Below are 63019 nucleotides of genomic sequence, written 5' to 3' on the forward strand. Positions count from 1 at the left end.
TAACTATTTTCACGTTTTTTCCTTATACTATTAAACAATTTTCAAGAACAGGCGTGCCATGCTGGTTCTTTCACGTGGAAGTACATGAATCACGTTTCTCTGCGCAAGACACAATTCGCGAGAAAACTGTGAGTTTGTCTCATCTAGCAACAAACACATGACAGAGGGATGAGTTGAAATTTTCCAGATAGCTCCAGTTGAACTTCAATCCCATTTCAGCGTCAAATAAAGATTTAAAAAATCCAATTCAAAGCATATCAAACCTTTCAAAGTTAAAAGAAACTGATGCGAATTTACACGTGAGAGGATAAGCCTTCTTATGCAAGAACAACCAATATGATTATGGAGATATCTAATAACGGTAGAATTTCTGATAAAGCGAAGATTATTTACCCTCAACTGCTGAGGCGAATTTTTTGTAACGCAAGTAGTGGGGTGAATGTGCATTCCACAAAATTTACTGAATTGACGTAAGACAAATTTCAATGATTTTGTATTATATATATATATATATATATATATATATATATATATATATATATATATATATATATATATATATATATATATATATATATATATATATACAACTGAAACAGCTCCATAAGTGATATACCTTTTCACATAAATTCAAAAATGTAAACATTACAAAACATTTGAATGCAACAGTTTAAATTCTTCGTGGGTGTAAGACACCCCACCTAGGGGGTTAGGAGAAGCTAGGGAGACTTGACCCATTTTTTTGGTTTCTTATTTTTTTATTTTATTTATTTATTTATTTTATTTATTTATTTATTTATTTTTGTAGAATAGTTAGAACGAGGTAAAAAATCTACATAAATAGTTTGCCATTTTGCGAGTTATTATGGCTAAAAAAAAGCGTAATTATAAGTAGAAATGGTACAAAAAATATACTCATCACGTCTGCAAATGGGTCAAGTGTCCGTAGAGCTAGGGAGACTTGACCCAACATCTAGAGTGACATGACCCACCTTTATGAATGTAAGAAGACTCATAGATATTGAAATCAAAAACGCAGGTTTGATGGTGTTTTTCGCTTTAATAAGTGATACTTGAAGTGTATGAACAAATGCTCACTCTTTAGTTGAAGTGTTACAGGTTTTTTTAAAATTAATCTTAGTACATCAGCAGAGAAGCAAAAGTCTAATTCAAAACTTTATCAGTTAAGGCCTAAACAATATTTCGGTTATTTTATTAAGAAACAAATCATTGGGCTTACAGACCATTAGTATTTTAGTTAATTGTCAAATAAAAACAATTTATTAGACCAAAATATTTTCGTTATTCTTTAAGTTAAAAAAAAAAAATTTCCCCCTTCATATTCACAATATTAAAGTTATTGCTTAAATAAAAGCAAATCATTAAGATCTAAATCACAATATTTTAGCTCTACATAAACAAAAATTCATTTAAAAAACATCAAATTATTCTTTGGGTCAAGTTTCCCTAGTTAGCTTGAATCAAAGCTCCCTCTAAGTGACTTTCTCTTGTTTACCTTAAATTTTAGCAACTTAGATCAATAAAACCAAATCATTAGACCTAAATCACAATATGTTATCCATTCAAAAATAAAAATTCATTGAAAAAACATCAAATTAAACAAAAACATGAAATTAGTCTTGGGGTCAGGTCTCCCTACTTAGCTTGGGGTCAAAGCTCCCTAGTTCGCTTTCTTTTGTTTACCTTAAATTTTTAGCAACTTAGATTAAAGTTATATAAAACTACTGTATATCAATACATAGCCACACAGAAAAGTGGCTAAAACATGTATACTTTAAAAATTCATTTCCCTCAAAACTGGAGGATAAAATCTAAAAAATTCCAAAATCTTCAAAATTTACTTTTTAGGTGCCGTATCATTTAACACTGAATTTCTTGAAAACCACCGATAATTCTGAAATGGCGTATCCCTGCAAAATACTGTTGTGTGACTGGTCAACTAATAATATGACTAAAATTTTCCCTTACTATCCTTTTCATGGAAAAAATCCTCATGGGTCAAGTCTCTCTATGGGTACAAACCTCCCTAGTTTCCTCTAAATAAAAGATTGATATCAGCGAAATTAAGGGTTAGTTTCTTTTTAATGCAGAAATTTCTTTAAAGAAAGGCAAAAATTGTTTCAAAACAAGAAAAATATGGCTTATTTATTTATATACATATTACTTCAAATTATTTAAATGTGTTTAAAAAACAGGACATAAGGAGTTGAAAAGTAATAAACTGATCTATACGAAGACACTATTTTTTCTTAAAAGAAATATACTTTTCATACAAGTATTAAAGCGAGACTTGAACTTTAAGAGTTAAACTTATTTGTTAGTATTCAACTATATCAACGAGAACACGTATAAAAGCATTGTTCACTCCCTTATCTTATTTTGCAGCATTTGCAACAGAGAAAAACGATCAGAAAAAAAGCATAAATAAGAATGATTTCTGCAATGTAATGCAACAAAAGGATTATAACGCTATTTTCTTAACAAATGAATCGACTCCAAACGTACCTTAAGTTTTGTTTCAAGCAGTAGCACCAAGTTTCACATGATAACGAATAATCTGAGATAGGTAATGCGTTGAGTACTGTCAAAGCACTTACTTTCGCGAGCAGTCACTTTCACGCAAATGAAGATATGAGATCTGAAAATTTCGCGAATTTCATATGAATAGAACCAAAAGTTGATTAAATTTAAAATATTTCAATTTTGATTAAGTTGAAATATTTCGCAAGGTTCTTCGCGATTTCGACAGGCTCACGAAATTTACGAAAATACGTACTTTTACTGTACTTTATTTATGAATCTGTTAATTATTAAGGACATTTTAAGTAATCGTTGAACAAAATTTTTCAACGACTGATTTTCACTATTTACAAGAATACCACCTACCACTTGCATCGCTTGCCAAGTGGAATGAAACAGCTAGTTTTAACCATTTTATAACAATGCTTATAATATAATAAGGGGAAATCGTCAAAGGCAGACAAAGCTAAATAACAAATATAACTATGTAGGGTTTCTTCATTACATGCTATTTTCTGAAAAACCATTTCCGTATATGTGCCTCACCCCATTGATAAACACTAAAACATGTGAATAGAACAAGAAAACAGTCATAAGAACAAAATATATATAAATCAAATACCTTTAAACCAATCCGCTTTCAATCGACCGCAGAATATTTCAAGCAGCATCCATCACCAACCTTTTCTCAAAATGAGACTGTAAGACAAGGATTTCATAAATGCTTAAAAGTTGCGGTTATGGTTTAGACACAAAGCCAAAAAATACTTCGCATGTATAGCAGTTCATAAAAGACTCACAAAGTAAATTTCTTAGTCGCGAAATTCAGCTCTAACTACATTTTGTCTAAAGTTTTTTTTTTTCTTTTTTTCACAGAAAATTGCTCACTGTCCACCTCTAGCAAGTTGAGCTCCGCTGCCCGACCGATAAACGATTCCATTTGTTGATATAGGGAGGGGAGGAGGAAAAACGGCCTAAGAAGTTGCGGATTTAGTTTGCAGTCTTATTGCCCATTTGGCGAACAATATAATTCCGGTAGGAACTAGCAAGCGGTACAATATTTTCTCGCCAATAAAAGGCTTACCATGGTTGCCCAACTCTGCGCCTAACAATTCCTCTTCTTACTGATTGCTCTCCCTTGAAAGAAATGGACTTAATCAAGGCCATAGCTCAACTTCTCAGAGGAGGACAGTAGTTTGCTTTGTCGACACATTAGTGAAAACAAACGACTGCGTTAACTCTATCCAACCACTTCTTGTTTGGAAATGCATTGAAACTGAAAATGCATATTTATATACAAATATAGGGGCCTCCTTGGCCCTGTGGTGAAAGCTTCGTCATCTAAGCCGGAGGTCGTGGGTTCGATTCTTGTCGGCACCCTGGGTGCTATTTCCTTCTCTTGTGTTGCAAATGTGTGTCAAGCTAAATAAAACGTGTGAGAATATACTTGTTTTGTGAAGAACTTCAATAACTTATTTTTGTATTCCTTAAAAGCTTTGAAGGAACAATTAAGCACATAGAACCAATTTAGCAAAAAAAAAAACTATTCATGTCATTCAAAAAAATGCGAAGTGCTTTTTCCAAAGAAATTTTATAGTTGGCATTTTATCCTTGAACGTTACAAATAATTTTATTCTCTTTATGCAAGGTTAGAAATGGTGTTTAGATGAACAGCAAAAACAAAGTTGTAACAAGTGGTCTCGAAAAGAGTATTCATGAATTATTCAATCGAAATCTTTAAAATCAATGAAGTTCGAACCGACTTCTTTATAATTTGAAACATTTTTGGGAAGTACACACGAGTATTTCAATGTAAAACAGTTAATTTGCAGAACATTTTTATGTAATGCAAGAAAACAATACGGTTTTTGACGAATTGCACTGTAAAGTGGAACTACTGATCCTTTTGGCAGCACAAAAATTAAGAAGGTTATTACTGCTGTGAGCAGGTAAAGAGCAGTAACTTTTCATTTTTCATATTTTTTTCATTTTTACCATCTATTGCTCGTTAGCTTTATTGTACAAGCTTGCTTATATGGTTTCCGCTGAAAAATACCCCGAAAAAAATGTCTAATTCCAACATTTTCCCTTTGCTAGTATTGAATACAAAATGCATTTCTTCAAATACCTCGAGAGTTCATTTCTGCAGATAGTGTTGTTTACCAGCCCACGGCATATTAGTTAAATTCTCGAAACGATTGTAACGGAAGTTATGTCAAGCAACAGTAGCTTTCAACTTCTCTTAACTTTGACTGCTGAGAGGAGGAAAAAAAACCTGATTTTTAATTTTAATTACACAATAGATACTAAAAAAATATCCACAGTTCAAAAATTAATAACGTCAGATTCCTATTTTGAGCTTCTTTTAAATCTCGTTGTTTGCTTGTTTTATTTAAACTTATCATAAACTCATGTCCTATCAAGTTTTTAGAAGTGCAGAAATTCTGAATTTGCCGAATGGAACTCTAAATTTTACCGAACGAAAAAATGCGAGTGTGCGTACATTTAGTGAAAAGAGACATCAAAAATTGAAAATTTTTCTTCAAATTTGCCAAATATTCAGACAAAATTTGCTGAATAAGGAAATTTTTGGGAGGTCGCACTGATTCCTCGTGACTTCTCACTGGATGTTATCCGAGTGATATCTGGTCTATCTGGGAGCATTCGAGTATCCTGGGTGTTCCCTGTGTGCTATCCGAGAAACAATGAATTACTATTTAAACTATATGGAAAATACTATGATGCTGTATGACCAAAAAAAAGTTACTTTAAATTCAGTCTACTTTCGAGTTTGAACGCAAATTTTAAAACGAAACTTTATACGTTATTAAACTGGGGTGCCAACCAGGGTCGGGTCATGACCAGGGTTTTTAAGCCTGTAGGAGTTCAGGATTGTTAGAAGCCAATCCAGCGGTATTAGTTTTATTCTTCTAAAAGCTCTAAGTCAAATAAAAAGTTTTTTTTTTTAACTATTTATTTTTTTAGAAAGGACTCTTTTTAGTGAGTTTGCCAGGATTTTATCTCGGAATGATAGGAGTAGGGAAACTATGTGTGTAGAAATGGAAATTTTTATTTTTTAATTTCCTTGCTCATTTCAAACGGGGTGCAGACCCCATCGACCATCCCTTTGGTTACGTCACGGCTGCTTTAATTACTTTTTTTGCGCATTCAGTACGCAAAGTGTTGAATATCACAAAGGAAATATCTAAGTAGCAGCTATTGTTTAGAAAACAGAAAAGTACGCTCTCACACAGTTTAATGTGTCTTCGGCTCACTGCCCGTATACGCAAAGGGATTTTTGTGCAAAAATATGCGCTTGATGAAAACGAGCGCTATGGCTCCACTGCATTTATTTTTACAAAGATTAAATAAATGTAAACACTTAGGAAAAAGTTCCCCCGCTAATTACATCACCTTTCAAGAGAGGGTTGCTTTTTTATGAGGGTCTTTCTTATTCTTTGCTCAAATACTTCAAGTTTTGATCAAAAATTATGTCTATTGATTTGCACATTGCTACATTCAATCTTCCACTGAGAATTGCAATAGTCTCTTCAGTTACGTGAGTCATTATATCAATGGCATTCGCATTTGATTAACTACAGTAGAGAGTGAATGCTGATAGGTTTGACCATGTCGCCGTGTCAGGTAAAAGTTTTAGAATAACTTTTCTTATTTCAGCTCTCACTTTAAAGAGACATTCATTAGAAACTCCAATCTGTCCTTTACAGTACTCCAGTACTGTATTATCATTTGAGTTTGCCTCTACATGATCTAAGTTTCTGTTGCCAATAGTAGGGTCGAATGTTGCAAAATTGCTCAGCCAATTCATCCAAAATGATTTTTAACATCCACATTTTTAAAATTTGCGTGCACTCTATTTCTACACGCTCACTATGGCGACTAAAACAAATTACCTTATCAAATACTTATCTTATTTGGCTTTACTTCCTGGCTTTTAAAATCATGAAACTTTTGTCGCACCCTGTATGAGCGTGTGTGTACAGCTATGGAAATTCACAATCTTCAATGAATCATTGAGTATCTTTTCGTTCGTTGTATATTTTCCAGGAAAATGGCTTTGTTTTTTTTCTCTCTTGCTGGTGTGAAAAGTTCTCACATTTTATATCATAAAAGCTGTTCTTCCGTCTCATGGGTTATTTCATTTCACAGAGAAAGTCTCCTACAGCACTGGGAACTTAATCAATTTTCTATTTAGTATAACAAATATCAAACTTATAGGATTCTTTCGTTTGACTAATTTATACTCAAACAAGTGCATTTTTTTTTTTATAAAATACCTCCCAGGAAGGAAATTTAAACAACATTAAAGTGTCAGGAGTGCCATGTTCCCAAGGGCGATAGCTCACCTGTCGTATATTCGTCCAAAAACAAAACATGCCCCCCCCCCCAAAAAAAAAAACAGGTCAGGAACAAACTATAATTTTCCTCCCTTTAAAAATGATGCACTCAGTGCCATGAACTCCCCCCCCCCCCCATCGTGGACACAAGTGAAAATCCCCATCGTTATATTTAATAAGGTTTGGTTTACTTCAATCTGTGCAAGTTTCATATCTGTTCACAGACTGAAGTAAACCAAACGGTTTACCTCATACGGAACTGTATCTATAGGAAACTGTTACTTCAACGGCTTTGTTTAAGTTTTATATATATGCAAGGTGAAAGTTTTGGCGCGTTTCTTTTCACATTTGGAACGGAAGGCTTCCAAAGTGTGTGGATGCAAAAATTTACGAAAATAACTTCAGTGTAAATTGTTCAATCCTGGCATAAAATGAATGTAAGCTCGCCAAACACGCTCAAATTGTTCTTCTAAAAAAGAGCGGTTCAAAGCGCGCTGAAAACTCCTCTTCAGATAGGAAGAGGAAGAGAAAGATTGATCGGGAACCCTACCTGACGTCGTCCCGCGTCGCGCTCCCGAACGAAATAAACTAGCATCTAAATTGGTTCGGAAGTTCCGTCAGTAATGTCAGGAGTGCGTCCTATTGGACGGAGATCTTCCGTGACGTCACCCACCTCCAGAACGTCATAAATAGGAAGCGGCGGATAAATGTTTCCAAAGGAACTTTCTCTGGTCGCTCTCGCGGAGTCAACAGGAGCGTGATTAGTGTCGGGAGTGTAGAACACGTGTTTTGGGAGGTTTTTTCCACGACAAAATACTTTCTCCGGGAGGACAGATAAGAGAGCGCGCAGTACTGGAAACAATCTGTTCTGCGGTCGCAGAGACAGTTCAGAGTTCTCTTATTATAGAGGATTATTTTGGATCGGAATCCGAGCCAAGGTCGGTCTAGCAGACGCGGCTGTGCGTACCGTTTTTTGTCTCATTCGTTTTAATTCTTCTGCTCTGAGTTGATAGCGGTGTGTTTTGTTCTTTTCCGAAACTCATATGGGAAAAATACTTTTGCCATTCTCATGGTTCTGAAGCTGTCTTCTCTCCCCATGGAGCAGGATTTTGACTTGAACTCGATCATCGAGAGTCCGAAAAGGGAATTGGACCACCCGTTGCCCAACAGCATCCCTTGTTGTCAAGATCCCAGATATGCTGAAGAGCAGATAAATCAGCAACGGTCAGACAGAAACCAGCCAGTGACGACTACAGAACAGCAAATTCAACACCAATTGCAGTTCCAAGGTGTAGAAATGTTGGGATCTGTGCCAAGCAGGCGCGCAGTCGTCTTCACAGGTAATGGTACGGGCGGATTTTCGCCTGACTGTCAGGGATTTTCACCCTCACCACCTTCTGGACTCGCTGCAGTACCCACTGATATTCATCCAGTTATGCAACAAAGTGGAAGAACCTCTCACCTGTTAGATGAAAGTATGCAGATGTGGCTCTCAGGTGCGCAACCTATAGATTTAAGTTCAGAGATGGAGAACTGGCTCATGCGTCGTAATGGAGCATATGGAGACGTATTGACCACTGTTGAAGACAATGCCATTCAACAGCAGCAGCAGTCAAAGTTATCTGGATACTGCGTAGAAACTGGTCCACCTTCATCGTCTTCAGGTTTCTTCTCAGCCAGTGATGATGGTGACTCAATGGAGGACATCCCTTGTCGATCTGGTCGAAACGAGAAACAGCAGTCAATGAATCCTGATCAACTTCTTGATGAAAGTTCTCTTATATCTCTTTCTGTTCGAGATTTAAATCGAAGGTTGCACGGCTACCCACGTGATGTCATACAAAGAATTAAGCAAAAACGCCGAACTTTGAAAAACCGCGGATATGCACAGAACTGCAGAACTAAACGAATTGCACTGAAATGTGAATTAGAGAGGACGAACCGGTGGCTCAAAACGGAGCTGGAGAGGATCCTACAGCAGAAAGAAGTTGAAAGACAAGAAAAAGAGAGAGCTTATCAAGAAAGAGACTATTACAAACAGCAACTGAAGCAACAGTTGTCAATGTCTAGTAATAGAGACTGTTCTGGATCGTTGTCATCAGGTTTGTCCAGCAATAATGCAAGCAGTCCGAGCTCGCCTGAATTTTACTTGTGATTGCAAACATAACTGATTTCGTAGGATCGTATTCAACAGGTCAGTGGTTTTTTTTTTTTTTTTTTCATTTTCAAGTATAACAACATTATTATTTATTTAATAATTAGAAGTAATTGTTAAAGTTAATAATTATGTACCTTAAATTCATACTAACGTAAGTCGCGTTATCTCTACTTTGCAGGAGAGAGTAAAAACGTTTGTCTGGTGAAAGCTTAAGTTGAGTTTCACGCTGGTAGACTATGGCAAAAATCCATTGATATAGAAGTAGGGTTCGTTGACAGCTGTACATTAGTTTCATGAGTTTCGAAAAAGTAATCTAATTTTGTAAAGTTCAAATTTGGGTAAAAGTAATTTAACTGCTACGTGCGACAGGAGTGCACAATGAACATACAATGTGATTCACCGACTATTCATTTTAACCTCAATCCTGAAAGATTGTCATCTCTGTTAAGAGAAGTATAAAGTTTTGTGTTAGTAACCAGGGCTGCGGAGTTGGAAGAAAAATTGTAGACTCCGACTCCTGGATTTTGAAACGTCCGACTCCGACTCCGGCTTTTTTATTATTTATTATTTTTTTCCCAAATTCCCCTTCCTCATGGGAAGGGGGGAAAACCCCTAAACAGAGATTGAAATATTAGTTCCTTTTTATGAAATTTTAGCGTTGTATTTTATAGTAAGCCTAAGATATATACAACGTTAGAAATTCAATTTGAAAATCAAATTATCCAATAGTTGCGATTTCTAAAGTGAGATTACTTAAAAATCCCATTTAAAAAAAATTGAATAGGATTAATTTGCTCCCCTTTAATGTGTAACTAACAGATGTTGATCAAATCCTGTGCTTTCAAATTTTTGAAAGCTGTAACTTGAGGGTTTTTTTTTTTTTTTTTTTTTTGCTTAGTCAAAAAACTTTTCTTGACAGTGGGCGGTCTTCCCCTCCTCCTGGGTGACACCCATCTGATGGGTACCACCTCAACTTAATCTCAAAAGTTTATAAAAATTGAAATGCTTTTAATTCTAAAAAATTCCCCCAATAATATCCCCCTAAATCTTAAATTTCATCTTAAAATTTCAACGAAAGTATTTCACTATATTGCGGGGAAAGGTCGGGTACATGTACGTCTGGAGCAAATTTCACCCAAAATGCGGCTGTATACAGCTTTGTACGAATAGCTTTTACTATAGCTACATTTCTTGACTCAATTTTTAATTTTAATTTTATTGGCAGCTTTAGAATTAACCTTAATTAGTAGATTTTAGGATTAACTACAATTATTGAGTGTTGCAACCAAGAAATCATGTACTGATTTTATTTTGAACTTTTTAGTGATAACCTTAATTAGTAGATTTTAGGATTAACTACAATTATTGAGTGTTGTAACCAAGAAATCATGTACTGATTTTATTTTGAACTTTTTAGTGATAACCAAGCTTTCTTAAAAAAAAAAAAAAAAAAATTATATTTCATCGGATTTTTTGGATTTGCGCTTTTGGCGCAAGCCAACACATATTTGAATTTACTGAGCACCCTCAGAAGTTTCCCGACTTGCTCAAGCGATTCATACATTCATTTTACTATTTTATAACTGAGATCAAGGTAAAAAATATATTATTAGTATTATCTGAAAGTGATTACTTATGAAATGTTAGGCAACAAAACTGTTTGCTGACAGTTGCTATCACTTAAATAAAGTTAAAAAATAAGCAAACTAGGAGACAGCGGCGGCGTAGGTAGCTGTTACAGAAAGCTCGATAAACAATCAAGCCAGATGGTTGCCACAATGACAAGCATTTTCTTATTAGTAGCATGTAATCAAATTAATTAGTCCGTTTTTTAAAAAATGCAAGGAGAGTCAGTGAAAATTAAAGAAATAAAAAAACCCGGAGCCGGAGTCGGCATGTTTTCGAACGACTCCGACTCCTTTACCCCAGAATCAGTTCGACTCCGACTCCACAGCCCTGTTAGCAACACATCCAAGAGATACGCAATGGAAATAAATCCATATCAATCCTCAATCCTCCCATCTAACTCCAATATTAGGTTTACGAAAGTAATTATAATTTGTTTCAGGGAACAATTGGATTTAATTTAAACCATATTGTCAATGCTAGTTCATATATTTAGCCTGTATACCCCCTCCCTCCCCAAGTTAAAAATTAGGGTTGCGCAAGTGATTAGTTTAAATCACGAAATAATGAAAATAATTGGTTCTAATAAATTTTAAATCTAGTTTGTTTAATTTATTTTGTGAATTTCGACATTTGCTGGAAATCGTTGCATTATTATAACATAAATGCTGTTAATTTTTTAAAAAAAATTATTACTTTTTAAAACTATATCCTGCACCACGCGACTAGTTTGAAGACTATTTTTTACATTACGGACTACTAAAGCAACTCTTTTTAGTAGCAGAGTTCGGTGGCAGCCCGACCACCGTATCCCTACAACTAACCATACCCTTCCAAATACGGGGAAGGTAATATGACGGACTCCGTATTTACCTTAAAAATTGAGGGACCAATATATATATATATATATATATATATATATATATATATATATATATATATATATATATATATGTGTGTGTTTTTTGTACGAGGCAGATAGTTTTAAGCAGAAATGAAACAAAGAAAACGACATTTATTATCATCCTGAAAATTGACTTCATTTGGCAGATAATTTTATGGCATTGAAGTTTGAAAATGATTTAGGCATGTGGCTGATGTGGCCACCGTGACACGCGTCTTCTAAAGGTCCAATATTTACACACTTTTGTCAGTAAATCAGGCTGTGTTGTATGTCGGCAATAACGCATTGAATGTTAACTTCCAAGTGCTCAATTGTTTGTGGTACAACGGTAGTGCTCTTATTTTGTTCACTTTTCAGTAAAAAAGTCCGGTGCGGCACATGAAATTGGGCAAAATGAAAATCCACCGATTTTCTATATGTTTAATACATACAATTATTACGATGACGTAATAGAACTATTACATACATTTTTAGTATTATTATTTACATATTCAAATGAAGGAAATTCTTTTAAACTAATCATTTAGGAGAACCATAATATAATTTATTTTAATTATAATTTAACAATTTCTCAAAAAAAAAAAAAAACTATTACTTACACTTCCGTGCAACAATTTTTGGGCATTTTTTTAAGTTTATTTAATCAATTTTAACAAAATAAAATAGCTGTGGACGTAATTGTATTATAATATTGCTACTAATCTAAAAAGAAAGGGTTATTTTTGTCATGATAAAAATATTTAAAAATAAATACATGTAATAATAATAAGAAGAAATTAGTTAAAAGCAAATAATGTGTCACGAGCTGGTCAGGAATAAATTAAAAAAAAAAACACGCTTAGGTAAAACAAGGTTACGCACTCTTTTTCTGAATCCCAAGTTGCAATTCAAAGTCAACAAATTAAAAATGCCTTTCTGCTGAGTTAAGATGGCAACATTTAAATCTCTGATTTGCCTGTATAAAGTTTTTATGGGCAGCAGCTTCCGCTTGTCACCAAAAAAAAAAAAAAATGACTTTAAATTTATTTTAATGTTATAGCAAACTCAATTTTATTTCAACGTTACATTTCTTAATAAAAGTCAATTTACTATTTCATTGCGTTATATTTCCTATTTGAAACATTTGCATTTTACAATTTCTTAATATTTTGAAACAAATGTAAATTTTTTATGTTACTACTAAATGCAGTAAAACTTAACGTTAATACTCATCTGTTTTATAAACATGCTACCATAAAAAATGCTTTTAAATGAAGTAATAAACATTTCACATATGCAACCAGGGGGGTACCACGAACCTTTCTAGGGTTTGCAAAATGGAACTCCAAATTTTGCCGAATAAGGATAATTTTGCTAATTCTTCGGACAAAATTTGATTTTTGGAAGGTCACAGTGACCTTCCGTGACCTCCCATCGGAACCCCTACATCCCTACATATATTTTGCCCCTCATTTTAAAAATCTCGGGCCCTCTTTAGGTTCGGACACGGGCCAACACGTGCCCCTTCTCCCATCCTACCCAGTTTACGCCCCTGCTCCTGCAGCATGGTTTGTGATCGGAAAAGTAACAAACAATTTTGTCCACTAGATCTTAAATCAGTGGTGATTTTAGTTTTTGTCAAAAGTTGTGTCACGTATCGTAAACCGTCCCCAAACAACTATTCCCCGCGCTTGACCTCTGACCCCCGCTAAACAGAAGTTCCAGGCAAATTATAGTAAGAAAATTTCAAAAACATTAAATTGAGTTTGATAAAAAGAAAAAAAACTGTGAAGTCTACGGGCAAAAATGGTAATGGTTTTTGTACTTCAAACAGATCTTTCCCAAATGTAATGAGGAGAAAATTATAAAAGCTGTAAATAGTTATAAATGTATACTCCCCTGGCTTGCCTTTTTTCTACTTTTTATACAAACACGTTCAAGGTTCTTTTTGAAATAACCTGGCACAATACCTAAATAAACATCAAAACATATTTTATCAAAAAGTATTGTACAAACATTTATTAACATACAAAATAAAATTCATTTTCACATACCATAATAATTATGTCACCCTCACCTGGAGAAATTAAAAGACTCATTTAGCATTAAAATTGCTAAAAGATGTCCTTGACCGCGAATAACCAGCGTAATACAGACTAAAGTTAAAAGCAAGCTAATGGGGTTAAGCGAAATTCAAATAATATTGCATCAATTATCTTTACACTGTTACAAAGCGTGCTTGTGCCAGTCGTTTCAATATTTCCCCTGGTAAGAATATATTTTCAAATTTATCGTTACCTAAATGTACGTTTCTACAATGCAATATTTATTGTGTGTAAGCATCACAGATTACGTTTTAAGTTCTGGTAAAAAGAACGCATAATGTGGTATCCGCACGGCTTTGCCCGTAGTTGAAAATGAAAAGGTCATTTGGTTCGCCTGTATATTTACCAATAATGGATGACGAATTTCTCGCCAATTTGCTATGTTCATCAATGTTACGGTTCCACGTTATGATAATTTGCTCGGTAACATTTTCCTAAAATAGGAATAGAAAAAGCACAAAATCGGATTTTTTGAAAAATCACTTCAAGGTGGACACCCCCATGTTGCAAACTAACTTTGCCAAATTTCATGAAAATCGGCCGAACGGTCTAGGCGCTGTGCGCGTCACAGAGATCCAGACAGATAGAGATCCAGACAGACTTTCAGATTTATTATTAGTAAAGATATGTGAATTTTCTGGCGTGACTCCTCTGGCAGTTTTAAATAAAGTTCTGTAGCCCCCTGAAGGCATATTTTTCCCTGCTGCCTATAAAACTCAAAAAAGTTATAACGTCATCTGGCCTTTTTTATCTCATCTTTTCAAATACAGAAATAACGACAACCAGTAAAATAATGAATGTTAAACTAAACAGAAAAATTTTCTTTGGGAACGAAAGAAAGTCATTTACCGTATATTCACTCAAACCAAAAGACAGAAACGTCAAGTGGCGATTAAGTAAGGATGCAATTCGACGCCGACGGGGGGTTGTTGCCGAATTTTTGAAGATGCTCTTGCAGTTCAGGGAAATTCATGAACGTATTTTTCTATTCGTAGCATTGAAAAAAATGGACCTCGGTTCTTTACGATGTACTACATTCATTAGCACTAATCGTTAACATTTGTAGTAGTACATCGTAAAGAGCCGAGAGTCTGCTTTTAAGCAGGGCTCTGGAGTCAGAATCGGACTGATTTTGGTGTAAAAGAGCCGGAGTCAGAGTCGTTGGAAAACATGCTGACTCCGATTCCGGACTTCTCTTTTTCTCAATTTTCACTAACTCTCTTTACATTAAAAAAAAAAGAGAAAAAAAACGAGCTGATGTGTGCATCAAATAACTTCCTTTTACTCCAATTTATTGTCATTTCCCCATTACTGGCAATTTTAATGTGATTCAATAGTTTACTCTCTAAATGTCACCAACAATGGCCAAATTGAAATCAGATTTTAAAAAAAAGTCACAAAGTTGGCTTGTTTTTTTGTTAAGACAAAACTTGGCGATCAAAATACTGGCGATGTATCGCCAGGTGTCCGCCAAATTATAACACCACTTGAGTTTATATAAAATTAAGAATGATTTCCCCCAAAAAAGGGAAAAAAGACCCCTTTAGAAACACCCGAATGCAATCAAAAGGTAAGGTGCACAATTTAACCCCACTAGGAGTCTACGTACCAAATTTCAACTTTATAGACCATACCGTTCTTGAGTTATGCGACATAAATACGCACATACATACGTACATACAGACGTCACGAGAAAACTCGTTTTAATAAACTTGGGAATCGTCAAAATGGATATTTCGCGTGTCTATCCGTTCTTAGACACTTATCCACGTGTGGTCGAGTGAAAAAAAACTCAGTATTCATTCGGGGGGGGGGGGGGGGTGTAAAAAGGAAATTAATGTCGATTTTGAGTGAAATTTTTTTCGCGAATACAATACTTCCTTTTTTGTAAAAGGAAGTAAAAAATCACGGGACGCTCGGCAGAAGTGATAACTTTCATGGGATTAAATTATTATCATTATTTAATCCTATGAGAGTAATGATTGACTTATGGTAGCCATAATAAGCAACGAAATTATTTTTATCTAAAGATCTTGCAAAGACTGCATCAAGCACAATTGCATGACTTATAGTGGCTTCTTCTGACTTATTAATTATTTTTTAATTGTAATTTGGATTGTAGAAGCGATACTAAATTTTTAGCTCGATCAAAAGCAAAATTAACATTAAAATCTCCGGTTAAAATTAAAGGAATTGTATAATAATCTTCAATAACCAAAGCAGAACCTTCTTGTGTATAATTTAAAAGCTGTTTATGAATAAATTAAATAATACTTGAAATTCTTTTGTGTATATATATATATATATATATATATATATATATATATATATATATATATATATATATAGGCAATAATAATTTGTTGCTTTGCTTCATTGAGTCATTCCACTATGCACATTTCACCAATATCGTTTTGTGTATCCGTATTAAAGCTTGTAGCATTATTAACATATAATCCTATATTTGGAATGACAATTTTCATGCACTCAAGATCATTCTGATAAACTGCTACGCCTCCTGCTCTTATATTTTGACGCTTTAACTGCACAATACATTTAAAAGATGGAATAATTTTAGTATCATCATTTTCAAGTCATGTTTCCCATAATAAAAGAATATTACAGTGCTGAGAGACCGAATCAATATGATCGAGACTATGAGCGTAAAGGCTTTAACAATTAATTGAAAAAAGTGATATTCCTCTTTTAATTTGAAATAAACACAACGATACTTTGATCAATGGCCCTAAAATAATGATTTGTAAATAAATACTGAACGTTTAAATATGTGAGAGGAGAGAAAAGTGCTAGGCTGGTTAGATTTTTATTAAAAAATTTTTTGGAAAAACAAAATAGAGCCGACTTTAAAATTGCTCTAAATGAAAAATAATTTTATTCTTTGATCACCATTCAGTCGACTTTTAAACATAAGTTTTGATGTCGGCGCAAATAGATTAAATGACGTGTCGTTTCTAAATATATATTTCGTTTATCATAAAAAACACTCTAACTTACGAAACATTTTAGATTTTACTCTGTGATGAACAAATTAAATGTTTATTCATTATTTTTGTCTTCTAAGCAGTCCCCAACACTAGCGTTGCAGAGTCTGCGGGGATGAAGTTCGTTTAAAATATGTACACCTTATCACAGTTCAAAACCCTGAAGCAAAATATTTTTAGTATAACTAATCGCAAAAATGTTTTTGTTTTGAAAATAAATTTGAAGATTAAATGCTGTTTTGCATATATATTGTTTACAATGTTATTGGTATTATATTGTATTATTAAACTCAACTTTCGTTATGATATTGCGTTATGTTGCGACGATCATCCATCTTATGTTAGTTTCAATACTTTTTTTATTATCACTTAACGTTTAAAACTGACCCAAAGAATAAAGAAACTAAATTTCCCCGACCATGCGCGCTTCTGTCGTATGCGCGAACGAAAGGAATCGAGACGAAAGGAATCGAGACGAAAGGAAGGCCAGACGAGAGTTGCACCGTTACGCGCGTTATGTCACAAATCGGTTTACCCTCCCATAAACAGTTTTTAAAGTTGTCACTTCAAAAACTGGCTGCGAATTGGTTCGATTTATGTATGGAAGTTTACTAATAAAACAATAGCTCCCGTTGGCAACTCGCTGGCTTCTTTATTTTTCGAACTTTCACTTTTTGTAAGAGCTACCTACGCCGACCCGCTAGTTTGCTTGTTATTATAACTTTCTTTAACTAATAGCAACTGTCAGCAAAGTTCCCTAATATTTTGTAAGTAGAAGCAGTTTTTGAACTAAAAGTAATACCTTTCAAATATTTTTTTTTTTTACTTTAGTTGTTAAATTGTAAAAGAAATGTATCTCTGGGGCAAGTTAGGACCGTAGTTTGGGTGGAAATTTCTGAGGGAGCGCAACAAAGTCAAATAAGTTTTGGCGCCCGAAAGCACTAATTCAAAACATCCAATAAATTTTCACAATTTTTTTTTAAATCTCAACACTATTCTATAAACTTGAAACTTTATAGAGGAAATATAATTTAAGATTTGCTGGAGAAAATTTTCAGAATTTTAGTATTCATATTTTTTGTCAACTCTTAAACTAACTTGGGGCGTCCACATCCCCCCCCCCCCGCTGATTTTCTAAAATTACAGCTTTCAAAAATTGAATTTTCAACATTTTATCAACATTAGTTTGTTAACCATTAAAAAGAAAGCAAATTAGTCCTTCTCATTCTTTCAAAAAATGGGCTTTTTGAGTAATCTCACTTTAAAAATCGCAAAAATTACAATTTCAAATTGAATTTCCAACGTTGTATGCATCTTAGGGTTGCAATAAAACACGATACAAAAATTTCATTAAAATATTACTCTGTTTAGGATTTTTCCCCCTTCCTCATGAGGGAGAAAAATTTAAAAAAAAAAGAAAAAAGCCGGAGTCGGAGTCGCCCATTTTCCCTCCGACTCCGCAGCCCTGCTTTTAAGTCACTTGTAGGTAGTTTTCTAAGGATACAAAGTATTAAACTTTACAAAATCATTCTCATCCAGTTAAAAATTGCCTGTATAGTCTTAAAAATAAAGACGTTACGTTATTAAAGTTAAATTGGGTCCAGAATTTCTCTATTTTTACCTGTCTCACTCATGTTTTTTAAGTCTTGTTTTTTACCAATAGATCTAAAACTAGAAAAGTTCCCAAAGTAGTTTTCAATTGTTCAATTTTGAAAAATAATAGACACAAAAGCCATTTAAATTAATTGTTATCCTGCCACTTAGGGGTAAATTTGAACCATGTGAGAAATGTGTTGCAAAATGAACTATGCTCATGAATTTAAACGGGAAAAATATCTAAATGTTTAAAGAAGTTAAATGGTTTTTCTAAGGGGGGGGGGAGCCTTTGTGCCAAAAAAAATCATAGAACTCTTTGCAAAAATCACATTTTATTCAAACTGAACCATTGAATGATGATTAGAATAATCGGGTTAATGTTTGGTGTTTAAAAAAAAATGTACAGGTTAATTTTTCAAATGAGTTTAAAAGTTTGGTGTAGGGTCATTCCATAGTGACTAACGTAACATTCGCAGCTGATTTTCAAACTCTTTTTACTTACACCGGGAGTAAAAATAAATGTGTTTTGGTTTAATATGCAGATCTAAAATTTACAAGGTGACTATTTTTTATTTCTGCCAAGAATTTGAAGCAAAATAAACGATTTGTTACAGACGAATCTTTTTTGGCCCTAAATGGTACTTTTCCGAAAAACTGTGTGTGACTAACGTAACCATCGAATAACAAGCAATGAATGCATATAAAAAACTTTTTATAATTAATTTCTTGCTCTTATATTACTTTTACACTTTTTTAGGAACCTTCTTTGTGTTGTATTATGGTTTTTTCTTTACTTTTTTTCTATATTAGTGTAAGAAATTGAATGGAAGGATTCAGTTCAATTAACTCAATTTGAATGTGCGAAAAAAAAAATATAATAAAAAAAAAAACTGCCTTTACAAACTGAATAACATCATTCTTGGTCTAATTAAATCCTAAATATCTCTCTTTTAAAAAATTAACTTTTTGCAAGTTGGTAGTTTCACTGAATTCTAGTATTCTGCTGATATACTAGTTATAACGATAACTCCGTAGTACTTTTCAATGGCATATTATTTTTTAAGGTTTACTGATTCATCGAACGAATAGTGTTGTACATCCTTTTGAATTAAAATGTAATATTGAAAAAAAAATATTCGAACGTTTTATCAGAATGCATTTAATTCCAGATATCACCGCAAATGTTTGAATTTCTAAATGATCATTCTTGCATTTTCTGAAATATATGACAGCAGCGCTTATTGTCACTGTATCATGTAACATCTTCAAATGTTTTCCAACGAACAGCCGTTACTTCATTTTAATAATAGGTGGAGATGTATTTTCTAAAAAATAGAGACGTTCTTCATTGTTAAGACTGTATTTCTATTATCTAAGTTCTTAAGCTTGGATTCTTGTGTTGAATGCACATTCAGCAGAGTACTCATTTTGCTTTACTCACTTTTTTATCTTTTTTAATAATTCTTTAAATTGGAAGTATCTTCATAAAGACCTTTAAAAAAGTATTTTTCTAATTTTTCATCCTTTATTTTTTTAATCAATATAGAATGCCTACATATTCAAAATTTTTCATGAAAATTTACATTAAATTAAATACATTTTAAATATTAGCAGTCATTTTTAAAATGTTACGTTAATCACATGCAAACCGTTACGTTAGTCACAGCTCAAATGTTACGTTAGTCACACTAATTATTTTACATCTACTGATACTAAAAAGAATATTTTGCACTTTTTAAGTAGATATGACACAAATGTAAGAAAATAAAAAGTGCTGTTTGGTTCAATCATTTGGTTTAGTTTTTAAGCAGAAAATAGTACATTTTCGTGACTAACGTAACGTAAATATTTTCAGTGGAATAACCAAACTAATTAAAAGACTTATCTTATAATGCATGCAAAAAGAACAGTCAATTTTATTGGGCCAACAACTATTCATTTAGAATGAACATAGTTCTTTTAAAAATTTGCAAAATTTTTTACATTACACAAGAAAACGTAGACGCATGTTTTTTGCACATGCTAAGCCTTTTCTACAACCTCGCACGTTTTGAGCCAGAAGAAAAACACCGAATGAAATTTTTGCAAACTGTTATTGGATTTATGTACTAGAAAGTATGTTGAATGAAATGATAGGTCACAATTAAGGCTTTGTGGAAAAAATTTTTCTGAGGTTGAGGTTGACATTTCTATGGAATGACCCTGTATATTTCTGTTTAAAAGAACAAATAATGTGGATTGCACATATTTTTAATAATTAACATTTTTTATACGCTTTTTCAAATTTTTGAGTTGTGCCACTTCTGTTCCAGGGGGCTGCACAATGAAGTTTTTAATATCAAAACCAACCTATTCGTTCAACCCATGAATTTGCTTTTTTTTTTTTTTTTTTTTCAATTCTTGAAACTTTTTTTGTGTGTGTACAATCCTGCCACAGAGCGATTAGAAAGGAATCCTCTCAATCAGGTCGAAAACCGATGCCAAAATCCCGTTTTACTTCTAAACATGCTCGCTTCCGACTTTTAACCACTGTAAAAATGAACGGGTAATATCAGCAACATTGTTCAACTAAATTGGTAAATAAACTCACATTTTTGATTGTGCCTTACATGGCGCAAAAGTGAGAAACCAAATGAATTTAATTAGAAATTTCAATTCAAATGATTTTTATCTATAAATGACATTGCGCTGTAAAAAAAAAAAAAAAAAAAAAAAAAAAAACTCTCAAAATACTTATGATACCGTTCTTGTTGAGTCTTTCGTTTTTCGTAAAATGATCATCGTTTTCTCCCATCGCAAACACCTGTTTGGAGATTTGGAGGCAGTGCATCCCCCTCCCCCCCCTCCTTTTTTTTCCATTTTTCGACAGTTTAATAGCCATTATTTGTATTAAGAGTGGAAGTGAGCGTTATATTAACCGCTAAAAATATTCTTAGGGAAAGTTCAAAAACAGGAATTTTTCTAGAAAAGACTTTCACGTTTCAAAAAAATTTCACGTACTTTTCAATTTTTTTTAAATCTTGGAAGCATCTTCTGTTGCATACGATTCGCATTGCAAAGCTTGAGTCAAGAACCTTCCTTTATTATTTGGTATAATTTTTCAAGTTTCATTCACAGAGGTAATTAAAATTAAAAATGAGATTAAATATGCTAATCCAGCATTGATGCATATTATATTTCTGAGGATGCACTGTCCCCATGCTTTATCACTTCGTCATATAGTGATAAACGAGCGCTAATGTAAGTTAATACTATTAAAGTTACCAATAAAGTCTAATAAAAAAACTTGGCGACCAAAAGACTGGCGATATATAGTCAAGTATCCGACAAATTATAACACCACTTCAGTTTACATCGAAATCAGCAATGATTCCCCCCGAAAAAGGGCAAAAGACCCCTTTAGAAACACCCGAATGCAACCAAAAGGGGAAGCGCACAGCTAGTCCCCACTAGGAGTGTGCGTACCAAATTTCAACTTTCTAGGACATACCGTTCTTGAGTTATGCGACATACATACGCACATACAGACATCACGAGAAAACTCGTTGTAATTAACTCGGGAAAAATTAAGGTCGATTTTTGTGTGAAAATTTTTTCGCGATTACAATACTTTTTTTTTTTTTAAAGGAAGTAAAAATATTGTATTTGTATTTTGTAGTAAAATACCGCCCTAAGCTAGGGCTAAGGCAGAAATACTTAAAATACACCACCAGTTCAGTTATTCCATCCGAGGACTGCAGTTTCGTGATTTTTACAGGGGTGATTGTGTTCCGGTATTTTACCGAATTTCCGGTATTTTCGGACGTATTTCCGGTATTTTTATGTCCGAAAATACCGGAATTATGTGTTTTTTTTGTTATGCTTTTATCTCCCTACCTCCGCAATCTTTTAAAATTATATAATACTCATCAAATATACCTGCAAGAGCCTTAAGATGGACACCTATCCCTTAAGATGAACAAATGTAAAGATAATTTGTATAACACCAGCTCAAAAGTAACTTTGTAACCCATTAAAAATTTAACCAAATGTACACACAATATTTTGACTCAGAACTATTTAATACTATGGCAAAGGTGCACTTAAGTAATAGGGGCCAAAGATTACCCCCCCCCCCCCCGTTCTCGCTTTAAAACTTTCAGGTATTTTTTGATGAACTCACAATCACCCCTGTTTTTAGCACTCATCAGCCAGGAATACCTGAGTGTGACTGAGCTTGGTGGTGTATTTTAAGTATTGTATTTGTAGTTCGTTTCGCATTATTGTAAGCACTACTTTTTTAGAGAAAGAATTTTCAATGATTTAATTGCGGAACAAACCTAGCAAACAGCGGTTCAGAACAACAACTCCATTCCATCGAAATAAAACCTAGAAATTTCCTTAAAACTCGTTCAGTTCACAGTGGATTCGCGAAATGGATATAACACAAGTTTTTCGCGAGGAATGTATCTCGGAATTCACGTTAGTTTCTCGCTTGGAATAAGAGGCGAAGCGCCCGCCGGGCGTAAGTATTGGCTCCGTTTCTGACGACGACATATGGGGCTGTGAGAAGCAAAGAGATTTAATATAAGTGGCAAAATTAAAAATTTGGGGGTAACCTCCTCTCTCTCTCTCTTGGGGTAAGAGATGGTACTAGTAGCCCCGGTAGGTGCTGCTATACAACATGATTTAGTAAAACGAGCTGATGTGTGCATCACATGACTTCCTTTTACTCCAATTTAATGTCATTTCCCCATTATTGACAATTTTAATGGGATTCAATAGTTTACTCTCTAAATATCACCAACAGTAGCCAAATTGAAACATATTTTTGAAAAAAAAATCGCTAAATTTGTCGCCAAGTTGGCAACAAAACTTTTTTTCTTTGATCACCATTCAAACTACTTTAAACATAAGTTTTGATGTCCGCGCAAAATAATAGATTAAATGACGCGTCGTTTCTAAATATTTTGTTTATCAGAATAAACACTCTAACTTACTAAACATTTTAGATTTTACTCTGTGATGAACAAATTAAATGTTTATTCATTATTTTTGTCTTCTAAGCCGTCCCCAACACTAGCGTTGTGGAGTCTGCTGGGATGAAGTTCGTTTAAAATATATACACCTTATCACAGTTCAAAACCCTGAAGCAAAATATTTTTAGTATAACTAATCGCAAAAATGTTTTTGTTTTGAAAATAAATTTGGGGTAAGAGATGGTACTAGTAGCCCTGATAGGTGCTTCTATACAGCATGATTTAGTAAAACGAGCTGATGTGTGCATCACATGACTTCCTTTTACTCCAATTTAATGTCATATCCCCATTATTGACAATTTTAATGTGATTCAATAGTTTACTTTCTAAATATCACCAACAGTAGCCAAATTGAAACATATTTTTGAAAAAAAAATCGCTAAATTTGTCGCCAAGTTGGCAACAAAACTTGGCGACCAAAAGACTGGCGATATATCGTCAGGTGTCCGACAAATTATAACACCACTTGTTATAATTTGTGACAAATTATAACACCAATTGTTATAATTTGTCGGACGAACAATGTTGTTATACTAACCAACACCACTTGTTATAATTGCATCGAAATTAACAAAGATTTCCCCCAAAAAAGGGGCGAAAGACCCCTGTAGAAACACCCGTATGCAACCAAAAGGGAAGGTGAACAACTTGACCCCACTAGGAGTGTACGTACCAAATTTCAACTTTCTAGGACATACCGTTCTTGAGTTATGCGACATACATACGCACATACATACATACGTACATACAAACGTCACGCGAAAACTCGTTGTAATTAACTCGGGAATCATCAAAATAGATATTTCGCGTATCTATACGTTCTTAGGCACTCATCCACGTGTGGTCGAGTCGAAAAAAAAAAAAAACAACAACATTCATTCGGGGGTGAGTAAAATGGAAATTAAGGTCGATTTTTGAGTGAAAATTTTAACGCACAGATAAACGCACAGATTCTAACTTAACAAGTGAGATCTATTTCTTTCAAGTTTATTGAATAGCTATGATTACTATGCACCCTATTCCGTGGATAATCGGGAGTTGTATGAATATTTTGGATCTTCTTCAATCCCTACTATTAGCTCACAACCTCCATATACTAATATATATATATATATATTAGAGACGTACCGAGTACTCGGTAACTATTTGGCCTGCTCCGCCAATTTGCCGAGTACTCGATACTTGGCCAAATTTTAATCAGATACCCGGCCAATACCGAGTAGTTGTAAAAAAATTGGATATTGTTCAAGATAAATTTACAATTAATAAAAAAGTACAAACATATAATATACTGCAATCATTTACAATTACTATATTCATAAATTAAGACTGATATCTATGTATAAGTTTAAAAAAAACACTTATAAATCTAATCAGAGTAAAAATCAACTTTTGATGTGTATTTGTGTGCAATTACTTTTTATCTATCACATATTAGTGTTGGATAACTTAATTTGGTCAGGAAGTCTAAGTGATCCTTAAAATAAATATTCATAGACTCATAACAAAAAACCCTTTCAATCATATCCCAATGTATTCCTAATCACCTGAAAACTTAGATAGCAAAATTTTTTAAATTCTGGTTTTGCAGATTCAAATTTTTGCCAAAATGATAACAATACAGAGAAGTAAAATTAAGTCATGTCTTCAAGAGGTATGGAGTATGAGGCAAGGAGTATGTCAAAAAGGTTGTGACTTTGGGTAAAGAAATACTTAGGGATGAAAAGAAAAAAAAATGCTGTCAAAATATTTTAATAATCGAAATTATTGCATTTTAAATATATGATGCATAAAAACTAATCTCTCGATATATTCTAGAGACATATTACGTCTTTGATTGATTGCTACAAATATGTCCTGCCTCAGAGAGAAAAAAAAACCCTTTCACTGTACTGTACACACTAGTTGAAGGTGTACAAAGAAACTTTTTTGCCAATTTGAATAAGGTAGGAAATATTTTTTGAAAGGAAGATGTGTCTGCATTGCTCCTGCACATTTGTGCTTTTAACCTTGTTGAGCAATCACGATTGTTTATTGTTCTCACTTGACTGTTTTGATGTCCTTTGATTTTATTTTCCCACCACCACCCTCTGCAGCATTACCGTCGACCGGGTCCTCACGATGCTACTCCTATAGTGAAAGCCGTCTCCAGGTTGTATCCATGTCCTACACACACGCACATACATACACAACTACACACACACGCACACACACACATACACAAACATATACACACAACTACCCACACATTCATGCCTGCACACAAACACATATGCCTACACACATACACATACCCCCCTCGCACACACATTCATATATACACAACTACCCACACACTTATGCCAGCAAACAGACACAAACACACACGCCTACATACACACACTCGTGATTGCGAAAAATATAATTTGAATTCAAGATGTCAAAATTCAAATTAATTTTTCTTTTTTTTTAATTTGCTTTTAAAATGTTTGTCGGACTAAAGAACTATAATAGATTGATATGTTTTTTTTTTTTTTAAATTCCAACTTGATTAATCATGCCTTTTATATATTTTTTTTATTTTTAATTTAAAAAATAACGTTTTTGTAAAAATTCTGACACCAACAAAATCTTTTAAATAATGTATAATTAAATTTCAGCTGGAAGTCATGGCGGTATTATCGCTAGACCGCAGAGAGATGACGTGTCGATTGGAAGCGGAAACGGACCACTTGATTTTGAAATAGGTTGGATTAGCGAGAAGGCGCCTCTTTACTGCTTACGCATTCTCGTAGATCCAACCTATTTCAAAATGCAGTGGTTCATTTCTGCTTCCAGTCCACGCGCCATCTCTTTGCAGTCCAACTATAACTTTTTATTATAAATTTTAGCTATGATCTGTAAAGTAAGTTCAACGATAATGTCTTAATTAGTGATTGCAATACCGGTATACCGAATACCGGTATTTTGAGCAATTTTTCAATTTCGTAATATCGGTATTTGTTGAGGTAAAATACCGGTATTTTCGGCTGAAAATAATAAATGGTTTCAATTTAAGAATTTTCAATTTAACTTATTAAATATCTACTTATATTTTAAATGTACATTTCTTTTTCCATGACATAGAACTAATTATTGATGTAAAAATGCGGCTTCAAACGCACGATCAATATTAAACAAAAGTAGCGGGAAGATTGCAAAATGATACTATCATTTAGAGATGGTGAGATGAATCGCATTGTCGTGCGCTTTTGTGCACTATGTTTTTATTTTTCCATTTAACTGATCACTCATTTTCCCTATGTGGAAGTTAATTTCAAGCGTAATTTTGAAGCATTTTTCCTATGAACAATTTATTCAAACTATCAATTGCAGTAATACTTCATGATTTTTTTTTTTTTTAATATTTCTCTCAACCGTACAAAATTTTGCCAAAACCTTTTTCTTGTTAGCATAACAAAAGTTATTTTGTTGTCACCAGTATTGGTTTGTTGTCCTGTCGCGCTATTTGGGTTTATACTTGCCAAGATAATATTTTGAACTTATATATTGTCTTGAAAATTTGCATAGAGGAAAAGCATAATCAATTGAAACATATTTTCAGTTACTTACATAATTATAGTTGTAAAGAAAATGGAAAAGAAAACGAATAAGAGAAACTAACAAGATCAAATTTAGTCATGTTTACTGTAATTTCAAACCAAGTTTAGGATAAAACTTGAAGTTTCTGCAGACATGCTTCCTCACCCCCCTCACTCAAAAGCAGCAAATGGGAACTTCAATTCTGAGAAATTATGTGACAGAAGCCCAAATCCATTATTCGTACTCCTGGGGCAGTTTACTACCTGTAGTATATTGTACCTTGCAAGGGCGGACCAAAAGGTGCCAACTCTTTTCCCAAAATAAATTTAAAAGCACAATTTGTCTATAAGTTATTTTCAAACTTAATTTTAAAAGTTCTCATTATATTTGGATATAAGTACGCTTCTAGTGCCATGTATTCTGTTCAAGAATGTTTGGCCTGTACCATGCTCACCAATAAATTCTTTTCTTTAAAATTTTAAATAACTTTTTACCAATAAAGAAAAACTTATCCCACCAAAAACATTCTGTAAAAAACTAGCCAAGTCTCGATGGAGCTGTTTGGTTATCTCTAAAAAGTAATGAAATCTAAACAAAGTCATGAAAAGTCGAAGGTTCCTTACTGCGATTTCTTTATTGTTATAGTTAATGTTGTGTGACTTGGCCATTAAACATTCTTTATACGTTAGTGGGTACAAGTCAATTTTGTTTACACGTTTTCCAAGTGGCAATTTTCCATCGTCAATGGGTAGCGGTTCTGGCGACAGATTGGTGCAATCGTGTCATGGAGCACCTGTTTTTGTACCCTTGTGTATACTCTTTAACGGCTAAGTCACACAACATTAACTATAACAATAAAGAAATCGCAGTAAGGAACCTTCGACTTGTCATGACTTTGTTTAGATTTCATTACTTTTTAGAGATAACCAAACAGCTCCATCGAGACTTGGCTAGTTTTTTACAGAATGTTTTTGGTGGGATTTCACTTCTTTTTGTAGAAACATTTAATTTGTGTGATGTTCGAGTAGACTAAAGTTAGGCTAGATTAAATTAGAAGATGTGTCCCACTACGCTGGACTTTCGCAATGACAGTCGATTTTTTGATGTACCAAGAGTAGAAGGGGGCATTACCATATCTAATACAGCGGAGACCAGCTGAGGGTTCTTCATTAGATACTTCAGACTTTCGATTTTTGACATTAAATGAAGCGGCCCACCAAGTTGAATATTTTTTGTAAAGGCTGTTAGCCTAGTTTTTATAGTTTTCCCTTTATGTAGTCATCAAACCCTAACTCTGTACCAAATTTCACCTCTCTGAGTTTATGGGAAGTACTAGTTCTATTTTGATGATCATGAGTGAGTGAGTGTCATAAATGCGAAACTTTGCTTTCGCTTAACTTCGGAACTAAATTACCTACAGACTTGAAATTTCGGATTTCCAGTGTGTGATTATAGCTTACTAGATGAGGAAAATTTCTGCGTTCTGGTCTCATCAGAAGGTTTTCAAATAGGGGCCTGAAAATGCGACGAAATGGTTCCAGTAAAGATGGTACGGCAGTGTTTGCTTCGCGCTCGACTTGGCTGGGGCACTGCCGTGCCCCTCGATTAATTTACATAAAACACACCATAATCAATAAATGTTTGAAATTTAGTTAAATGATTCAAGTTTTCCAAGTACAATCATTGTATTTGTAGCCATTAAAATAAAGTCATTAAAAAGTTGCGTTTTCAGCTTTCAAATTAGGTAGATAATAAAGTTGGATTCATTAGACTTAAGACATTTTGAAGTCTTCAAAATTTTTGCAGAAAAAATGTAGACACATCGAAAGTGCCAATTCAAGTATGAAAGTGAACCACTTGTTGGTCACGCTTAAAGAGGTCACTCAGAAACTGATGATTGAAATAAAGTTAAAATGCAGATATTTTGATGTCTTTAAAAAATATTTGCAGAATAACTCCATATGTCGCAAAATTGCACTGTAAGTTCCAAACTTCTGCAAATTATTATGAGAGTACTAAAATAGTTAAAAGTTTTAAAAAAGAATAAGAAGTGATATGAAGAGAAAATGCAGATGTCTAATGTCTTTGAAATATTTGCAGAAAAAATGCATATATCATAAAATAACATTTTAAGCCTTCTAAACTTTTGCAAATTATTATGAGAGTAGAAAAATATGTAAAAAACTTGAAAAAATAATGGGAGATATCAAGAAAAAAGGCAGATATTTTGATGTCTTCGAAAAATTTGCAAAATCTTTGCAGAATCCATATTTTTTTTTTTTTTTTTGCGAAATGTTTAAAAATATTTTTTAGCTTCACCTACAATTTATACTAGTTATCTCAAAATTTTTAATTTGGGCTCTTACATCGCTTTGCTTCTCATTGCCTCATATTATCTTTTTTTTTTTTTTTTTTTTTTTTTTTTTTTTTTTTTGTGGATAGACTTTCATCCCTTCATCATCCCTAAAGGCAGAAGCTCCCACACCGTACCATTCTAAGCCTCCATTCAAAGCCTCGCTTTGTTAGTGAATACGAATAACCACTCCGTATTTTCTATTCAGTTATATTTTTTTTCATTCTAAATGGGAAAGTTAAATTAATATTATCGTACCTAAACACACTGCTTCATCTAAAGCTAATGAAGATGGGAAGAGAACGACAAATCTCGTTATAAGGTAGGTGCGGGTATTAATTAAGGTCTGTCGGCTAATAAAGCCTAAACAACAAAAATACAATTTAAAATGTTCTTATCCGTTCGCACTCGTAGGTAGCTAACACTCATAGATGACACTTCACACTGGTCGCGACATGTTGCTCACTTGTTACGACCAAGGACGGATACAAGGGAGGGGCGACGGGGGCGATCGCCCCCTCCTTGAGCCGAGAGACAGGAAATTTCTTCATGTATATTTTCAATACTGAAGTTTCAAAACCGTACTTTTACATAATATTCGATGGTGTTAGAAGAAAGGGAGCTTTTTCCAGGAATTCTTCCGGAATTGAAGTCTTTAAAACGCAATCGTAGCAAATCTCTTATTACTCTGGGGATAGGGGCACGAACTTTCTACAGAAATATTTTGGAAATTGAAGTTCCGAAATCTCAATTTTAGACGATAGATGATATTAGGAATAGGTAAACGAGGGGTTCAATGCACTCCTTCGAAAATTTTTAGAAATGGAAGTTCTAAAGAGTAAAGAGTGAAAACAATCGCCCCCTCCTTGAACATTTTCTGGATCCGCCCTTGGTTACGACAGTGTGCGACGCGATTCGTTTGCGCAGAGCGGTTGCGCAACACGAATAATAAAAAATCGTCCCACTGAATGTTAAATAAATTTCGTAATATTACACTTTTAGACATAGTTTTGCGCTGCAGTTTTCTGTTGTCAATGCTTCTATCGATCTTCGATATCTGAATTATGGTGTTCCGTTTTAACCTGTAAGACCTTTATTTTCGCAACCGTCAATCCTATATGTATATTTCCAGTTGCAAAAATGTTCAAAATGAGAAGCAGAGTTATGATATTGGAAGTTTAAAGCAAAAATAAATATGAGTCAAAAATACGAAATTTAACTTTTTAAACGGACCCTAGGTCCCCTAACTAATATTTAGAGAAATAATCTAAACTGAAAACTATTACTAACACAAAAAACTTGACATTTGTGCGACCAAAACTCAAGGAGAGATTCCAATTTAAAGTTTAAGGGGACCATAGAGAAGATGAGAGTGGAACTTATCGCTCTTTCAGAAGAATGACAGGTCGTCAAAGTAAGAAAAACAAGGTATTTACTTTTTTCATTGCTATTCAAAAATAAATGCAAATGTTATGCCGTGATACGCCAAAACACACTACAAAACCTCAAACAATTTGAGAAACCATGCTCTATTCACACATATCATTTTAAACACTTGTTAACCACTATATTTCCCCCCAAAAGGTGTTGTTGACAGCGAGTGAAAAGTGGTCAAAGTCACAAAACGCTGCATTTCATATCTCGGCAGTCAGCGGCAAATAAGACCTACCAAATTTGATCGTAGGCCTTATTACACTCCTATGTTTTTGCAACAATGTTTGTCAGTTTTACATCTTATTTTAAATCTTTCTCAAAATTTTTTCGATGTTTATAAGTAGTTACGACTATTTACTAATTGGTTCCGTGTTATAGTAGTACCCCAAGCAGATCTTCTGAAAAGTTTTACCACATGGTTTATAGTTCTAGTTCGGACGATGAAAAAGACTATGTGCCATTAAAAAGTACAGCATTTCAGGAGCTCCTGCCTACATCAGAGAAAATTATTATTAAAAAAAAACCAATTGTTAAAGATAAGCCATTAATTATCAGAGAACACTAGTTATCAAAGATTTGTTTAAGGGAAACAAGAAAGAGAAGAAAATAAAGAAGACTTAAACCGTCAAAGAAGGAAATGATACAAAAGAAAACGATGCTATTTTTTTCTGCCACGCACTTGTGAGAGGATAAGATGAATGACATGAAACTATATCTAAAATAAGGCAAGTGGTATCCTAAAGAATGCGTCGGTGTGATAGTCTATGACAAAGATAATTTTCAGCGGCCAGACGGTTGTTAAACAACGAATTTTTCCGTCATTTTGAAGACTTTATTTAGCATGATTAATGCATATATATTACAATTAGTCTCAATTACCAATGTTAGAAGCTTATTTTGATTATTTAAGAGTGTTAAAGTTCTTAGGCCTTATTATCCTACCATACTATAACAAGGCCTAATGACAAGGTTCTAAAAAATATTTTATTTTATGCTTGTTTTCGGCAAAACTGGTGATTTTTTTCTAATTTCTCGTAGCAATTGATTTGTATGTTTAATTAATATTACAATTTGTTGATTCGGATAAATAGTTTTATTTTATTTCAAATCTCCCTATCTCCCTTAGGTAGGTAGGCCTTATCACCCGCACCTACCTTAATTAAAGTAAGAGTTTGTGCACTTTAATAGTATTTTATGTTGAATAAATAACCCCGCCTTTTTTTTTTTTGAAATAAATACAGTAGGGAAGACCAGGGCACGTTTACGCATTACCCTTTTTTTCAAAACGAATTATAACCTGGAGAGCCAACAGTCATAACAGATTTTGATGCTGCTCCCTAACAAATATTCTCACAAGTTTTTGAGCATTAGCCGAGCTTCGGTCCAGCATGCAGAAAGAATAATCTATTTTCTACCAAGTTGAGTAAATTTTGTGTTGTACGTTTTGAAGCTTATTGTGAATAAATAATACTTAGTTAAGAAAAAAAAAATGTATAAATTTAGCAGTATTTTATAATTTTTTGAGAATTTTATTTGTATGAACTGAAATGTTATTACATTTTTTTGCACGTTAAAAATAAATCCAAACATATTATCAGTCTCACCAAACTCAAACCACTGATGATGGCTGCAGCAAAGCAAGCCGAAACGTCTGGAATTTCTACTCCAATTAGACCACGGCCAATAAGCCCGGAAATGTTATCTCCTAATATTGACGCCGGCTGTGAAAGCCTTAAACAGTATTTAAATCCAAACTTGGCGACTCGACGGGGCAAGTTTACGCGTTGAACGTCGGAGCACCTTTACTCACGTTCTTTCTGTGTCTTACTTTTATCTGCGACTGACACTTTTTTCGCTCCAAACTGTCTCAAACATTTTTAGCATTTTCCGGCAATTTAGTTTTGAAAATTACCATTTAATTTTTAATTAAGTTACACATTCCTATCTTATAGCTTACAATAATATAATGCTGTCTTCATGCCCCTTCAGCTTTAAATTTATACACTATTCAGTCTGTAAAAAATTTCCTTTATTTTAGTAATGGTAAGACATTATGTTCAAAACACTAACAGAACCACGTTCGGTGTCAAAATCATCGGTGTCTCATCTGTAAAGAGTACTCGTCCCCATTCATTGTCTCTCCAATTCCGGTGTTCCCGGCACCACAGAGAACCCCTTCTCCGATGGGCAGGCGTTAGAGGTATACACCGTATAGGGACAGACCACCACCGTGCAGTCTTCTGGCCACGGTAAATCGCGATATCGGTCGTCCAGTCGCCTGTGTCTAGCGATTTCTCCCGCGGTCTTCCGCCTGTTTCTGCTGTCCTGTAAGACAATTCTGCGGGTCAATCTGCGGGACAAGGTCATCTGCGGGTGTGGTTCCTCGTGGACGACCACTACTGAACCCCCGGATAGCTGTTCCTGTAGTTTGAAATTGTCTCCAAAGTCGTGAAACGATGCTGTGAGCAATTCCGAACTCTGCAGCCACACTTGTCACACTGCGGCCTTCCTCCAACTTCCCAATGATTCGACCTCGGGTAAAAGCATCCAGATGTCGTCTAATAGATTGATTATTCGCCATTTTTCGCTGAGGCAGCAACTCGGTGTGATTTTAACTGCTATACGGCGTGCAATCTCTTTGCCAGAAATACTGATCTTACACCGACAACATGCTTTATACTACTCAGACACTCCCCCATTACGTCTGCCTGCATATCTGCGCATGTGCTACCGTACATCACCTTACTTAATCTCCTGATTGGTCTTTCTGTCCGCTCTGCCTCTTCGTTCAGCTAATATGCTAATTTTTCGACTTCGACCTTAATTTTTGCACACCAGTGTAGTTAAGGAATGGTTTAAGACAGTTTGAGGGGCGTTTGCATGTGTCTAAAATAAGTTAGTAGTAGCCTAAACAATGAATAAAATGAATGTATCACCAAGAATAAACTATTGTTATAGTTTATCTTATGTAACTTTTTAATTTATTTTCACTTAGTTATAATTTTTCATCACATTTTGCACTTTTAGGAAGACAACGACTGTATTGTCAGAGTGAGAAAAACAAGTTCTTACTTTGATGATACATACGCCCAAGGGCCCCCCCCCCCCCGTTCCTATCACTTGATGACATACCAGTTAAGGGGGCCCTGTACTTTGATGATACAGCTGTCAATGTAAATTTACTTAGTTATTTTTTGTCCCCCCCCCCCCCCATTTTTTTTAAGGTGTCATAAAAAAATCACTGAACCAATGAAGTATTAAGGCGCAAACCGCATATTGACACAATAATTGGTTACTCTTCTATGAAGTTTTAAAATGTGTTAAGAACTTTTCGGACATCCTGTATAACAAGTTTTTATTAACCGAAAGTGTTTTCATTGAAGATTTTCATAGTTAATGGGTACGCGAAATGGTGTACGTAAGTTGAAAACGGTTTAGAACCCCTGAATTTGAAAGCTAAGGTAAAATGAGGATATGAGGCAGCTGTTACAAAGCTTGCATTCTCTTGAACTAAAAAATTTGATATTGAACAAAGAAATACAGTTCATGATGTAGTATGGATTATAATACTTGAACAAAAATTACATACTTTATCCAGATATTGTACATATAATTCAGTCGTTATAGCGAAGTTATTTAATAGTACTAAATGCTTTTGTTGCTCATTTTACCATGAAATAGGGACCAAAAAAAAAAGTTATATTTTGCGAGATGGTATCAGAATTTTTTTTTTTAATGTCATACCGGAAATATACTGACAATTTTTATCACCAATTCAGTAGACTAGACACCCTGTGTATTAAACGGTAAACACGCAATTGTTCGATTACCGTAAGCAAAGTTACTCTTTATAACCAGGCCCGACGAATGGCCATGTCAGCCTAGTCGTAAAATACGGGCCCGGGGATTAAAAGGGCCCGGCGGCACTGATGCCAAATATATATATATACTAGCTGCGTGCCCAGCGTTGCACGGGCTCCTTAAAAAATGAAAGAGATGTCCAATTGATGTTTTTCTATTACTCTGACATCAGTTTCTAAAGCGCTAAGGAGTAAATAAATACGCGTAATGCAAGGTTTGCAAAACACCAGTAGAGCATATTTTTATCAAAAATCTCTTTAACGTTAATCATAGTTATCAATGATACAAGTTATGAGTATTTTCAATTAGCACAAAAGATGAAAATATATGCATTATCAACTATAATTTGTGCTCAAGTTAAAATGAATTACATCTGATAGACTATATCTGAACTATTTATATACAATTACAATCAGCTTTTTACATAGAATGACACATAGTTTTTGGTTGATTACGTGAAACTAAAGCACCAAGACTAAATAACTACCAATAAGCATTAATTTAATACCAAGTCATCAAATTCCAATTCAGCTTTAGTTAAAATCCTTAAAAACAATCTTTTTTGTTCAACTCTGTTTCATAAAGAAATCCAAACAATCTTAATTTAACATGTTCTTTTAATGATATAAACTGTATTTTAAAAATAGAAACAGGAAGGAAAAAGAGTTATTACAATTCGAAAACTCACCCATGTGACGGGAAAAAGTCCAACAAAATAAACATAATTAGTCGCACATCCTAAGTGTACCGAAATATGAGGCCGGTGATTGCTAAACTTACACAACAATCAATAAACATATCGAAAGAAACAACTTTCATATGCTGAAAAGAGTTAAGAACGTTGAATGTAAAAAATAAAAAAAGGACAGACGATAAAATAAAGGCTATGCCCGAATAGGGCAACCAATTTTAAACTAATTTAAAATGAAATTCTAGATAGAAACGTTGTTTTAAGATTTGAATCGCAGCCAAAAAAATCTTTTTAAAAACAATTATTAGAACTTTACTTGCTCACGCATATGCAAAATGGCAACAGGAAAGAAATAAAAATTCCTGAATAACGTTATGTTAATTAACGTTTTAATTAATATCTCCGCTAATTAAAGTCGCACAATTACGAGATTGGTCCTATTCTTTTCTTTGGAAAATTTCGAATTGATCGGTATCTCGCTCGACTCTCGATTCACATCGGTTCTCGAGAAGATCGATCTTCAGACAGACAGACAGACGGACGCGAACAGATTTTAATATTATAGTATATATATATATATATATATATATATATATATATATATATATATATATATATATATATATAAACCTGTTTTGCGAAAACGTAAAATATAAAATATTTCTTTCAGCGTAAGTGTTCGCAAATACACAAGTGTTCTTTCTTACTCATGATGTGGAGTGTGAAAGTGTGTGGTGAAATAAACGTCGATCGCACTTTAAATAGCGTTAATTGTTTTCTTCTCAGCAATTTTGGTTTTTTTCTTTATTTTACTTCTTTTTTTTTTCTTCTTCTTTTTCCCTCCGTTTTTTTCTATCTTTTTTTGGAGGGGGGAGAGGGGCAGGGACAAAACTGACTAGAGGCCAGCCTTGGCTCTCTGCGGCCCTGTTTATGACTGCCATTGTGAGAGTGTGACACATGAAATTTTCGACTAGTTAACATATTTGCACCACTTCTACGCTTGCTACGGGGTTAGGAACGATGGTGTCGAGGGCCAAGCGAGTGCTGTATTGTATTTAGTCGTTACTTACACTTCTGGGCCAGAGTTATGGATAGATACCATGTTTTAATCAAAAATAGTATTTTTTATGTGATTAAAAAACCTGCTAACTTTTGTAATGTACAACATTGCAAGTTACTTGCTGGAGTTCCTACAGGGAATTGTATTAATAACCATATTTATCTTCAATTATTTAACCTTTAAAAAAAACTGTAGTACAGTAAAACCTGTTAAGTTGACCACCCGTCTAAGTTGACCGCTATTTTCAGGCACAGAATTAGATCTTATCATATAATCCAACCTCTATAAGTTGACCACTAAAGTAGTGCACCGCAAGTGGTCAACTTACACAGGTTTCACTGTATATTATTTTCGTTCCACAGACAACCAGAATTTCAAAAACTGATGTGACTCTGTGACAGAGGAAACCTATCACAGAGTCAAACATTTGCAATTTTAATGTGAACAGTTGTCCGATCCCAATAAAAATGACTTTTTTGCCGGGACAAACAACGCAAATCAAGAAATACTTATAAGTTAAGAATATGATAACAGATAACTAAAGAATGTAATAAAAGATTTTCCAGCTTGAAATTATGCTTTCATCGTATATGAAGGTTGTTTTTTTGATAATTCTCGTTAACTCCTCTGTCAACAAACCCGTTTTTTGCAAGCACTCGGTTATAACGAGCAAATTTCACGGTTCCTTCACTCTCGTTATAGGCGAGTTGGACTGTACATACTTATGCCATAGGTTTTCTGTTAAAGCGAGTGGACGGTTTTCGTTCGTCATTATTACCAATCATTTCTTTAAATAGAACAGAAATAAAATGCTTCATAACATAACATCATTTCCTTGCATTTGTGTATAATAACGCGCTCAACCAGAGCACCTACCAAAATTGTCATAGTGACATTAAATGTGTGTGTGAATCTTATTTGTTATTAATGAATAATTTAGTCACAGAGCTTTCAGTCTGATTTCTGATATGATCCCTAGTGGAAGGGATTCAAAAGTCATTATTTTGCAAATCGTTCACTGTGGTAACAAAAATTTACGGTGCTGTAGTTTTGTGAAAAAAAAAAGAATATTGATCATAACGCTTTTTTATATTAGATGGAATATAAGCATTATAATGTATATAACGTATTCCCTTTTTGAATGATTATATTGCTAGCTTTATTGCTGTAATAAATGCACGGAATTTCGCCTGTAAACGCCCGAGTACTTCTCTTCCGCTTATTAAAAAAAATAAATTCATTAAACTGATTGTACTAAACTGTCAAATACAAAAATTTTTCAATGTTTCTCAACTTTTTTGAGCTCATGCACACGTTTTCATTAATTATGCGTTAAAATTTTAAGTGGTAAAAGGTTTTTTTTTCAATGAAAAAAAAACAGAAATTTTATTTTAATGGACACTTTATTACAAAGTTTTGTTAATTAGACACTCAATTAAAAGAAATATCAGGAATAACTTGTGTGTGAACACTGAGTTTGTTTTTGTTTGTTAAGCTTATCAGTGTTTGCTTCCAGCTTTGTCGCGCCGAGAAAATCATCCTAAAAAACTCGATTTCTCGGTTTTTTTTTCCAAAGGGTTTTATTTCCACTCAATAAATTCTCCTCAAAATAATTTCGTATACTTCTTGTAGCTGATCGAGTTCCTTTCATAAATTTTAGTGCAACTTGAATCCATCCCATCCCTGGCTTTGGGAAATCAATGTATTCGTGTGTTAGTAGGTGCGGTTTTTGCTATTTTTTAGCGCATTTACATTGAGTACATACCCTTTGCCCCCCCCCTTCCCCGGAAAAGTTCGAAATGACGGTCCTGCCAAGGGGTATACGTACCACCGGTAGAGAACCATTGCTTTATCGTGCTTATTCTATCTACGTGTCTGAAGTTTGATCCAAAGGCATGTTTTACCTAAGGTGACCAGAATTTTTTTCCACAAAAGGGGACGTTTTAATATTTTAAGCAACGGTATGCTTAAAAAAGATACATAAATTAAAAATAAAAAATAAATAAAAACATAATTTAAACATTTTTAACGGTTTGTGCTTATCACGAAGAACAGAAATGAATGGATTAAAAAGAAGAATGATTCCTCAGATTTCAATTGACAAACACATAATGGTACACTTACTTAATTAATCACTATTAATAGTTAAACCTAATCTTGAGAACATCGAGATTTTAGTGTTTTATATTTCCGCGTTTCAGACCACGGTTGTCAAATAAAAAGTTTAAAAATAGCCAAAGTAAGACTTAAAATTAACCAAAAAGAGCTGACATATGTGAGAACGACGTCACATTTCGATAATTTTAAAAGCTTCAATTGTATAGCCACATTTCAAAATTTACAACGCATTCTCTGTATTTTTAAACACAAAATTTTAAGTTGACATAATAATTGGAACTTTGATGTACTTTTAATTTACCGAACTTGATTTGTATACATAAAAAAGGGCTAAATTGGCTAACATTTGGAAAATATGAAAACTATTTCCTATACATTGATCTACTGATTGCGTGGTTATGCCTACTTTGCTCGTTTGGTTGCTCCTATTTTTTCACTTATTCATTAACTAAATCGCTGGTCTATATTTTATCATCTGTCATCACTTTTTTTTTTTTTTCAATATGCTAGAATAAGTTGTTAATTTTCAGAAAACGGGACCTATCTGCGTCCCGACACAATGTGCGGGGACAACGGGTCAGGCTGCCTGAAAACAGGACTGTTGCGTTTAAAACGCGACGTATGGTCACCCTAGTTTCACCCCAAAAGTTCAGAAGATCTAATTTTTCTGTTCTTCCTCGCCGACTTTTATTCCTTTTTCGATTTTACTTTCTCCAGTTATTCCATTTTTATCAAAAACTAGCCGACTAACAATTTAACTTCATTTCTCTTTTTTTTTTTTTTGCGTTGCTATGGTTTAAGATAAAATGGACAAAAAAAAAAGAAAGAAAGAAAAAAAGCGTGAATATCAAAGTAATTCGCAGCTTGACACCGCAGGAAAAGATCAAAGAGTGAAATATCAATATGTTTAGCGAATGAGTAATTAAATCAAGGACATAAAATGAATGCGCCGCATAATCATTACCGCAAATGTGTCCGTTCTCACGCTTTCACTCCGTTAGAAAGTCAAAACACTTATAGCAGAATGACTTAACTGAATAGTCGTCTACAAAATTTTCCCATGGTTATTATACCAGCCTAAATATCTACAAGTTTTGGTCTAGCGTAGTTGATGAAAACCACAACATGAAAGCAACTTCGCAGTGAGAGAGAAGTACAAACAACTGCGTTGTATATCTCAAACAGCCATCTGTATAAATCAATTTGTCGGATCATCAATTTTATCTTCCCACAGTCTTCAATGGGATCTGGATAGATGTTTATGTGTATGAAAATTGTTTTATTTCTTCGTAATTAACCTTCAGTGTAAATATATTTTTTTTAATTTATTTTCCATCAGAGGTTTTCCCAAGAAAATGCATCTTACCCGGGTGAGTCACTAACACAGCCGTAACATACTTTCTGAGGGAGGGGGGTGGTTTTCGTCACTGCTATCCCTAGATGCCCGGCTGCAGAATATTTTTCAGCAGTCTGCGGCGCAGACTGAGTACCCCCAAAATCGTCTGCAAGATAAAACGACAGTAGATAAATCTTAAAAGTAAATCAGCACCTAGAAGTGCATTAAAAATTAATGTCCAACTTAACATGCTACCTCTGTTATATCCTAGAAAATAAAGCAAAATTCTTCTTACGGTAAAATAGGACATTATCCTTTCTTGAAACATTTAGTGTTTTCTCCCCCTCTAGCTAAGAAACAGTCTATCAAAATCTGCGAGATTCGTCGCATTTCTGCTACTGAGTCCGCATGTATAAAGCTACCGTATTAGGATTGGCATTATGTGTTAGAACCAAGGGCTCTTGGAGATAACACCCGCCCTTTGCTTCCTCGCTACGCCACTGTTGTGGGTGATTATAGAATTCAAATAAGACAAAGTAAAGCACTATGTATTAACTGATAAAGAAATAGAATTTGTGGGTTCGAGAATAAAAACCGAGGATCTCTCTGGAAAAGACTATGGTCCAGATAAAAACATTTGGTCTATACTATACCAAAGTTGCTACAAAACCAGGGTTGCCAAATTTAAAATTTTTAAAAACGGGACACTTATAACTTTTCACTCAGGGTCCCCGTACCTACTGCTGTTTGTGGTTTAACCAGCTGGATGGGTCCTAAAGACAGCTGATTTTTTGATCCAGACAAGAAGCCGGGCAATCCTTCGTGAATCAGTACCAGAGGTATCGTTTCACTTGGATCACTTTGTGATCATGAGCATATTTAACGTCCCCCAGTCACCATTAATGAAGACGGTGGACCTTCGACCGGCTAGGATCGAACCCGCGCGGACATGCTATAGTGGGGGTGATAATGTTACCAATGGTAACGGTAGGGAGCTCGGAGCGCTCCGGGTCCCTGGTGACTAATGTACATAAAAACGTGTTAAAAGAAAGAAAAGCAAGAAATTGCAGAAGTGTATCTTGATACTAAAATCGTGCTGATTTGATTAACAGTTATTAAAAAAAAAATGGTCATAAAACTCATAGCTGCGTAATCGTTTAGAACATATAACAATAAGCAATTGAGAGTTAATTAACTGTACAAAACTTATTTCGTGCCCTATTAAAAAAAAGTTTTGTTTTGATTTCAATAACTAACAATGATTAACGTTAAAGTTGACACATCTTGATAAATAACAAACATCTGAAAATTTTGAAAAACTTCGAGTTGCGCTTTTGTTAAACTTTCTGTTCATTCGTTAATTTGATAAATGGCCGAATATAGCAATCTTGTTTTTCTAAACGTTCTGAGATTCAGTTCCTGTTCAACAAAGCAATCGAGGTACGTTGCAATCTTTCAGTACAATGATGTATGCTACTATCTCCTCACTGTGAAAAACAGAACAATATAAACTTAATGATGTAAACAGAACATTGCGTTTGTACTCAAGCGAATATTTCCACAACAGTTACTCTCAGCAAGAATACGGGACTTTTACCGTCCCAGATCGAAGTTGTCCAGGGCGTCTCAAAACGTGGGACAGTCCCTTAAAATCCAGGACGTCCTGGCAACCATGCATGAAACAACAAATGGAAAGTTTTAATTTTATGCTTAAAACTTACATCGATAGTGTGAAAAGCCATTCCACCGTGACGTGCCGGAAAATCCTACTCTATAATTTCCCCAACATTTTGTTATAGATCTTAATATTTTAACTAAACAGGAGTAATCTAACTTTTTAATCTTTACATTTGATACTAAGATACTTCTGGGACATTATTATTTTTATTAAATAACGTTGTTACTTAAAATTTAATGTATTTACATTTCACGTGTGGGACATCCAAAGTCAACCTCTTGTTCTTTGCTGTATGCGTTACTTAATATTTTTGCTCCATTTATATAGCAATAACGAAACAAATTGTGGGTTTTGAAAGCTAAGGTTCCAACATAAAGAAAACGTATCTCATTTGTTGAGAAATAATAATCTAAGCCGCTGAAAAAAAAAATCTCTATGGTCAATCCACTGAAAACGGTCATATTGTCCTTCACGTGACCGTTCCTGTATATCATAAAAAAGAAATGATTATAAAAGGTTGTGACGAAATTTTGCTGCTCAAGCAGTCACACATACGTTTTGAGACTTCATAACCAACAAAATTTTGTTCATTACCATTTTAAATTATTATTTTTAATGAAATGTATAAAGTGTCACGTGCGGAACAAAATGACCTTTTTCCGTGGGATCTCCCAACGAGATATGAAAAAGTGATTTCAACAACTAACATAAGCTTTTACATGTAACAAACTTTAATGTAGTTGGGGTAAAAGTAGGCTTTATTTTTTTCTGAAATGTTCAACCGGGACACCGGAATACCCCCCCCCCCCACGCTTCGCGAGTATTCAAAAGAATATCCTGGCTGGTTTTTAAGAGGTTAGTTAATTCTCGATGCTAAGAGTAAATGGTTACTAATTTTGTATGAACCTAAACCAGAGTTTATAATAAATGACACAAGCAGATAAATTTAAACATTTTATTCCATCATTAATATTTATAAGTTACTTTAGTAAAGAAGAAACTCATTGAATGAGTACATGTAAATTTGAACATAATTTACATTTACTTTTCATTGGCTAGGGCTTTTTTTTAAAGTTTTTTGATTTTAATCGTCTTTTAAAAATCCTCACAATCAAATCAGACATTAATTTTACTAGTAATGTTGTAAATAACGTAATTATCCTAAATAATCCTTCAGCTAATTATTTTTAGACTTGATTGGCCTTATTTAATCAATTTTATGTTTTACCGGAACGTGAAGTAAACCGGCCGGGACACCGGGATTTTGTCTGAAAAACCGGGACTGTCCCGGCGGTCAAACAGCGACGTCTTTTGGGCCTAAAAGGAAATATGAGGGAATTAGACACAAACTCCACTACCACATTTGTGGTAGTTTTTGAAACTAAACTGTAGGTGAGTGGAAGACTACATAACATATGGAAAAGAAGCAGAGAAAGTTTCCTATAATCTTAAAAAGAAAACAAAATAATGATGAAATAATGCAGAATTTCCGCTTTTCTATTTCGGGGAAAGCGACATGGACGAAATAATGAGCTTAAACTGCGAAGACTAACTTAGTGTCATGCTCAGAAATGTCATGAAAACGTGTAACTACATTTTTGAACTTTACTTATTATCATGAAAAACTGCTTGATTTTAAAAACTTATTAAAAACAAAAACAAAAAAAAACAGAGTGCCATAAAACATCTGAACTACAATGACAGAATGAATAAGATATTATTTATATCAAAGATAATATCGTATTTTTTTTCCTTAAAAGAGATTAATTTTGTTTTGATCTTAAGTATTTTGACAGCTTGAAAAGTGAAGCTGAATTAATTTAGAAATTCAGTAAAGTGAAGAAGAGTGTGAGAGATATTACATTCGATCTTTGTACAAAGAAAAGTGAACTTCTTTAGTTGTGTACGAACTTTTCGTTCTGAAGTGCAGCGCTAGAGATTAACATTCATTCTCAAGGGTCATTTTTTTTTCATTTTGAACTAAAAAGTTCTATGTCCCATTAAACTTCGTGCACGAATCATTGCTAATTTCAAGCAATAGAAAAAGCTTAGACCTTAAATCAATAGAGAGGTCACGGTCAGTCAGGGACGCCCCGATAAAAGGTCACGGGAGGTCACTGTCACCTTCCAAAAATTTCTTTTTCCTGCAAATTTTGTCTGACGATTCGGCAAAATTATCATCATTCGGCAAAATTTGGAGTTCCATTCAAAAAATTGAAAATTTCCGTCCTCCCAAGTTCCGTCTTCCAAGTTCGAGGCGTCCCTGCGGTCAGTGCTTCTTTAGCACGCTTTGTGAATTCGAAAGCTTTTCTTTTGATGGTGTTTTTTGTGTGGGTGAAGCGTTGGTATAATACTTATCAAACGCATTTTCAAAATGAGGGAAAGTAGTGGACTGCACCACTTAAAATAAAAAAGGGGAGGGGACATGTTTGAGTTAATAATACCTATAGCATCCCTTTTTGAACGGGGCAAGTTCCCCTTATCAGGTCGCCTGTCCCTTTGTCCCACACATGCAGGACGCTAAAATTTCTGGTTTTCTGAAGTACAGAACCTATTACAGAAAAGGTCAACTTAAATCTTTCAGTGCAGTTTTTTTAACGTTTTCCAACCACTAATTTTTAGTTATGCCTATTTTTGCATAGTTATTGAATATATTTTATGTTTAGTCGGCCTTAATACATTAGAAGAAAGAGTATTTTCGCCTATAGCTATATAGGTATTGTGAAATAGGAAAAAAACCGGTTTCAAATCAGTTCTAAAAGTAACGACTAGTAAACTGTCTGAAATCCTGCCAAGTGTTTCGTTCTTATTTTGAATCAGCACTAAATATGCACTATTAATTGTGTGCACTGAAAAAAAATTACCATTATTGTTCTTTAACGAGCATTTACTAAAAAATATGCACCTTTGTCTAAAGCGTTGTCAAAAATAGTTAAGCATCCCGCTTTGAGGAAACAAGTAAATAATAACCGGATTTATTCAGCTATAAAGAAATAATATTTGAGGCTAAAATAGTACTTTTTCAACTTTGATGAACAATTTTAATTATATTTGTCACAAATTCACGGTAGTCAACTCCCGCTATAACGCGATTTGACCTTCGCGGAATGGCTACAACGCGAATTTTTCACGAGTAACGAATTTTAGGGTTAACGTGAATTCCTCGCCTTCAACACGAAAATTTTCGGCTAAAAAACAGATCAACTTCTTACTCTTTCTTCTATCTCTTCTTCTGACGAATTCTTTGATGTGCTGTCAAGAGAAGACTGAAATAAATATAAGATCTGGCATTATAAATTATCTTCATTTTTCAAGTTATAAATATAATTACTGTATTTATTGCACAGTACTATTTTGGTGCAACATTTTATTACTACAAACCGCACTATTTTATTTTATGTTTCTCTCTCCCATTGATCATTGATTTTGTGTATCAAAACATTTTTTTATGTATGGTAATATATAGGTACTATGTAAGAAATTGTAATATATAGTTAAGTAATGATTTAAAACAGCTTAAGGGGTGTTTAGAAATTTCTAAAATAAGTAGGTATATTTATAAAAAAATTGTATACTAACCCTTTTGTACAACGCGAAATTTCGACTTACGCGAGGGGTCTTGGAACGCATTCCTCGCGTATGTCAGGATTCGACTGCATTTATCACCACTTGATGAAAAAATAATAATATTTATTACAAATGTGCAGGTGACGTAAGTTTTGGCTACGCTTGAAAAAATGTTGACGTTTTTTAAAACCTAAAAGATTTCTAAAACATTTTTTTCCTATTGAAAATTAGCAATTTTGTTCAAATAATAAAAAACAAAAATCGAGGAAAGGAGTAAACGTTCCTTACCACAAAAAGTAAATGACAAACACATATCTTTAGAAAGAAATGTGTGAATCATTCAGCTATTCACATGCAGAATCTATTTCGAGAGAAACCAACTGATTCCAAAGATTTCAACATTTTTTTCACAGCTATTCTCTTTTTATAGAAAACTGTGCGAACTTCCAGATTGATATGAGTATCACCGAACTACTTTCCGCTCTCTAATCACTGTCGGCAGAATTGTTTACATAAATTCCATTCTATCAGTATTTAAGGTCACGCAAAATAAATCAAATCTATTAAATCTGACCTCATTTAGTTTTAGTATCGAATTATTATAAACAAATGGGAAAGATTTACATGGTTATCATTCATTAAAGTTTTGAATTTCGCAAAAAATAATATTTGCGAAGTTTGAAAATCTTCTCATATCTTTTAAGCAGTGACAGATATATGTTTTAATACCAATAACGAACAGCTTCTTGTTATGACAGTGTTTGCTTTAACTCTTCTTCAAAATGTGATCATTTGAAGTATTTTGTCCATTCGCATTTTTGAGTAAATACAGAAAATTAGAAAACTTAAAAGACACCATTTTTTGTTACTTTTATGAACAAAAAAATAATATAAAATTATAACAAGCAAATGAAGTACCATTTTCATGTGGCTAGACAAGGGTACACTACTGCCGTGGGCAGGTAACGGGCAGTAACTGCATTTCTTTCTTTCTTTCTTTCTTTCTTTATTTTTTTTTTTTTTTTTTTTGCTTAATAATTAACTATTGTACGTTAGTTTTATTGTACAAGCTTGCTTATTTGGATTCCGCTGAAAAAAAAACTTTAAACAAACGTCTAATTAAAACATTTCTCGATTGCTGGTATTGAATCCACAACGCGTTTTTTTTTTAACAAATATTTCGAAAACTCAATTTTGCAGATACTGCCGTTTACCTGTTTACAGCAATATAAGTAAGCATACTTATATATTTATGTAGTATCTTGAAGAAATACATCGGTGTATAGTATTATTATTTTCAACAATTGAGCTAAGTAAGTAGTATCAGATCACACCATTTCAAAAACGGATATTTTATTTTTCTAATTTATTTGTGAATTATAATCAGGTTTCGACAAACCCACGAACCTAGGCGCCAAGTTGCTCTGGGGACTAAAAAAATACCTTAGCGGCTAGTTCTTTCAGAAACAGATGCTTTTTTAGAAGCTATGCTTTTCTGAATTTTTTTTATAAACTCTAAGAAATAATTTGTCTGGTGCTTTAAATTTTGAAGATTTAATTTGTCCGTTGCCTACAATTTTCCTTGGCACTTTTTTTTTTGACCATGATTATAACAAATAATTATTCCTTGGCGTAAGTTTTGCTTTGTAACAGGCGATCATTTAAATTTTTTGCAAGTAACGGTACACAACTACAGGTCGTCTATTTTTATTCATTTTTATGGTAACGTGTTTCACTTTAATTCTGGATTGGGCTTCTCTAGTAAAGCATTACATACTGACGAAGAGTTCATTTTTAAACTCTCCAAACATTAAGTGCAACAGATTACCCTCATAGTAACCACAAGAACCTATTACTGGAAATATCTTTGCAATAAAGTAGAACTTTTTTTATGACATTACTGACATGAGTATTGAGGTCTACATCATAGATTAATTAAAGATATCTTGTCCTATAATTGTAGTGGTATTGATAAACTGCAACACTTATTAAAGGAGTCAAATTGCTTAAAAGAATTAAAAATGCACAAATTTTGGGTGCTTAATAAAGCTTATGACTGAATAATTTTAAAAACATCGTACAAACGAGGCATTTGCGCAAGTCACGTAACTACGTCGGTTACTAAATTTCTATCTTTGTTGGTCAAGGATCTAATGATGGTCCACTTATTTAGAAGATAACATGATATTAATTAGACTTAACCCTTCGCTATACTTTGCTATATTAAACATTAAACTAAACTTTTGCAACAAAATTTTCAATTTTTTAGTGTCTTAGAGGATTATATGGAATGAATTTGCAATCCCCCGTCACTGCGTGATTATGATAATATTATGTTGCAATTAATCCGTCTTTGTACAGCTGAGAAAATCACTCGTTAAGATTATATTGTAAACTCAAAAACGGCAGATTGTATATGTTACAGCCAAAGTCCGAAATCGACCAGTTTCCGTTTTGCCCTACGGCCAATGTCCGGTTTTTCCGTGATTTCGGTCATTGGCCGACCAATTCGCGAAGTGTCTAGGGACGATCTGCCAAAGTAAGAAGAAAGAAATGAGTACTTCTGTATACTTTTTTTAAAAGTACAATCGTTTCAGAAGCGATTTCAAATATAAAAGACGCCTCTAACAAATAACCTTACCCAAGTGTGAATCACCGGATTGGAATATAACTTTGCACATCGATAGAACACTTAAAAATATTGAACCCGTGTTTTTCTTTTTTCTTTCTTTTTTTCCCCCGACAACAGAAATGATTTTCAATCATTTTTTGAATTTTTTAAATTAAAACTTAAAATAAAAGAATATATTTTACCCTCTAATATCCCAATTATTCAATATTTAGGGGTAAATTTCACCCCGTTAAAGGTGTCTGAAAAAATAAAAAAAACACTAGTTCAATATTTTAAAGTGTTCTAATAATATTCTAATCGGTGATCCACACACTTGTGTAGGGTTACTTGCGAGTTAAAAATAAGCTTGCAACATATAAATATATGATCTCGTGTTACTCTGTTCTCATATTAAAGCCATAATAGAAATTATTCAATGAACTTATATGTTGTAACAACGTGATAGCGTGAAGATAAGGTTTGCGCCCTTCAAAATGACGAATTATACCTGGAGCAAATGAGTTGCGTATCTTGTATGAGTACAAAGACAAATTTAGTACACAATTTTTCAATGACATTTAAAAGGATAATCCTTACTCTTTTTCTGCTCGATAGACCTATTGTCGCCACATTGCCTCGGCAAGTATTGCTTATAAAAATTAGGAAATTTTTTGCCAAGTTCAATAGCAAATTAAGAGCTTTTTAAAACAACAGGAAGGGAAAAACAGTTTTGTTGTTAATATTATTTGAAGAAATTTCTTTGTTGGTGCCATTTGTCGAACCTCGCCAACATATATATATTTCAACGTTTCTCTATTTATATTGAAAACATATTTAGTACACAATTTTTCAATGACATTTAAAAGAATAATCCTTACTCTTTTTCTGCTCGATAGACCTATTGTCGCCACATTGCCTCGGCAAGTATTGCTTCAAAAAATATGTAATTTTTTTGCCAAGTTCAATAGCAAGTTAAGAGCTTTTTAAAACAACAGGAAGGGAAAAACAGTTTTGAGGTTAATATTATTTGAAGAAATTTCTTTGTTGGTGCCATTTGTCGAACCTCGCCAACATATATCTATTTCAACGTTTTTCTATTTATATTGAAAACATAAATAATGTTATATTTATTTTTAAATTTACTCTTAATATTGTTTATTTCACTCTTGCAAGAAAGCTCCTATTTTATAAATCGATATTTCGTAACAGGATGCAATTTGAAAATTTTAGCAAAAGGTCTATAGGGCAGAAAAAGGCTGACGATCACCTCTAACTCTACCGGTTAATCTACCATTACCACATAGGGCTTTAGGCCTAATAGAATTTCCTCCCACTTCGCGAAATGGCCAGCCGAAGTGGAATATAGTACAGTACTGGCGTCCCTCGCATAACATAGTACTTGTACAACACGGTTTCGATTAAAAAACAATTTTGCTTCCTGCTTGAAAAGTCGACAACGGAAGCTTACCAAGTGCTTCAACAAGCTTTCAAGAACTATACTATGACACGTGCACAAGTTTTCGAGTGTTTTGGGTGCTTTAAACGTAGTGAGATGAGTGTTGAAGATCATGCTTGCTTTGGAGCACTTCAACGTCCCGAAATGATGAAAACGTTTAAAAAATCCGCCAAAAATCATCGAGAATCGTCATTTTACGATTAACGAAATTTCAGAAGAAACAGGAGTGAGTTGGAGCTCGTGCGGGCGATCGGGTGAATAGTTCCTTCACCATGATAACGCTCCCGCACACTCCATCCGCTTTTTGGCCTCTCAGGGATGACCAATCGTACATCACCCCCAGTATTCGCCAGACCTAGCCCACTGTGATTATTTTCTGTTCCCACGGATGGAAAAAAAATAAAATATTAAAGGTAAGCGTTGTGATGATGTAGAGGTCAAAACTGCTTCGCAAAGGGTGGCACTGGACACGATCAAAGTTGAAGACTTCCAGAGGAGCTTCGAGCAGTGGAAAAAAGAATTGACAAGTGTATTGCGTCTAATGGCGAATACAGTCGGATCCCGACTTACGCGAGGGATGCGTTCTAAGACTCCTCGCGTAAGTCGAAATTTCGCGTTGTGGAAAAGTGTTGTGTATGTGACATTTTAGAAATTTTTAGACACCTTTCAAATTGTTTTTAGACCATTTTTTAACTATATATTACCGATACTCATATAAAGAGCTAAATTTTTACCGTATTTTTAAAAAAGCTGCATTATTTAAACACTGCACTGTAAAAGTACTATACAGTAGATACAATAAGTTTCATTTATAACTTAAAAATTGAAGATGATGATTTATGCTGCGTAATGTGATCGTCATTCTAATATATTTTTAAGTACACTACAGTAGCCTCACATTTGCTTTTATAACATTAAATCTATGGTGACACTCCTCTTTCAGAGTCTCTATTCTCTACAATACAAGAGCTGATTCCAATTTTATATTGTTTGCATTTTGCTTAAACATTACTCTGCGAGCTGCATATTAAAACTAAGGTCTGGACTTATACGGATTGCCTTCTCTTGACTTTTAATTATACGTATGAAAGATTCACTTATACCTTACTGTCGTGTTACCTTCGGCCCACTTTCTAGTTGTTAAAGCGTATCAAGAATCTTTAACTTTTCTTATAATGTCGCAAACTTTCACTTTTTGTTTCCATCTTCAAACTTTAGATGAAACAGCGTGCCTAGGTGCTTACAATATTTCATCACCTTTCATATTTAGAATAAATAGATGAAAAATGAGGAGTGGTGATTATACACACGAATAAAGCTATGTTTATAGTGCGGTGGGGGGGCCGTGGTAGCCTGATCGGTAAGGCATTGGACTCGGGACCGGAGGGCCTCGGGTTCGATCCTCGCTGGTCGAAGACCCACCGTCGTCATTAATGGGGACTGGGCGACGTTAAATATGCTCGTGGTCTCAATGTCCTCCAAGTGAAACGATACCTCTGGGGGTGCTAGTACTAGGTAGCTATTAGCTCCTGGGCTAGTTCAAAATTCTCACTAACTGTTCGATCCGGTGATGGTGCTGCCATCTATCGGTATATAAAATAATAGAGGCAAGGCACATAGTATGCAGTCCTCGACATAAATACAGTTGAAGTCAGTTGTGACTCTTGAATAGAATAGAATAGAATAGAATATAGTGCGGTGTGTGGGCCTTTCCAAATATTTTCGTGTTGAGAGCAAGAAATTCGCTTTAGCTCTAAAATTTGTTGCTCCTGAAAAACTCGCGTTATAGCCATTTCGCGTAAGTCGGATCGCGTTGTAGCGGGAGTCGACTGTACTTTGAAGGAGACTAAAGACATTCTGTAAATTAACTGATAAACAAATATTTCAGAACAAAAATCCGTTTTTTTTTGGGGGGGGGGGAGGTCCCCCTCGTGTATATATATATACAGGGTGTTCCGTTTTAACCTGCAAGACCTTTATTTTCGCAACCGTTAATCCTAGATGTATACTTCCAATTGCAAAAATGTTCAAAATCAGATGCTGAGTTAAGACATTGAAAGTTTGAAGTAAAAAAAAAAATAATTCAAATAATACAAAATTTAACTTTTTGTACGGGCCCCAGGTCCACTAACTTATTCTTAGGAAAAAAATCTCCACTGAAAAACAATTCCAACACAAAAATTTTGAAATTAGTATGACCAGTATTCACCGAGAAATGAAACGCAGCGTTTTGTGACTTACACCACTTTTCACTCGCCGTCAATAACACAATTTGGAGGGGAAATATAGCAATTAACATGTGTTTAAAATTATATGTGTGCATAGAGTGGTTTCTCAAATTGTTCGAGGTTTTGTAGTGTGTTTTTACGTATCACGGCATAGCATTTGCATTTATTTTTGAATAGCAATGAAAAATATAAATATCTTGTTTCTCTTACTTTGAAGACCTGTCATTCTTCTGAAAGGGCGATAAGTTCCAATCTCATCTTTTGTATGGTCCCTTAAGTTTTTGAACTGGAATATCTCCCTGAGTTTTTGATCGCACAAATGTCAAGTTTTTTGTGTTAGTAATATCTTTCAATGGAGATTACTTCCGCAAATATAAGTTAGGGGACTTGGAGCCAGTATAAAAAGTTAAATTTTCTATTTTTTGACTCATTTATATTTTTGCTTCTAACTTTCTATACCTTAACTCTGCATCTGATTTTGAACATTTTTGCAATTGAAAGTATACACCTAGGACTAACAGTTGCGTCCCTGTATATACGGAGAGAAAAGATTACCTTTCGAACTATAAATAAGTTATAGTATGTTGGATAAATAATATAAATGGGATAATCTTCGGCTGGGAAATATATTTATCATAATTAGCGATTTCTCATGTATCTTTTATATTGCTAATTTTGGCTCTTAAATGCAGATTTGACGACATAAAAAATAATTTTTTTTATTTACGTTTTTCTAACTGTATTTGTCTTGAAATTTCAAAATGTACATTTATTGCTTTCATGCCTTTTAAAACTAAAATCATTCCGTTATCTGTTTCAGGTCCAAGCGCATCGGTTATTGCATCGTCTACTTCAAACAGAAATCTCATCTCAACGAACAAAAGGGTGAACCCATTTCAAGTCCACAGCATCCCCATATTATCTCCAATCATGAAGAAAGTGTCGTCAAAAAATGAAAAGAGTACGCATCGGTTTACTCTCACGCGAAACGTGTTAAAGATTGCTTCAGAAATCGTTTTATTATTTTGTTTACAGAGCTATAATAACTCTCATGAACATCTAAAGTATTTTTGTGTGCTTTCAAATGTTCATTTTATGAAGAAACAAAATGACAACCGAATGAACAGGACATTTAAGAAAACGTTGGTCAATTTTTAAACTGACCATCTGTGATTGTTGTTGTGTGATACATATGTTTTTCAGTGTAAATCAAGTGTCGTTGAAGATCTAAAACTTATTTACATACTGTTTTTAATATATGCTGTTTGGAAATAAGAAACATTAAAGAATTTTCAACTCATTACTGTTCTAAACTGCGGACAAAGGAAAATTCTTCAACTGTTGTTTAGTTTTGAACAACACCTCATGTTTAACTTTGACTGTCCTTTTGTTGAAAGTACTTTATTAAGATTAAAATTATAAGAACTGAAGCATATTGAAGATCATTTATGCGTAACTGTTAGCAGAAAAGAATATAATACGTCTATTTTTGTGCAATCAAGAAACTAAATTTGGTTAAGACACAGAATTAGTATCGTTCAACAGTGCTGGTGTGTGAATAGCGTAGATATTCAATATTAGAAAAGAGAGAAACAATTAAGCCTTGTTAATACGGCATTTCTTAGACTAGCTCTTTTCAATTATGGTGTATAGTAACAAGTAACTGAGAATGTGTTATTTGATTAATAAGATGATTTGTTTAGTTGTTTTCACTTGATTTCTTTTCTCACTATAACCTTTGCGAAATACTCAAACATTTAAATCAGGCATATGCTGTTGCAATTAAAAATAATTTCCCATGTCTCTTTATGTTTGCATTGTGTCATGAAAGATTTTCAACCATTTTGCTCTTTTTATGTTTATATATAATTTTAAAGTTCAAACTCTGTATGTTTACTACATTTTAAAATGCAACTGTTTCATTTAAATAAGATTTCAATGTAAACTTTACTTTAATGTTTTGAACAAGGTTTAGTAAATGCTTTTATTTTACGAAAATTATTTCGTTCTTGAAACACTGTAAGTTAGTGTAAATGTGTCATTGCTGGAAAATTTAAATTGCATTAAATACGTTGAAAATTAAATAGTTTTTCTTAATTCGTATTGGTTTTTTAGCTAATTGTGATGCATCATTTAAAATGCATTAAGACATTTTGCTGAACGTTAATATTGAAAGAAAAAAAAATGATTGCTTTACTTATTATTCAACTTTCATTTAATATAACTTTATCTGTTTAAATTATAATTATTAGTACTGTACAGTACTTTGTATTGAACAAATCTTTTAAACAACTCTAAAATTATGCAATAACGCAAAAGCTTAATTAAAGACTCAAAAAACGAAACTGAACTAAAATTAATTTTAATGAAAAAAATGCGTTTGATTCTCAACTTAATTCGAGTGAATTAATTAATGTATAGTTCAACCAACACTTAAGAATGCAAATATCTTCACTTCTTGCTAAAATGAATAGAAAACACTCGGGTCGTAATTTTGGTAACTTAAATATATTAGCCTATTTGTTGAAAGTCAACTAATACTCGATTTTTGGCATAAACAGTGAAAATATTTATTGTACACAAGTTGAAAAACACGCTAGCGGCTTAAACATAGTAAACGTAAATGGCAGAGGCGTTTTCTCTTTTTCCTTGAAAGAAATTCTATGTTTCGTTTATCAAAATAATGCTAACAGATATGAACAAATTTCTTAACATTGTATGTTTTTACAGTAAGAGTGATTCGATATTTATTTAGATAACTTTTTTATGTTATCTAAATGAACTATCGAACATATTTTTCTTTTCACTTGAAGTAAATTATCCTGAACAGTATTTATAGCGAAAAAGGAGCTATAAATAATAAATGACATGTATGTATCAACAGGGTCTCCTGAAATAGACCGACTGTTTTCAGAAATTTATAGCAGGACAACGGTTAATGATTTAAAAAAAAAAAAGAAAGAAAATAACTCAAGCAGAAAATTCATGTGGCTGTCTCTATATTTTTCCTCCCCGAGTTGCAAATTTTAGTTCAAACATTTTCCAATAGATGGCGCTGCAGATAGTAAGCCCGTAAATCCAAGAAAGATTGAAAATTACATAATACTTTTTCGAAAAACGTTTTTAATGATCAAAATTACAAAATAATATTGTCAAACTGTCTACCGTCGGTTGTAATTAGGGTTTCCAATCCCGATCCCGATTCCCGCGGGATCCCGCATGACATTTAGCGGGATTAAGAGAAAAATCCCGCAAGATTTTCAATCCCGCAAATATTTCCCATGCAAACATTTTCCTATCCTTTGCCGCTTATAAAACGAATATTTTCAAAAGCATCATTTAAAGTTTGAATCTCCTTCTTCGTATATCTGCAAGATGAGCTAGGAAAACTTAGTGTCCTATGATGAACTGTGGATTTACCATTTAAGAACACAATAAAAATAATGTATATGTTACTAAGAATAAATTGGCATCCTCATTCCAGGATTCAGTTTTCATATACGTTTAGCTATTGAGAAAATTATAGCCCCCCCCCCCCCCCCTCTGCCGTTTTCGAAAACCATCAATAAAATTTGAGACTCAGAATAACTGCGCTTTGGAAAAAGTTGAGAAAGTATTACAGAAGATATTGCAAAACCCACTAGAGTAGCCTGAATGCAATGTTGGAAAGTTTCTGTAAGCTTAAGGAAGACATTCAAAACTTTTAATTTACTAAAAGTGCACAATACTTTTCTCCAAAGAAGAGGCCAATGGAAAACTTGACATTATTTATGCTCTCAAACCTGCAGGAAGTGCTTGTCGTTGTCTTAGTCGCCGTGAAGCTAATATTATAAATGTGGGTGTTACCTAAAAAATTATGTTGGATGAATTAGCTAAGCAGTCTAAGCGAAGTTATCCACAAACTTGTACTGAGATTGCGACCTGGCGAAACCAATCAGAGTTCACCCGCTGCGTTATTGAATTAAATGCACTGACCAACGTAAATGAAGCAACAAGGGGTCAGACTCAATGTATTTAAATTAGATACAGCAATACACAAATCAAATCTACATCATTTTTGTCCAAAATTTGCAGTTTTTGAGCAAAAACCAAGCAAGATCCCAATAAGAGGAGAAAAATATATTTAAGAAGGTGATGAAGTTATGGCGATATTTTTTTTTTTTTTTGCGTGAAAATCCTTTCCAATCTAATACGAGCGATGCTTAAACGTTTTTAGAGCCCAATTTTGCGCACCAACAGTAGTTGTTAATTGAGATATGACATTTTGGTACTCAATAATTGATTTACGGAGCTCGAGAGAACTACTTAATTCAAGTAACAGTAGAGTTTTTCCTACAAGACATGACTTTTTATATTTGGCATTCAGTTTTTAAAAGAATCAAGTCAATCTCGTGGGATCATCTCCATACAATCCTGAAATCCCGCGGAATCGAATTCGGTGCAAGATTGGAAACCCTAGTTGCAATCACATGTCGTAATCGAAGAAAAAACCGGTGAAATTCAATTCTCCCTTTTTGACTTATGGGCTTACTATTTGAAGCGCCATTTGTTGAAAAAAATTTGAAACTCATGGGGGGGGGGGGGGATTTTCTGCAAGAATTTGTTTTGTATAACCGTTGTCCAATTATACAGTTTTGAAAACAGTCGGTCTATTTCAGAACACTCTGTATAATCGCCTCAGAGCAACCGTAAGACATCTGTTTCCAAAAACAGCTGTAGGATATCCTACTGTTGCTCTGAGATGACAAAATACAGACACCGACAAAAGCTGTAAAATCATAGGAGGCAAGAAAAAATTTTAGGCGCCAGACAAATAATTTCTCAGAGTTTATAGAAAAACTCAGTGTTCTAACATGACTTCTTTCTAAATGGTTCTTGTTTTGAAAGAATTAGTTGATAAAGAGCATTTTTTTTTTAGTCGCTCGGGATTTGTCGACCCTGTATTCCGATATCTGGCTCACGAAACGCAAGCTTGAAATTCCCTCCTGAGACAAAAATTTGATTTTGAAAGCTCATAAAATTGTCATGTTGTAAAATATGTATTAGATCTTAAAAGTAAATAAAGAAGATGGATTTGGAAGCTGATTGGGTTTTTGAAAAAATTGTAAATCTGACAGGATTGAAACAACTAACTTAGTGTTTTAAGAACCAATATAGCCCTGGGGAGTTGAAAACAACTTTAGTTCCTAAAAAATACACGACTTAAATATTAAAAATAATAATCAAACTTGGTAAATTAAACACTACTGCCGAGCAAGTTTTTGTTGCGTAAAAATCGTTAATGGAGCAAATTTTTCAACTATGGATTTTGCAAATGAGAGTTTAACTACATTTATAAATCACTCTGGGAGTAGCTGTCTTCCATAGAACAGCTTAGGCCCTGGTTAGTGAACTGAAATGCTTAGTTTAATATTGAAAAAAATAATGCAAATTTAAAGGAAATTGGTTTCAAACCACATTTTTCAATAAATGTATGTCTACTCATTGAATTAAATTAGTCATACTGCAAAGTATTGAGTAAACGCCCCCTAAATCTTGTCGATATTCGAGAGAAAACGAAAGGGGGACTTGAGCGGTACAAGCGAAAAAAAATAACGATTTCTCATTCATGTAATCATAACTCCTTCGAACAGTCATTATTTTCTACTCGCTGGAAAAAATAAGGGACATTCTTTGGGATATTATAATATTAATAAGAGACAACATGATCATTGACATAATCCTAAATGATGCAAAGCAAGAATAATCAACGTACAGGTACCGCATCAAGAACTAAGGTAATTTTGTAAAAAAATTACTGCAATAAACGCCAAATATAGCAAGATTACCACAAATTAAGCACATAAAAATAGAAAAAAAAAACATACAAAATTTGAGACAATAAAATTGCAATGCTTTATTTAAAAGTTTTCTAATGTCAGTAAATCGAGAAGCATGTTTTGCTCGAATTTATTTATTACTTTTTTCCTGGATTCTAAACTGCTTTGATTTCCTGCTAAGAAACTAATTGTAGCTTTATCTTCTAAGGAGCTGTTCATTAATAATGTCACACTTTTTTTTCAACAAATTTGACCCCCTGCCCTCCTGTGTGTCATTCTTCATCTCCTCCCCTTGTCCCCGACCACGCTGTTTTTTAAACATATTTTTATATAAAAGATGATGTCACAACCTCCTTCATCTTCCCCTTGTCACAATTTCACTACCACCTTCTCCTCTCTCGAAGCGTGACATCATTTGTAGATATTCCCTAAGTTCAAATTATAGTCACATTTAGTTTTTCCGTTCGCAAAAATAATCGTGAATGTTTCGTTGTTTTTTTAATCATCATGTAGAATTAGTGCTTATAAAAATCACTACTGAAACATTATGCTCAGAATTAATTAGCACTTTTTAGGTAGAGAAAGGGTTAAAATGTTCTCAAAGGACGAATTGAAAACAAAACTTGAGCTCATGCACTCGTCAAGCAGACTGGAGTGGTTTACTCTTATCAGTTTCAGACGTCTGGTCTAGATAATCTGAATGAAATCGAGAAGGGAAAACAGATAACGGTTTCGACTTTCGCTAGCAACCTTCGACACCTGTGCAAGAGCAGTAAGCTGCACTTTTGATTTCGTTTTACTTTTGTTTCTGATTTTCAATGTCAGTGGGTTTTTTGTGTGTTACTTATCGCTCTATCAGTGATAAGAAATCTCGTGTTAGAGCTTTAAATAGGCTTTTATATAGCGGAAAAACTCCTTTGTTTATCACTGTTTTAAGGGTCTAGTTTCTGAAAAACAGTTTAGTTTGTGTCAGTGACTTCTTTGAGAACGAAATAAAAATTATCATTAAAATGATGTGGGAAGAAAATCGAAATCCTCAAAATATTTTATTGTGAATTCTTTTCCGATTAATCAAATTCTTGTTGAAGGGTTTGTTTTTTTACAAAGTTTATTTAAAATACTAAAGGAAAAAAAATGTTAGTGTGTGGAAGTTAAATTTAACATTTTTTTTTCTTTTTTTACCGGTTGTCTGACATTGTTATTTTTCAATAGAAAACATATCAAAAAACTTCAACATATTAAAAAATCAGCTTTCTAAAATACCGTAAATTTCTAACTTTGACTTTGCACTTGACTGGTCGTCTGCCATGGCTTTGGAACCGTCCTGGGCGTCTACCGTTGTTATTTTCCCATAGTAATAATTGATTTTTTTTAACGTATCAAAAAATCAGCTTCGCTAAAATACCGTAAATTGCCATCTTTCTTTGGCACCCCAGTGCCCCTATAAGAACCGCCGGTCAGCTTAACGAGTCTCCATTTCATGAACTGCAGGTATAGGATAATATCTGAAGGAAATACAGTGAAACTTGTGTAAGTTGACCATTTGCGGTGCACTACTTTAGTGGTCAACTTAGACAGGTGCTTAACTTACAAAGGGTTTGTTATATGATTCACAACCAAATTTAGTGCACATTGGTGGTCAAGATAGACAGGTGATCAACTTACAAGGGTGGTCAACTTTACAGGTTTTACTGTATGAAGTTTGCTAAAGTACCGTAAAGCTGCCGGTAGACTATAATGGAGATGCTTTTGTTTAAAATTAGTCATGCTTTCCTTGATCACAGGTCTGACAAAAACACGCACATTTTATAATGGAATTTCCGTCGAAAAATTGAATATGTTATTCAAAGCTTTCTCAATACGTATTCTGTACATTTGAAAAGTCTAATAAAATCATTTAAACTAATTGAGCTTTATTCAGAAAAAAAAAAAATCTGGACGCATGCCTAGTAAATCTTCTTGTCGCTCAAGACCCCATTTGTATTTCCGGCCAACTAGTTTGAAAAAACATAAAATATACAGAGATGCAGTTTTATTTATGGTCACAGTTAGACAGATTTCGAGATTTAGATAAGATCAAAACGCAAAAATAAACATTCTTTGCGTACTGGGACGCATTAGAAGAACCGTTAAACTGTGAAGAGTATCATTAATCTCATCAGGGTATTTCAGTGAGGAATGGACTTGAGGTTTGAACGCAAATAAAGACACCACGATAGAGTTCTCTATTGAATCCTGTGTTGACAGCTTGGAGATTTTAGAACGTTAAGAATTTTGCTGATCCTTGATTTTTGAAGTAAAACTTTTTATGGGAGGGCTTTGAAATTCTGATCGGCAAACTTTTGTGTGACGGATGTGACGTAGTTGTTTTGTGCGACGAAAAGTCGCATGTATGCGATCTTCTCGCCTTCTTTCTAACCCGTTGTCCATGGTTGCGTGAACTACTGATGAGTAACTAGACTAACTTTATAATTACAATTATTTTTCATTGTTTTTGGCAAAAATTAAAAAGCAACCACGTCATTTCCGTCACACAAAAAAGCTTGTGGATCAGAATTTCAACGCCCTCGCATAAGGAGCTTCACTTATTTATTTATTTATTTTTTTTAACAGCTCTCGTTTTGTCTAGCAAATTCCTTTTTTTTCCCTGAAGAAACACATCCTGAAATCTTTCAGAAAAGGTGTCCCCTGTCCATGAGTCATGCAAATACATCTAGTAAAGTACATTGGTCTTAGAAAAGACGTTTCAATTGATGAGCTCCTGGGGCGGACTGGGTCGCGCAAGAAGGCGTCAACCTTCGCCTCCAAAGGGAGCAAAAAAAAAGGTGCTATTAAAAAAAAACTGCAAAAAGAAAAAAAAAAGAAAAGAAAGCGAAGGGAAGTCGCACAGGTTTGTAAGTGCGAAAAAAAAAGGAAATAGCACCAAAATATTTAAAAAATAAATTAATTTAAAAAAAAAAAACTAGTTTTTAAATAAAAAAAAAAGATGTGCAGGCTTCAGGGCGCATCGGCCGATGGGCCGGCGGGCCAGTCCGCCCCTGATGAGCTCTCAAACACAAACAAAATCTTTTATGCATGCATGCATCAAAGCATTAAACTAAACATTCTGTTTTTCACATCTTTGAATTTCTTAGTAATGGTCAAAAAACTAAGGTGAGATTTGCAAAAACAGGCATTTGACATTGGTTAGAAATAGCTAAAGAATCCAAAACAATAGCTGACCCAGAATTTTCTTTTTAAGGAGGCTTAGGTCATTTAAATTTCATGTCTCCTTGACATTACCAAAGTTCATTGAAATAAAGGAAGGCGTTTTTTAAAAGCTATTGTCATTATCTACAACCTAGGGTATATGCCGCGGCTGGTGCACCAAAAAAATGGGGGTTTAAAAGAAGTGAGGGGGGTTGGCGGTGACTCCTGATTTTTTTTTCTTTTTTTTTTTGTAAAATTGGGCTATATTATTGGATTTTAACATTACTGGTTCAAAAACGAACTCTGAAAATATGGAACATTGCCTCAAAAATAAGGAGGGAATTTCGCTATATTTCTCACTGCTAAAAGTAAAAAAATAAGCTAAACTTTTAAATGAAAATAAAAACAAATTATCTCAAGCACAATTATTTCGCAGTGAAAACCAGGGCGTCGGAGTCATGGAGTTGAAGTTGTACAGATTTTTGAGTAAAGGAGTTGGGAGTCTAAGATTAAAATTTAAACAGTCGGAGTCGGTCATTTTCCCTCCGAGTCTGTTTCTGCCAAGACTACGGAGTCGAAGTCCTGTAATCAAAATCGGGATTTTAGGGTGCAGGAGTCGGAGTCGAGAGTTGGTAATTTTGTGACTTTACAGCTCTGGTAAAAACATTTGAATTCATTTCATTTTGATTCAGTCTTACTTATCTCCACCTTGCATCAATGTTAAGTCAACGGGGTATGGTACTTCGATGTTTATAAAAAAGCTTTTTTTATTTCTTGAAACCAAAAAATTGAGAATATATTTAAAACCTGCACAGTTTTATCAGTTCTTTCTTTCTTTTTTTTATTTTTTAAATTTTGCCAAAGAATAACTTTTTCTGCAGTCGTCATCGGTAAAAAATTTTGAATTGTTCAAAAAATAACTTTGAAATAACTCAATCAAAAAAATCTTCATCAAGAGTTTTTCCAACACAGTTTGTTTGGATCAAATTCATCTTTAAGTTTGAGATCTATATTTGCCATAAATTTCCTCGTAGGCACTAAAGTTAAGTTCTTTTGAACTGTTCGGAAAAAAAAAAAAAAAAAATATATATATATATATATATATATGGGAATGAGGTGTCTTCACCAAAGAGGTGTATACCTTAGAGCAAGAGTTCGTAAATGGAGGAAGCAAGTTCAAATGGAGGGAGCAAGTCCAATCATTGTTTTAGCAAAAGCTGAGACCAACACTCCAAGTCACATGACTCAATAATAACGAATGGTTGACACGTTTTGAATGAAACTAGCGAAAAAAACCTGATTTCTTCCAATGCTTTGCTTTAAAATCTATCACGTGACATGGCGTTTATGGTTCAAGAAGGAAAGTCTTCACTCTCTCCATTTTATCTCTTCTCAATGGGGTGTATACTCCTTACTCGATTCAAATTTTATCGAAAACAGCAAAACCACGCCCACCCACTTACATGTAAAAACATTAAGTTTTCAAAAATGACTGCCTCTAAGCTCCGTAAACGACGAGCCTGCTTTCTCTCTGCTTTTAACTTATAGATCACGAGTTTTCATCTTTTATTTCGTTTATACTACCTACATGTTCCTGTGCGCAATCTTTTTGCACCCTTAACAAAAAATGAAATTTTCGCCTACAAATCACTTAGCAATGGTGTCTAAAATACATGGCAATTTTTTTTCGATATTATTTACGCTTACTTCTAAACTCAAATATTTTACCACTGAACATGAAATTTCAGATAATTTCTAGGGGGATTCAGAAAATTTCATCAGTCACTGCACCCTTAGATAGCAGATAATGACAATGCAGTAAAATTTTTTTAAAAAAGCCGTTATTTACTTAGAGAATTTTGATGATGTCAAGGAAGCATAACATTTTAATGAGCTCAGCCTATCCCAGAAAAAAATCCTGGAACCACCACTGTTTTTATCGTAACTTTACCATGCACCCTGTTTTCTCTCTCTCTCTCTCTCTCTCTCTCTCTCTTTTTTTCGTCCTCTTTGTCTTTAGATAAATAGTTTTTGAGAGGATTTGCATTAAATTTATCTTAAATTTTCCATGTTCTACTAAAATTTCTTAACAAGTTTATCAGCTGAGAAGTTGCAAAGCTATCTTTTTCTGTGCATAACAACTTTCCAACTACAGTAAAACCCCTCCTAACGGACAGCCATCAACTGCGGACACCCCGCTTATGCGAACAATTTTTAATTCCCCGATTCCAAGACGAGTAACATTATTAAAACCCTGTCCTGCGGACACCCCTCTATTAAGGACAAAAAAAAATTGTCCCGTTAGTGTCCGCACTAACTGTAATTATAATTGTCGCAGCTGTGAAACAGTTCCAGTAATATATATATATATATATATATATATATATATATATATATATATAATCCGTAATATAGCTCCTCTCCCGCTCCACACACGCAATCCCTCAATGCAGACACTTTTATTTAATTATTTTAAGAAAGATAATTTTAAGTATATCGTACACCATAAGCCTCCATTAGTACAAAATCCCTCTGCTATAAACATACTTATTTGTCTCATTAAAACTAGTGAAGGATATGATTTAATTTAAATAATCACTTATTGGTTGTAATGGTTTTCCCCCGTAACTTAAAAGTGAGTTGAATAAAAATATTAGATTTTACGGATAAAATCGTCAAGTTACAACAAATATTTTTTCTATCCATTTAATTTGCTAAAACAACGTTTTGATCAGGGAATCATAACTTACATTATTTTTCATTAAATATG

General features: G+C 33.8%; 1 protein-coding gene across 1 annotated transcript; it reads left to right on the top strand.

Moving 5' to 3' along the window:
- Positions 1-7656: 7656 nt before the first annotated feature.
- On the top strand, positions 7657-53297 carry LOC129218461 (uncharacterized). Its single transcript, XM_054852736.1, has 2 exons — positions 7657-9093; positions 52062-53297. Exon 1 carries the CDS (start codon positions 7969-7971, stop codon positions 9052-9054), a length of 1086 nt encoding a protein of 361 aa, XP_054708711.1. The 5' UTR covers positions 7657-7968; the 3' UTR covers positions 9055-9093; positions 52062-53297.
- The last annotated feature ends 9722 nt before the right edge of the window (positions 53298-63019 follow it).

Source organism: Uloborus diversus, chromosome 3 (assembly GCF_026930045.1).
Source record: "Uloborus diversus isolate 005 chromosome 3, Udiv.v.3.1, whole genome shotgun sequence".
In the NCBI taxonomy this organism is placed as follows: Eukaryota; Metazoa; Arthropoda; class Arachnida; order Araneae; family Uloboridae; genus Uloborus; species Uloborus diversus.

Excerpts from the sequence above, each read along its gene's own strand:
- LOC129218461 (XM_054852736.1), top strand. The coding sequence starts at position 7,969 with ATGGTTCTGAAGCTGTCTTCTCTCCCCATGGAGCAGGATTTTGACTTG.